This window comes from Ictidomys tridecemlineatus, chromosome X (genome assembly GCF_052094955.1).
Source record: "Ictidomys tridecemlineatus isolate mIctTri1 chromosome X, mIctTri1.hap1, whole genome shotgun sequence".
Taxonomy (NCBI): Eukaryota; Metazoa; Chordata; class Mammalia; order Rodentia; family Sciuridae; genus Ictidomys; species Ictidomys tridecemlineatus.
In genome coordinates this window covers 23,701,878-23,773,966 of record NC_135493.1, presented here as the reverse complement: position 1 = coordinate 23,773,966, position 72,089 = coordinate 23,701,878, and positions in this window count along the sequence as shown.

Sequence of the window (72,089 nt, the reverse complement as noted above, 5' to 3'; positions counted from 1 at the left end):
GTTCCTTATTCTTTTGAGTCAGCCATTTACCAACTATACCTTAAACTATCTTTAACAAAGCCTAGTTTTTGATATTATGATTTATCATTAAATTCTCCTCATCAAAAGTTCTGTTAGCTACTGTATATTGATCACCTAATTTATATTGATCTTAGCTTTTTATCTAATATGAAACTCAATTTTTCAAATAGCAGTAAATTTTAATCCATCATAAAATAGAAGAAAATGTTTGTTTTAAATCAAAGAGAAAAAGAAATGAATTAATATTTTTGAAACAGGAGCTATGTAAAAAAAACATTTTGATGCATATTTTACCAACATAATAAGAAAGTATCATAATTTTTGAATATCCGTGGTGTCCTTCACAGTATAACTTCAAGTTTTATGGTTTTCACTACTGCATGTTATATCCTTAGATGGATGCATTTAATAGCATAGCACAAATTTTTAAGATCTAATTTGTCTAACCTTCCTATCAACTCTTGAGGTGTACACTATTATTCTTCTCATTTTACTGTTGAGAAAACTAAGACAGAGTATTTATTTAATTTGCCTGATTTCACACAGCTTGCTAGTTGTAGAACTGGGAGTTCAATCCAGATGTGTTCAATTTCAAAGGCCTATGCTTTTAATGAATATAGAATAGGTCTCTGTAAGCTCATTTCTCTGAATGTGTTATAAACCTCCAAACATATTTTAAATAGTCAACATTTGATTATTAGTTAAGCATGGCTTTTTAAAAACTGATATTACATAGAATTGAAGAAATAATCTGTATAATGATGTGATTTCTTTCTTCTGGGTTCTTTGTGATTATACTTCAGAGAAAAGGGGAAATGTAGTAACTAATTTATTCAAATGCAAGCATGGATAATTTTTATTCAAACAAATCAGTACAAAAGTGAACACAAAAGACATACTATTATTTTCGGTGACTTAGACTATTAATCATAATTTAGTTCAGAAAACAATGTAATTCACATAGCTAATTTCATTATTTTTAAAAATTAATTGATTTCACTCTTTGATCTATATCCAAAGGACTTAAAATCAGCATACTATAGTAATTCAGACACATGAATATTTATAGTTAATTTCATCTTTGTCTCAAGAAAATATAAAGAATGAAATGTGTGTTACTATAATTGGTAATTTTTTATAGAAGTAGCTATTCCAATAAACTTGAGAAAAAAAACGTTTTGTAGAAATGTATATTTAACTGATATTTTCCTCATGAATATACCATTTATGATACATTATGCTAAAAAAATGGCTTCTAGATAGGGTTGTGGCACAGAGGTAGAGTGCTTGCCTAGTATGTGTGAGGCACTAGGTTTGATCCTCAGCACTACATAAAAATAAATAAAATAAAGGTCCATCAACAACTAAAAAAAAAATTAATGCCTTCAATAGATCAAACTTTACTTTCTCCATGCAATCAAGTTTGGGTTAAATAAAAGTACTGAAAGTAAATGCATTACTTTTATTTGGATTTCTAAGTAATTGTTTTAATTATATATGTTAACTTGCATAGAGATAAATGTTTATAAAAAGTAACATTCCTACATTTTCATTACAGAGTAAATATTTTACAACTGTGCACATTAACAAATCTAAATGAGCCCCTGTAACACAATCAATTGCAAGGTGATAATTTTTAATATAAAAATGACTGGTTGGTAGTTTTTTTTTTTTATAACTGACTAGTATAAAACAATTCTAACAATTTCCTTCATATAGGAATATAAAATGAGTAAAACACTAGGGTACTAATTAAATTTTTAAAATTTAAATTCCATGATGAAATACAGATAGAAATTTATAATAGTGATTATTTCAAATTTCAATCTCCTGACATGAGGACTTTATTAAATATAGTTCTATGGTAGTTCTAGGAATTTACTAAAATATCTCTTGAATCACCTGTTCACCCACAAGTTAATGGAAAAGAAACTTTGGTAGCCACAAACAGCAAAATGTGCATACTTTACAAAATTAGTTGAGGCAAGAAATCAGATCAGTAAAATTCTCTGGTGATCATCTTCCCACAAACAAATCATGTTGAACAGCTAAAAAGTAGTTTCACACACACCCGCAAACCCACACACACACAAACACACACACCCACACCCACACACACACACGCACACACACACACACACACACACAAACTAGCTTTACATGAGCTAAGCAAATCAGAATAGAGACCATAATGACAGATGTCAGTATAATAAAATGAGAAAATACTGAAGAAGGCATAAATAATTTTACCAAATAACCCTTCCCCAAACACCAAGCAGCCTAGCATGGAGAAACATGTGTCCTATTTGGGGGAAGATAGACAGAAGTAAGTCCAAATCATAGACTTGAAATACATTATCAGTCCTATATTATATGGAACCTAGTGCTTTACAAAGTCCCAAGAATTTACTCTTAGCCTCTGGATACAATTTAGACTAGGCAGTTGATTGCAACCACCTCTCCTTCTCCAACCTTGAAGTACAGAGCAGAGAGAAAAACATTATCTATTGGACAGCAGGGCAAAAACATTAACACAACCTTTTTTTCTTGTATATCAGTGTGACCCTACTGCAGTGAGATTCCACCTGATAGAAACTGAAGGCTATATGTACATGCCAAAGTCACTGACCATGAGATCAGGTGAAAACCTGTGTGTCAGAGGGAGAAATCTAGGTATCAGACTGCATCACTTCCAGGCCTGGAATGGACCTCGAGTACACCCACCTTTCTACTGAGACTGTACAGTTCATTATGCTGTGAGATGCAAGCATAATTTTAAATAATAATTTTAAAATCAGACTGTGTATCCTTTACCAATACTACCCAAATTTGGGAAGTATAGTATGGTGTAGAACTCCATTTACTGGCAGTATGCAAGGTAGTAAGCACAATACTTTGCACCCGAACACAGGGCAAGGATGATGAAACTTAACACTGGACAGATAAAAACAGTCTTCATCTTCAGACCTTCCTGTGAGTACAGCCTCTAGAACATCTCTGACTCAAGGGAAAACCCAGGAACCCATACTATCAGTGTTCTATTCCAGCTATTTTTATCTATGACTGGTTACAAGAGTATTGGGCCATGAGTAAACCTCAGAAATAGGTTCCTCATGTAAGTTTGCTCTGCAATCCTACGAAAGTGTAGTGGTGTTGACAGACTGAAGGCTCAGAGTATGACACAGCTTGGTATCATTGGTGACCATGGGAATAGCCCATCCATGGTGAATTTGTTCAGAACCAGGCAGAATTCCACAGTAATATTGACTGGTAACTGTCAATGATGAATCTGGAGCTAATCTGATTTCAGGCAGAGACTTGTGATGGACTCCTTATTTTATGAATTACCTGTTTTATGTGAATAATACACCAATGGTATTTGGGATAAACATGGGCTTTGAGTGCCTTCTAATATTGAAGCAGTGAAAACATACCAACAGTAGACTGCCAGCAAATCTGGACCAGGGCACAATCCAGTGCTAAACTACTGGAAGTGATTATGCTGAACAAACACAGCCTAGTGTGAAAAATTATGCACAACAAAATGAATAACCTAGAAGGAATGGATAAATTACTAGAAATCTAAAACTTACTAAGACTGAATCAAGAAAAATTAGAAAACCTAAACAAATGGTAAGTAATTTGAGCCAATAATAAATCACATCAAAGAAACTCCCAGGACCTGATGAATGCATAGCAGAATCCTACCAAACATCTGACAATAATACTAATCCTTCTCAAACTTTCAAAATATTGAAGAAAGTATACATCCAGATTCATGCTATGAAGCCAGGAATATCTTGATGCCAAATCCAGACAAGGACAATACAAGAAAATAATAAAAACAATAACCCTGATGAAAATAGATGTGAAACCATTTAACAAAATACTAGCAAACCATGATCAAGGGAGATATAGCATGAGATGCATGAATATTTAAATATATACAAATGAATTGATAAGAGAAATCTTATTAACAGAATTAAAGGCAAAATACATCCCCAAAAGAGGATTTCACAAAATTAAACATCATCACATGGTAAAAAAATCTCAACACTTTAGGCACAGAAGGAATAATCCTCAACTCAATAAAGACCATATATTGAAGCTCACAGCTAACATCATACATGGCAGAGAAAATAGAACAGAAACAACAAAAGGATGTTTATTCCTATCTCTTTTTGATTTTAATTTGGAGGACAACTTTACATTTCTGTGATTGTACATGATGTAGAATTGTACCACATGTGCAGTGATACATGTACCTAGGGTGATGACGTCCATCTCATTCCACAATCGTTCTTGTCCCCATGCCATTCCCCTTTCATCCCTCCCCTTTGCTCACTCAAAGTTCCTCCATTTTTTCCATGCCCCCCATTATGGATCAGCATTCATTTATCAGAGAGAACATTTGGCCACTGGATTGTTGGGATTGACTTACTTCGCTTAGCATGATATTCTTCAACTTCATCCATTTACCTGAAAGTGCCATAAATTTATTCTCTTTTAATGCTGAGTAATATTCCATTATGTATATGTACCACAGTTTCTTTATCCATTTATCTTTTGAAGGCCATCTAGGTTTGTTCCACAGTTTAGCTATTGTGAATTAAGCTGCTTTGAATATTGATGTGGCTGTATCACTATAGTATGCTGATTCTAAGTCCTTTGCTTATAGACCGAGGAGTAGGATAGCTGGGCCAAATGGTGGTTCCATTCCAAGTTTTCTAAGGAAGCTCCATAATGTTTTCCATGTTGGTTGTACCAATTTGCAGTCCCACCAGCAATATATGAATGTACCTTTTTCTCCATATCCTCGCCAACACTTATTATTCCTTGTATTTTTGATAACTGCCATTCTGACTAGAATGTATAAGAAATCTATAAGAAACACAAACAACTCAGTAGCCAAAAAACAAAGCAAAGCAAAAACTCAATTGAGATGAAATTTTATAGTAGTTTTGATTTGCATCTCTCTCATTACTAGAGAAATTGAACATTTTTTCATATATTTGTTGATTGTTTACACGCACATCAGATAGAGCACTAATCTCCAGGATATATAAAAAAACTCAAAAAACTTAAGGCCAAGAAAAAATAACCCAATAAATAAATAAGCTAAGAACTGAACAGACACTTCTCAGAAGAAGATATACATCCCATCTCTTCTGTTCAACATGTATTAGAATTTCTCACCAGAACAATTAGACAAAAAAATAAAATTAAAGGCATTGAAATTGGAAAGGAAGTGAGATTAACTTTGCTGGTGATAAGATCTTATATGTAGAAACCTCTAAATAATTGAAAAATCTTGCTATAACCAAAAAATGAATTCAGAAAAATAAAGGGCACAAAATCAAAATATAAAAATCAGCAGTTATTCTTTAAATTACCAACGACCTATCTGAAAAATAAACTAAGAAATCAATCCCATTCCCAGTAACTTTAAAAATTAAAATGTTCATGAGTAAATTTATCCAAGGAGTTGAAAATCTGTACACAAATCTATAAAACTTTCACCAAAGTAATTATATGCAATAATAATAAAGACTAGATATTGTTAAAAGGAATGGAAGACTAGATATTGTTAAACGGCCCATATTATGTGATATTATTTGGTTGTTGTTTGTTCACTAAGTGGTTCTTGTATAGGTAGCTTGGTCCAAAGAATGGCAATGTTAAGAGGTAGTGAAACCATTAATGGACATAGTAAGGCATAGTGGGATGTGATCATGTAGGTCATTATGGGCCCTGCCTTTGTAAAGAATTAATGTACTTCTAATGGGATACTGGTTCATTCCTGGGATGTGAGTTATTATACAAGAGTGAGCCTTGTCCCTGAATTATCCTCTGGCCACCTGTCTTACCATGTGGTATCTTCAGAATTTGCTACTGGTATTATGATACTATCTGCATTCAGGCTTTCACCAGAGCTAAATAGTGTCCTATTACACACAGTAAAACCTGCAGAATTGTGACTAAATTAAGCCCTATTTTTAAAGTACACAGGTTCTGATATTTTATTTTTAAAATAAAAGTATATATTCAATACTGTACTTACCAAAATTCCAATAACTTTCTTCATTGAACTAGGAAAATTTCGCAAAATTTGAAAAGAATCAGAAAAAGAAAACCAATAGTTAAAGGAACTTTGAACAAAAAAAGTAAGGTGTAGGCATAATAATACCGGAATTCAAAACATACTACAAAACCATAGTACTCAACCCTCCTGGAATTGTCATAACTGCAGAAACTAACAAATGGAACAGAGAACTTATATTCATGAATATAAACTCATATATATATATATATATATATATATATATATATATATATATATATATATATATATCCAACTGGTTTTAACTAAAGTGATAAGAACATTCACTGGAGAGAGATCAGTCTTTTTAACCTGTGATAATGGGAAATTTGAATACCCATATAAAGAAGAATGAAACTAGACTACTTTCTCTCACCAGCTATAAAACTGAACTAAAAATTTATTAAATACTTTAAGAACTGAACTCTGAAACAACTAATAGAAAACATGGGACATGGTATGATTCAGGGCATTGTAATGGACTAAAATGTTTTTGAATAAGACTTATGGGATTACATCAAATTTTAAAATACTCTACATTCAAAGGTCACAAAAAAGAGTAAAGAGAAAAGCTACAGAGTGGGAGAAATATTTACAAAGTACACATCTGACATGGTATTAATATCCAGAATCTCTAAGAAACCCAAACAACTCAGTAGCCAAAAAACAAAGCAAAGCAAAACCTCAATTAAAATGGGCAATGTATCTCAATAGACATTTCTCAAAAGAAGTTATATGAATGGTTAACAGGTATGTAAAAAATGCTCAATATGACTGATCAAAATGTAAATCAAAACCAAAGATGTTAATTCCCTCCAGTAAGAATGGCAATTCTCCAAAAGATAAAATATTTCTCCCTACTAGTTGATTATTCAAAGGAAATGAAATTTGTATTTCAGAACGGGAATCACAGGAAAGATGGAAGGAGACTCTCATTGTTATGCAAAATTACATATAAGATGGTGTGAGGGGAAGGAAAAAAAGAGAGAGAGAAAAGTGTCACAGTAGAGTGGGTAGAGAGAGTTGATGGGAGAGGAGGGGAGGGGAGGGGGGATAGGAAGGGTAGCACAATACAATAGACACTAGTATGGCCCTATGTATAAATGTGGCTGTATAACCAATGTGATCCTGCAATCTGTACATGTGGAAAAATAAGAATTCATACTCCATTTGAATCAAATGTATGATATGTCAAGATCATTGTAATGTTTTGAGCAACTAATAAAAAAATTTTAAAAAATATGTATACTGTGGCCTCTAAATCGATTATGATAACTGTCTGGAGGCCTTTATTACCGTTATATTCATACTATATCATGAAAAACTGATAAAACAGCTGTTGTATGACCTATACTACTAGTGGGATGTACATATTGTAACATCAAATACTGAAATAAAAGCATTCAGAGAACTTTAATACTAATATGATATCCAAATTATAATATCAAAAAAGAAATTTGTATTTCAAAGAGATACCTGAGATTCCATGTTTATTGTAGCACTATTAAAAGCAGTGAAAGGGAAGGGAGCTAAATGTCCATCAACTGATGAGTGATAAAAGATATGTGGTCAATATATTACAATGGAGTACTAGTAATTAAAAACAAATGAAATTCTATCATTTGTGACAATATGGATTAAACTGAAGGTCATAAGTTTAATAAGTAGACTAAGTAAGTCATAGAAAGACAAGTACCATATGAGTTTACTCATATGTAAAAATCTTAAAAAGTTGTGCTTGTAGAAGTTGAGTATAGAATGGTAGTTATCAGAGATTGGGAATAGTCAAGGGCAGGAGGGGATGGGGAAAGTTTTATTAATAGTAGCTACTGAGTTACAGTTAGATAGGCATAAACAATTCTTGTATATTAATGCACTATCCAGTGACTACAATGAATGATGATAAACTGCATAATTCAAAAACCCAAAGGTAAGGATTTTGAATGTTTCACCATAAAAATGCTAATGTTTAAAGAGATGGATATGTATAATCTGATTTAAATATTACTCAATGCATACATGTATCAAAACATCACATGGTACACTGAAATATAAACAATTTTTATGTCTTTATACGTTAGTTTAAAATAAAAAAGAAAGCAGACAAATACAGAAATTTGCTATTACTGATTGGGATTCTTGCTATCGCTATAATTGAAGATGTGGTAGCATACTTCACACTGAGTAATGAGAAAAGGGTGGAAGAGCAGATTAGAAAAAATTAGAATATTCTAAGGAGAGCATTATGGGAATTTTTGTTGAGGGCTCAGAACTCAAGGAGATCAGAAAACTTAGATAGAAATGAGGGTCTTATTAAGAATAGAATAAAGGCCTTACTTTGAATGCAATTGCAAAGAACTTGACTCTTATTTTTCTATAACTTAGAGACTTGTAGAAAGCCAAAGTTAAAAGCAAAGATCTGGGATGTGTGCTAGAGTAAATTTCCTAACATTAAGTTTCAGATGATAGCTTGAGTATTGTTGAATTCATTTAGTGATATTTAAGTGAGTCATATCAACAAAGGAAGCAGAAGAGAATAATTTGCAAAGGTGAAGTAGATTATGGAAGGAGAAAAGAGGAAGATTGTGAGGGTTTGTCCAAGCAACTATATGTTAAGGAGATTTACAGTAATGCTAATGTTCAGGACAATATGTAAAACTTATTAAGGGCATTTCAGAAATCTCCGAGGCAATAGTTCACATCACTGGTATAGATTCCGATAAAGGAAGATTTGTTTTAGAGAATGCTTCTGGGACACTCTCCACAGATTTGCTGCAAAGGACCAAAGATTATTGTTTGATTTCTGGTAAAGCATTATGTATCTCCTCCAGCCATGGTTCAAGTTAGTCCAGCCATTTTTGTTGTTTTTGGCATTTGTTTTGTTTTTCTCTGAAGTAAAAAGAAGGAACAGACCAACCATGGAGTTATCCACATAATGGTGGTTATGCAGACATGCTGAATGTGAAATATAAGGGGTCATGTTGATTACTGCCAAGATTCCAAAGGAAAGCCTAAGGAGCCAGGCATATATTTGTTGCAGGGGCAGAGATGCTAGGACAGCCTTCAGTGGTATGATACATAGTAAAGACATGAGAGTGAAACTACAGGCAGGAGCCTGGTATGGTAGAACACCTATCAGCATGGGACAGACATATGTTAAAGATGCAACATTTAGGGTGCCATTTGAGAGATCAGCCACATGGCCTGAGGACAGCAAATCAGGGTGATGCTTTGAGATACCCCCCCCAATCACTTTGCACAATATGACAGAGCTTTAGGATTTAATGTGTGCCCTGTTAGATTTTAATCTTGCTTTGGGCTGATTATTCCTTTATATTTCCCTATATCTCCATTTTGGAATAGAAATATTTATCGTATCCCATCTCATCATTCTATTATTGAAGTATATAACTTGATTTTTGGTTATACATGGGCTCATAGCTGGAAGGCGTTTACCTTGAGTCTCACATAAGGCCTTGCCCTTGACTTTGGAGAGATGCCTAAATATGTTGAGATTTTAGGATTCTTTGGGTTTAAATGTATGCATTTACAGTGTGAGAATAGTTGTTCTTTGGAAATAAAGCAGTAATGCTGGGTTTTAGAGATGATTCATTCCACTAAATCTCATGTTTTGGAAGATTAGTCTCTAACGTGACAATTTTAAGAGTTAGTGGCCCCTGTAAAATGTGGAGCCTAGTGGTATACAATTAGCTGTCCTCCCAAAGAATAATGTAATTTACATTGGACCCTAGCTACTTTCTCTGAGAGCTTGTTGTTACTTTCTTTTATTATATATTTATTTTTTAGGTGTAGATGGACACAACACAATGCCTTTATTTTTATGTGGTGCTGAGGATTGAACCTGAGTCTCACCTGGGGTAGGCAAGCGCTCTACCGCTGAGCCACAATTCCAGCCCCAATATTGTTATTTTCTTACCATGTCATCTATTACATACATCAATGCTACTGCCATTGTGATGTTGTTTGACATAAGGCTCTCAGCAGAGCCTAGCTTCTGTGAATGCCATGCTGTTGAACCTCTAAAACTATGAGCTAAATGAGTCTCTTTTCTTTACAACATACTGACCTCGGTTATTTTGTTTTAGCAATGGGGGGCAAACAAATAAATACACTTTTCAAAAATCACAGAAGTCTTTAAATAGACAAATAAATCACAGAAATGAGCAAACCTAGAAGTATCACTCTACGTGGCTTCAAAATCATTTACAAAGCTACAATAATCAAATAGCATACTGGGTTAAAAGCTGACACATTGACAAAGAGAAGAGATATAGATCTCACAACTAAACCTATGAATTTATGGTCAACTCATTTTTTTTCAAAGGACCCAAGAACACACATTGGGCAAAAGACAGTAACTTCATATTATATGCATCGGCAAGTACTGAGAAGCAATAATTTTTTTTTTCAGTTTCTTAAGAAAAGGTAAAAGCAGAGGCAAAGAAAGCAAATATAATCAGCTGGATTGTACCAAACTAAAAAGATTCTGTATAGGAAAGGAATAGATGAATAGCGAAGGGAATAAAGTAATAAAATAAAGTAAAAAAGTAATAAAAATAAAGTAACCAAAGCAAATAATGAAGCAATAAAACAAATAATCTAATAAAAATGGTCAGTTAATGAGAGAGATCATCCCTCTGTTCTTTTCTTTTGAAAGAAAAATTTTAGCCAAGGGACATAGAATAAGCAAAAAGAGTTCATTTAGTAAAATTGAAGTATATTCCACGTGGAATGGCTGTCTCCCAGAGAGGAAAGGGTGTAGGGTTATCCCCATGGTGGGTTGCTCTATTTAGTCTGAAACTCTTCCTCTTCATGTGTTATGTATTTGATATGGCAACTATGGTTTCTTCCCATGGCTTACTTCCTCAGTACTCTGCATATGCTCCAAAACTGGAAAGTGTCTTAGGCTGGTTATAGCCATTTCTCTTTTCTTTTAAGAATATAGTATCTGTCCCTGAGATAGGTAGGTTTATTTATGAGCATTATTTTTATGTGGTGCTGAGGATCAAACCCAGGACCTCATGCATTTTAGGCAAGTGCTCCACTACTGAGCTACAACCCCAGCCCTGGGCTCTGTTTTATATCCCTTCATACCATTCATGTCTAGCTACATACTTTAAGAAAATGAAGCAGCTCAGTAGTGCAGGCTGTACTCCCAACTACTTGGGTTGCCAAGGCAGTAGTATTTTAAGTTCAAGGACAACCTGGACAATTTATTGAAGCTCTGTCTCAAAATACAAATGAAAAATGACTGGGAATATAGCTCAGTGGGCATCCAGTGCATCTCTGTGTTCAACCCAGTGCATCTATGGGTTCAACCCAGTGCATCTCTGGGTTCAATCCCTGGTACTGTGGAAATAACAACATAAACTAATGAAATAAAATAATACAGCCAAAGGTAAGTAAACACTCTGAAATAAAGATATTCAAATAACCCAACAGATATTCGAAAATGCAAAAATTCATTGGTCATCAGGGAAATGCAAATGAAAACTACAATGAGATTTTGCCTCACACCACTTAGAATGGCTGTTATCAAAAACAAAAATTGTAAGTGGCATTAAGTGCATGTGTGGGAAAAGGAAAGTTTGTGCACTGTTGATAGGAATGTAAATTTATGCAGTCATTATAGGAAACTTTATGTACTTTCCTTAGACAACTAGAAATAGAACTGGTATATGTTCCAGCAACACCACTTTTGTATATATATATGTAAAATTATTGAAATCAGTATGCCAAAGAACTATTTCCACCCCCATGTTCATCTCAGCATTAATTGCAATAGCTAGGATGTGGAAACAAGTGTTCATCATTAGATATATGGATATAGAATATGCTTTGTATATACATAATGGAATATCATTCGTTCTTTAAAAAGAGGGAAACTTTTCAATTTGTGATGATGTAGATGAATGTAGAGAATATCATGTTTGGGGAAACAAGCCAGATACAAAAAAAATAAATTAATACAGTATGATCTACTTTTATATGGAAGGTAAAAAATCTTGAACTTATAGAAGCAGAAAGTATAATGATGGATGGGGAGAAGGGAGATGTTGATCAAAGGGTACAAGGTTTTAGTTAGACAAAAATAATGTGCTTTGGTGATATATTGCACCAAAAGTTGACTGTAATAAATAATAATGCATTATATATTTCAAAGTTGCTAAAATCGTGGATTTTAAATGTTTCAGCACAAAATATAGGTATAGAACATGAAGGATTTGTTTCTTAGCCTGATTTAAACATTTCACATTTCAAACAAGTATCAAAACATCACATTATACCCTATAAGCACAGAAAATTATTATTTTTCAATTAAAAATAAAATGTATATATGTGTCATCTTTTGAAGATATTAAATTGTACTTTATCAAACACTGTAGTGAAAAAAATAAATTTGCATGCTTAATTCAGGTTACTGGCAGTTGGTTGAGAACCTCTACAAGATACCATAGAAATAATTTATATTTTTGATTGTTTTATACACCTTCTCTGGATCTTTTTCAATGCCAGTTATTAAACTTTTTGTTTCTTTTTTCTTTGTTATTTTTAAATGGTTGAATAGAGTCATTTTGACTAATTTTAATTACACCAGCTTTTTAATGTAGAAGTAACTCCTAAAATTACTACAAAAAAATGAAAAAAAATATTCATAAGTGTGAAAGAGCACAGCATTGATGAAATCATTTTATGAGGCTGAAAGGTGTTTTTAAGAAGTATCATGTACTAGGAAATATGTACTAAATACTTTTACACTTTTCTGTGATTTTAGTGTTCTAATATATTGCACATAAGGCACTTAGAGATTAATGAAAAATAGTAACAAATTTAAGAGAATGTATTTGGTAGAACACCAACAAATAACCTGTCACATTACCAAGCAAGAACTGATCTGAGGTGAGAGTGAGGATGTTAGGAATAAAGTAAAATTTAGAAAACTTTTCAGATTAGACATTTGTTATCTGATTGTCTATATCTGGTAAAAAATAAGTCCAAAGAAAAAAACTTGAGGGAATAAAAGTAATTTGGTATCAATTAGCCAATATGTGACAGATAGATACCCTAGCTATCAAGAAGAGAAGTCAAAGTCTATGTATGATATATGGTAACTGCCACCTATATTTATGAAAAATAAGACTGATTTTATAAAATGTGTCATGTTGAACTACTGTTATATTTAATATTCCTTATTTTTAAATAGTTGGAAATGACAGAAAAGATTCATATTGGTAAGAAATACTTCATGTATTCCTTAAGTTACTCAAGTCTTTCTTTTAATCAAGTTGTCTATATATTTTTCATTTTATTTATTTATTATTTTTAGATAATAAACACATGATAATATAATATATTTTGATATATTATACCTATATGGAGTATGACTTATTTTGATTAGGATCCCATTCTTGAGGTTACACTGGCTATATATATATGATGTGGAGTTAGACTGGTTATGTATTCACATATGAGCATAAGAACGTTATGTCTGATTCATTCTACTATCTTTCCTATTCCCATTTCCCCTTCCCTTCATTCCCCTTTGTCTAATCCAATGAACTTCTGTTTTTCCCTTCCCTCTTAATGTGTGCTAGCATCAGTATATGAGAACTTAATCTTTTAATACTGTGTCTTATAATTCACCTAAATCTACCAGAAAAAAACAATTATTTATCCTTCTTATAATTTATGCATAATATTATAAAACCCCAAGACAGGAAACCAACTGACATATCTTTGGAAGATTGAATAAAAAGATAATAATGAATAATGCTGTAGGATGAAGTTGGTTACTTTCATGGCTGTAAGATAAATAACTTGAAGAATTCAGTTCAAAAGAAGCTGCCTTTTGTTTCTTCATATTTGTGGTTTTCTCAAGCATTTCTTAGTCTTCCACATGTTCAAATTTGGCAGACTTCTTTAGTCATATTTACTGATCAGACTACTGGCACTGAGAAATGAACATTTAGACACATTTGGAAAATGAAAAGAAGAGGTGGTAATAATAAATAGACTTTCACCCTCATATCTTTAACAAATCCCAACAGCCAGAATTTATAGAAAATGAGATGTAATTTGTTGTGATGAGACACTTATTCTTTTAATGAAAATAAGTGAATAATAGTACTATTTAGTGCTTGGAAGCAATACATAATGGTTTAATAAATTCATTAATCTTTCATTTGTTGTGGTTATTTTTCTTGCTTTGTGAAGAATGAGGTAATATTGTCAAAACATGTCATTTTCTTCCAAATTTAATGGATTGATATCAGTGCATGACAAAATTGGATGTGGGATATGCTGAGGCAGGAGAAAACATAACTAAACATAGTCTATCAAGCCACTTTTAAAAACTGTTTTCTCTGATTTCCAATTTTTAATTAATTTGCAATCATTCAAGACTGTTTTTCAAATTTGCTAAAATGATGCATAATTTCAAAAATTATGACACAATGTTTTGCACACCAAATGGAAAAAACATCCTTCTGGTTCTGAGTTCAAATGTGTATTTCCTACTTCTTGATAAAATGTTGATATCAGGTAGCTTAAATACCCATGTACCACAGGATATGTAATTTCAAACAGCATTTAAAACTTTCAGTCATGTTTTAGATAAATAATAACATAATCTACTATGCAATGAAAGATTTTAAATCACCCACCTTACCTACCCCTATTATATTTTTAGAGAAACGAATGGCAAGTTTAAGTGATTTACCTGAGTATCCCATGTCTTAATTTTTCTACTGCATTTGTTGCTATTGTCTATCAATAATCTATTCTGATTTATGTGGCCATAAGTTCTAATGGAATAGTTTAAAGGAATATGAAAATTTAGATATATATTAATCAAGAAATAATTAAAATTATGATGACATCAATATGTAGGAAATATTTGTAGGGAATGATCTGAAGTGATCTAAAGTTGTTTCAAGAGGAAAAAAAGGATAAAATGAAAACTGTCTAAAATAACACTTTTCCCTTTTTGTAAATTATTTTGAATTGAAAACAATGGTTATTCTCCTTAAGAGGATTTAAAACAGTGATCCATCCATATCAACAATCTTATGGAAATCTGTATGCTGCTGAATTTTGACTAATTTGTAAAATATATCATTTATTGTACAAAGTAAACATGCATTTTAAAGAAAATTTCCTGAGATATAAATTCAAGCCAAAGAATTATTTTATATTTCATGAGGTCATGGCATTAAACAGTTTTAAAGAAATACTGACATGTCCCAAATACATCAAATGAATAGTATAATTTTTAGATTTCTTGTACCAAATATCATGAGATATATTGTAGTAGTGATATTATCATGATTTAAAATTATTTGTTCTGTATTGTTTTGGGTATTTCTCATATCTTCATGAATGCCTCTGATTTTTTTCATTGTTATACTGTAGACAGATGGCAAGCTATATAACACTTGTAAGGTACTTATTTTAGAAGTAGGTCCTGTGATTCAGGTGCTTTAAAAGCCACAATTATTTTCCACTGGCATTTTACCCTCTTTTGATGGAAAGCCCATCTAATAAGTGTGTTTTCTGGTGAATATTATGACTGTTGTACTGAAGAGAGGATAGTAGGTGAAAAGAAATCAGAGATTATCTTCTTTATTCATTTTACTCAATGTATTTTATTTACTAATCCATATAATAAAATGTAACAAGTCAGTAAAATGTCACCATAAAATTAAAGTTTATTCTTCTGCTTTGCATTAATTTTGGCTTAGTATATAATAAGGAATTGTTTCTGGTCTTATGTGAATACTTTTTGATTTGGAAAAAAATATTTGTCTGTCTTTTGTGTGGTGGGAGGTACAAAGGCATTAAGAAGACTGAAAGACCCTATCAGAAAAGAGCAAAACCACAAAAAACTGCAATAATTTTGCATAAAAATAAACTTTTATTACTTTGGTTGGAAACATGAATTAGGATAAAATGTGTTGTTCAAAAGATGCTAATAAAACTAAGCTAGAGAAATAATTGTGATGAAACTTATGTCTCATATAAACATAAATATAATAGCTATTATTCTTTTTGTCACTTGCTTTTTTAATTTGCCTTATAATTCTCATTTTTCTTTATTCCAATTTTTTCTCATCTTAGTTACTGTGAATAAAATTATTAACATAAATTCTATTTGTCAGGACTAGGATGTAGGACTAGTTACTGAAAGTTGAATAACATTTCTAATTTATTAAAAAAAGAAGAATGATTACAAGTAATAAAAAGAGCACAAATGAAGTATGTCAGATAAAATATGCATTCATCAACTAAAAATGTGTCCTCAAAGTAAATTCAACTAGAATTATTTCTTTAAATAGTTTACAGAAAAGCACTCCTATATTATGCAAATTATTTCTAAACTGGTTTGTCTTGGGTTTACAAATTCCATAACTAAAATTGAGGAATCAAATATTTCAAATGATGACTAAATTTCAGGTCACTTGAACAGATGCTATGTTAAATTGTATGATGAATTGATTTAAAATTTGAAACGAATTTCATTTTGTATATATTCAGATTTACATAAAATCAACAATTTGGGCCAGAATGTATGCTGTTCTATAATAATAACTCACAGAATTGACACAAGGCTAGACTCAGAGTACTTTTTTGACTGATTTGAAATAAATCACCTGTAAAATTCTAGTACAGAGTTTGAACAAAAATCTTCTCCAGTCTGATCTTCTGTGCCTCAAATTAAGTCTGCAGTCCACTGTCACAAAAATAACCACAAAGTTGATTCATTAATTTGTTCTCACCATTTAAGATCTGAGATCCAACTCATATTTTTTATGGTTACTTATTGTGGTCAATGTCTCCAGTTGCTCCTTTTTAATATACTGCTTATCATGCAATGAACAGGTTTCATTTTTTGAACATATTACTATACTCTCTTATGTATCTTCTCAATCTATGGGGTGAAGAACAGCTCACTCCGAGGCAAAACAAAAATTTAAAGGGAATTCTCAGTATTACTTATAGCTTCATATACTGAATTCACCTAATCCAAATTAATCTTTTTTCAGAAGGTTATACTGTTTGATTCCTACTACATTGCATTATTCACTACAATATGTCTGAATGTTATGGCCTATGAAGAGAACTCATGTTTTTGAATTTAGAGAAATAAATTTAGATGATGCACCAAACATAGGACATAAATTAAATATTTGATCTTCCATTTATAATTTATGTCATATTTAAATGTTCAAACTCTCCATATATAAGAACTGAAAACTTAATTATATAAAATATTTTATATAAGAAGTTCTGCATTGTATCAGTTTCTATGTAGACATTGAACTTCAAGGTATAACTTGAAAAACAATTTTATAAGTATAGCTGATCAAATTTTCCAAGGCTGATGTGAAATATAATAATGAATCATGTTCCCCTGCATCAGTCATGTTTTATTATGTTATTGTCTCCTAATCCAAAATAAATGCATGCAATGAGATTGAGCATAACACAAGGGAAGAGAGCAGCCATGAAATTTAAAAATATTGTAATGATAAATATGAGGCAGTAGAATTATAGGCCATTTGGGAAAGTGCTTATGTAGTTCTGCTTAAGAAAACTTTGCTTTCTTCACCGCAAATATAAAATACAAAAGGAAAGTTCCAGGAGTCAGAATTGTTTGCTTACTCAGTCTATATATGATTATCAACACAGCAAACATTCACTCTTCACCTCTTGTTACAGTCATAATGGATTTATTCATTTAACATTATTGTTAATTGTTTAGACAAAACAAAATAACGAGGGGTAAACTTGTATATCTCTAAGGAAGACAAATTAAAACTTTAAAAGATGGAGTACACAGGCATCAAAAAATATAAACAATAGTGTACTTTTGGAATATATTATTTTCCTTAATTTTTCTTATGAGTTTTGTGTAGACAGTTTTGATGAATAGAGAACATTCATCTATATGCATTTAAAGTCAAGATAATGTGTTATTCACATGAAATAATTTTGTCATTGTTAATTGAGTTAACAAAAAAGAAATGCCATGAAATAAAACTGTTTGCATGTCTATCAAATAAACTCATCATTTCTCTAAAAGCCAAAACTATATCATGAATTTCATGGCTGTTAATACATTTCACTTTATTTAAATATTCTAAATGTCTTTGAATCATTTAGTAGAGATTGGGTCTTTCCACAGATTTAACTGAATCAACCTCTTTGCATGAACAAATAACAGATAGAATTTGAACCTAAAGTAGAAGTGTGATAATTCATGAATTTTTATATCATCATCAGTAATTGAACATTCAAATCACATGTTTTTAGCAAAATCAAAGAAAAAATTAGTGTATTAGCACTTAAAATGCACTTTTAAATAACATTTTTATCCAAACCTTCCAAGCACATATCTTTTTTAAAAAATTTTTTTCCCAAGGAAAAGAAATGTATTAGAAACAGTGGATCTACTAAAAGCAGAGCTTCTTAAACCAATGTATTATAAACTTCAAATGAACATACATTAGGGGGAACTGCAATAATCTAGGGGAATTGCAACCCGCTATATTTTTAAAAATATAATCAAATACAAAATATCAGAGACCAATGCAGAGTGTTTTCATTAAATATAACTTTTGGTTCTGAGTGTGTTTATAGATTCTCTGTGTGAAATTCCTTTCATGGGCCAAGGGAAAACAATTTTCAAAACCATTGTCCTAGTCAATGAAAAATAGTTTTTGTTATCCACAGACTCATGGCCAGGCAAATGTAACCTCAGCATGAGACAAAGGTGGTTTTTATAAAGACCTTTCATGCTTGCACCTGTCCATTTTGAGAACAGGATTGAACAATGAGAGTGAACCTGAGGTGGATGTGTCCCACTGGTGTCAAATCATTTCTAAACAGTCAAGAGATAAATGTCAAGTCTTGCATGCTCTTTCAGAACAGCCTTCACTCACTGAAACCACTCACTCCTGTGGGGACAGCTGGGTGGCAGTGGCAGCAACTCTGCCATTTACAACAAGAATGCAATGGGATCCCTTGATACTAAGAAGGTGCCCTGAGTCAACTCAACTTATATCATTGCTAATTTTAAAAGCCTATGCTATTGAAAAAAAGATAGCATATTTTGGACTCACTGCTTCCTGTAGTTGGAACCAATTAGTAATACTGTTACTGTGAGGAAAGAGTTTCCATCATTATTTTCCCTGTGTGTATCTCAAAATTGTATAGTATTTATTGTCTTTAGTTGATAATTCAAAATAATTCATCCTATTATGCATTTTAAAACAGAAATGAAAGAATCCCCAACTGATACTTCTGTGAGCTATTTCATTTTTCTTGAATAGATAAAGCTATTTTCTCTTTCTGATAGAACAAAAGTTTCTAATAGATTTTTAAAGCAGTAATATAAATGGAATAAATGGTGCTTTCTTCTAATAGGTCAGAGAAATTCCATGAGACAACATGTATCACTTTGAACAGTCTAATATAATCCCATTTTTCTAAATAAACTAGCTGAGGTGGTCTTCCTTTAACTATAGGTCTTTTATAACCATGACTTACTGTTAATAACACTTGACAATTTCTTGTAGCTTTATAAGGCAACATGACTTTCAGTTCCTATGGACAACATATCAATTGTACTTCCTCCAAAACTGTTAATGTATATACGAACTAATGTGACTCACTTTTCACAGCCCAATGTTTCAGTATGGAATTTAACTTGTACTGTATTTTCATTTGCTAACACAAGATTATTCTCTAGTTTCATGTATATTTATCTTATAATTCCTGTTTTCCTTCTTTACATTTAACTTTCTTTTTAAATTTATTTATTGCATACATTACAATAGTGGAATGTCTTACATGTAACTTTCTAAGAACCTTACACAATTTTATTTTCAAATAGTTAGCTTCCATTCCACACATACAAATTTAACTATAAGGGTGTATGATAAAGTGTGATTTTCTTTCCCAGTAAAGAACATGTAGCAGAAAAGGGCCAGTGTTCAAGCATTATGGTTATGTATTCATCTGTTAAAGAAATATGGAACAACAATGTTTTTTGCTGAAAGCATGCTTATGAAAAGAACTGGTTTAAGACCTTATGTATAATGTTGAGAAAGCACCCTAGACATAGGTTGCTGAATGATCAATGGGTTATAGAAGACATCAAGGAGGAAATTTAAAAATTCTTAGAGATAAATGAAAACACAGACACAATATATCGGAATCTATGGGACACAATGAAAGCAGTTCTAAGAGGAAAATTCATTGCCTGGAGTTCATTACTTAAAAAAAGGAAAAGCCAACAAATAAATGATCTCATACTTCATCTCAAAAATCCTATAAAAAGAAGAGCAAAACAACAGCAAAAGAAGTAGAAGGCAAGAAATAATTAAAATCAGAGCTGAAATTAATAAAATATAAACAAAAGAAAATATTGAAAAAATTGACAAAACTAAAAGTTGGTTCTTTGAAAAAATAAATAAGATTGACAGACCCTTAGCCATGCTAACAAAGAGAAGAAGAGAGAGAACTCAAATTACTAGCATATGGGATGAAAAAGGCAATATCACAACAGACACTTTAGAAATACAGAAGATAATTAGAAATTATTTTGAATCCTTATACTCCAACAAAATAGAAGATAGTGAAGGCATCAATAAATTTCTTAAGTTATATGATCTACCCAGATTGAGTCAGGAGGATATAGACAACCTAAACAGACCAATATCAATTGAGGAAATAGAAGAAGCCATCAAAAGACTAGCAACTAAGAAAAGCCCAGGACCGGATGGGTGTACAGCAGAGTTTTACAAAACCTTTAAAGAGGAGCTAATACCAATACTTTTCAAGCTATTCCAGGAAATAGAAAAAGAGGGAGAACTTCCAAATTCATTCTGCGAGGCCAACATCACCCTGATTCCTAAACCAGAGGAAGATACTTCAAAGAAAGAAAAAGAAAGAAAACTACAGACCAATATCTCTAATGAACCTAGATGCAAAAATCCTCAATGAAATTCTGGCGAATTGGATACAAAAACATATCAAAAAAATTGTGCACCATGATCAAGTAGGATTCATTCCTGGGATGCAAAGATGGTTCAATATACAGAAATCAATAAATGTTATTCACCACATCAATAGACTTAAAGATAAGAACCATATGATCATCTCCATGTATGCAGAAAAAGCATTCGACAAAGTAAAGCATCCCTTTATGTTCAAAACTCTAGAAAAACTAGGGATAACAGGAACATACCTCAACATTGTAAAAGCTATCTATGCTAAGCCTCAGGCTAGCATCATTCTAAATGGAGAAAAACTGAAGGCATTCCCTCTAAAATGTGGAACAAGACAGGGATGCCCTCTCTCAACACTTGTGTTCAACATACTTCTCGAAACACTGGCCAGAGCAATTAGACAGACGAAAGAAATTAAAGGCATAAAAATAGGAAAAGAAGAACTTAAATTATCACTATTTTCAGATGACATGATTCTATACCTAGCAGACCCAAAAGGGTCTACAAAGAAACTATTAGAGCTAATAAATGAATTCAGCAAAGTGGCAGGATATAAAATCAACACCTATAAATCAAAACCATTCCTGTATATCAGCTACAAATCCTCTGAAATGGAAATGAGGACAACCACTCCATTCACAATATCCTCAAAAAAAAAAAATACTTGGGAATCAACCTAACAAAAGAGGTGAAAGACTTGTACAATGAAAACTACAGAATCCTAAAGAGAGAAATAGAAGAAGATCCTAGAAGATGGAAAAATATACTCTGTTCATGGATAGGCAGAACTAACATCATCAAAATGGCAATATTACCAAAAGTTCTTTATAGGTTTAATGCAATGCCAATCAAAATCCCAACCGCATTTCTTGTAGAAATAGATAAATCAATCATGAAATTCATATGGAAAAATAAAAGACCCAGAATAGCAAAAGCAACTCTAAGCATGAAGTGTGAATCAGGCGGTATAGTGATACCAGACTTCAAACTGTACTACAGAGCAATAGTAACAAAAACATCATGGTACTGGTACCAAAACAGGCGGGTGGACCAATGGTACAGAATAGAGGACACAGAAACCAATCCACAATATTACAACTATCTTATATTTGATAAAGGGGCTAAAAGCGTGCAATGGAGGAAGGATAGCATCTTCAACAAATGGTGCTGAGAAAACTGGAAATCCATATGCAACAAAATGAAACTGAATCCCCTTCTCTCGCCATGCACAAAAGTTAACTCAAAATGGATCAAGGAGCTTGATATCAAATCAGAGACTCTGCGTCTGATAGAATAAAAAGTTGGCTACAATCTACAGGCTGTGGGGATGGGCTCCAAATTCCTCAATAGGACACCTATAGCACAAGAGGTAATAACAAGAATCAACAAATGGGACTTACTCAAACTAAAAAGTTTTTCTCAGCAAAAGAAACAATAAGAGAGGTAAATAGGGAGCCTACATCCTGGGAACAAATCTTTACTCCTCACACTTCAGATAGACCCCTAATATCCAGAGTATACAAAGAACTCAAAAAATTAAACAATAAGAAAACAACCCAATCAACAAATGGGCCAAGGACCTGAACAGACACTTCTCAGAGGAGGACATACAATCAATCAACAAGTACATGATAAAATGCTCACCATCTCTAGCAGTCAGAGAAATGCAAATCAAAACCACCCTAAGATACCATCTGACTCCAGTAAGATTGGCAGCCATTATGAAATCAAAAAGCAAGAGTGCTGTCGAGGATGTGGGGGAAAGGGTATACATTGCTGGTGGGACTGCAAATTGGTGCGGCCAATTTGGAAAGCAGTATGGAGATTTCTTGGAAAGCTGGGAATGGAACCACCATTTGACCCAGCTATTCCCCTTCTCGGTCTATTCCCTAAAGACCTAAAAAGAGCATACTACAGAGACACTGCTACATTGATGTTCATAGCAGCACAATTCACAATAGCAAGATTGTGGAACCAACCTAGATGCCCTTCAATAGACGAATGGATTAAAAAAATGTGGCATTTATACACAATGGAGTACTACTCTGCATTAAAAAATGACAAAATCATAGACTTTGCAGGGAAATGGATAGCATTAGAGCAGATTATGCTAAGTCAAGCTAGCCAATCCCTAAAAACCAATTGCCAAATGTCTTCTTTGATATAAGGAGAGTAACTAAGTACAGAGTAGGGAGGAAGAGCATGAGAAGAAGATTAACATTAAACAGGGATGAGAGGTGGGAGGGAAAGGGACAGAGAAGGGAAATTGCATGGAAATGGAAGGAGCCCCTCATGGTTATACAAAATTACATACAAGAGGAAGTGAGGGGAAAGGGGGAAAAAAGAGGGAGAAATGAATTACAGCAGATAGGGTAGAGAGAGAAGAGGGGAGGGGAGGGGAGGGGGGATAGTAGAGGATAGGAAAGGCAACAGAATACAACAGACTCTAGTATGGCAATATGTAAATCAGTGGATGTGTAACCGATGTGATTCTGCAATCTGTATATGGGGTAAAAATGGGAGTTCATAACCCACTTGAATCAAAATGTGAAATATGATATATCAAGAACTATGTAATGTTTTGAACAACCAACAATAAAATTTTTTAAAAAAGATTAAATTCAGAAAAAAAGAAAGTTTGTTTTATTTAACTCTCCGCAGTGGTTATAAAGCCAAAATAAAATATGTGAAAGTATTCAAATTGTCTATAATATTCTGTAATATCAATGGCTTTTATTGCCTCACTTTCTGTATGTGACTCTTTGTGCATTTATAAAAAAAATGTTATCTTGCTCAGTAATTGTACTAGATTTATTTTTAGGATATAAATAAAAGACTATGATTTTTCTCATAAGAATAAAAAGCAAGAATATATGAGAACCTTTTCCAAAAATAAATAAGTAGGAACATTAATACAGGGAAAAGACCTGTATTTGTAAGTTTATCAATAAATTGATGTTCCCTAATCATGTCATTTTCCTACCCTTTACTATTGCCTTTTGTATATACCATTGCTTATGCTCCATATTACCTTCCCATACCTCCACTATTTATCTTTCATACTGTGTATGAATGTGTCTTTCATAAGAAATAATCTTCTTCTGGATAGAGTAGGCTAGATTGCCTTTTAAGTCACTATTTCCTAAAGAACATTTTACAATTGATTCTATTTAATTATACATAACATTAGGACATGTTTTGAAATAATTATGAAAGCATGGAATATAATTTGCTTTAATCCAATTCCTAGCACTTCACCTTCACCCCTCACCCCTCCTCGACAACATGAATCTTTGAACATTATATATATATATATATATATATATATATATATATATATAAATTATATATATATATAATTTTTAATTAGTGTCTTATGGATATACCTCAGGAGCAGGTGGCAAAATTTTTCTCCCATTCTCCCATTAATGTTGTGATACCCTGTGGTATATTCATGTGTGTACATGTGAAATTCAGTCAGATTCATAGCACTGTTCTTCCCTTATCGCGTCCATTCTTCCTGCCTCCTAGTCCCCTTCTTCTACTTATCTTCTATTTTGATTAAATACACTTCCTTTTTTTCTTGTTCTTTCCCCTATCTAGCTTATTTTGGGTGAGTTTATGCATATCAGAATAAAAATTTGACCTTTGCCTTTTTAGGGAGTAGCTTATTTCATGATTGTCTCCAGGACCATCCATTTACCAGCAAATGCCATAATTTCATTTTTATTTATGGCTGAATAATATTCCATTATGTATGTATATACCTCATTTTCTTTATCCATTCATTCATTGAAGGGAAGCAAATTTCATTCCATATAGCTATTGTGAATTGTGCAGCTATAAATATTGATTACCTGCCCCCCTATATTATGCTGATTAAAGTCTTTTGGATATATACTGAGGAATGGGATATCTGAGTCATAACAGTGGTTTCATTCCTAGTTTTCTGAAGAATCTCCATAATGCTTTCCAAAGGAGTTACACTAATTTGCAACCCCACCATCAATATGTGAGTGTCCATTTCTCCCACTTCTTGATCAACGTGTGTTGTTATTTGTGTTCTTGATAATTGCCATTATGACTGGAATGAGATGAAATCTCAATTTAGTTTTTATTTGATTTCTATAATTGCTAGAGATATTGAAAGTTTTTTAAACTATATTTATTGGCCATTTGTACTCCTTCTTTTGAGAAGTGTCTGTTTAGTTATTTTGCCCACTTTTTGATTGGGTTGTTTGATTTTTTTGTGATTTTTTAAAATCTTTGAATTTTCTGGTATTATTGACTTCAGGAGCAGGTGGCAAAATTTTTCTCCCATTCTGCAGGCTCTCTCTTTATGCTCTTGTTTCATTTGCTATGCAGAAGCTTTCTAGTATGATGTCATTCCACATATTGATTTATTTTATTTTATTCTATTACATCAGTCTTTGTACCTGTTTTGGTGCTAGTATCATGCTATTTTTAGTACTCTAGCTCTGTAGAATAATTTGAGATCAGGTATTGTGACTCCTTTATCATCAATCACTATTTTTGTTAAGGATTACTTTGTTTATACTGGATCTCTTACTTTTCTGAATGAATTTCAGAACTTTTTTTTTCAAGTTATGTGAAGAATGTCATTGGTATAATGATGGCAAGTGCATGAATCTGTATATTATTCTTGATAATATGGCCATTTTGACAATATCAATTATGACTATCCAAGAACAGCAGAAGTCTTTCTAAGCTCTTTTTAAATTTGTTTCTTTAGTTTTCTATAGTTTTCATTATAAATTTCCTTCATTTCTTTTGTTAAAATGATTCCTAATTATTTCATATTTTGAGGTTATTATGAACATAATAATTTTCCTATTTTCTTTTTTATCAGATTCATTATTGTAATTATATCCTGCTACTTTGCTAAATTCATTTATCAGCTCTAGAAGTCTTTCAATGGAGTTATTTCAGTCTACTAAATCTAAGATCATGTAATCAGCAAACATAATTTAAGCTCTTCTTTTCCTTTTGCATTGCTTTAATTTCCTTCTCTTAGGTGATTGCTGTAAAGTCTCAAGGAACATGCTGAATAGAAGTGGTAAAAGTGGGCATCCTTGCCTTGTTCCTGTTTTTAGAGGAAATGATTTCAATTTTTTTTCCATTCAGTTTAATATTAGCCTTGGTTTATCATGTACAGCTTTTACAAAGTTAAGTTTCTTCTGTCCCTAGTTTTTCTAGTGTTTCAAATATGACTTAGTGCTATAATTTGTCAAATGCTGTTTCTGTGTTTACTTAATCATGTGATTCTTGCCCATAACTATTTATGTGATGAATTACATTTATTTATTTGCATATGTTGAAGTAAACTTGCATCCCTAAGAAGAATTCCACTTGACTGTTGTGTATTCTTTTTAATGTATTGTGTGCGTGTATGTGTGTGTGTGTGTGTGTGTGTGTGTGTGTGTGTGTGTGGTTTGCCACTATTAAGACTTTTTGCATCTGTGTTCATCATGGATATTGGCCTGAAGTTCTCTTTCCTTGATATATTTTTGTCTGGATTTGGTATCAGGGTTATACTGGTTTCATGGAAAGAATTTGGCAGTTTTTTCCTTTTTCTGATTTAGAAATCTGGGAATCCATTCCATCCTGAACTTTTCTTCTTTGTTGGAAGGTTTCTGACAGCTGCTTCAATTTCATGGCTTGATATTCATTTCTTTATGTTCTCTACATCCTTATGGTTCAATTTTGGTAGGTCATATATCTCTAGGAATTTGTCCATGTCTTCAAGATTTTCTAATTTATTGAGTATAAATTATCATAATAGTTTCTGGTGATCCTTTGGATTTCAGTAGCATCTATGTTAGCATTTCTTTTTTCTTCTCTAATTTAGTTAATTTAATTTTCTCTTTCTTCCTCTTGTTTAGTTTGGTTATGACTTTATCAATCTTTTTTTATCCTTTCCAAAACCCAACTCTGTTTTGCTGAACTTTTATTCTCAATTTCATTGATTTTTGGCTCTGTTTTTAATTATTTATCTTGTAATTGTTTTAGTGTTAGTTTTTTATTTTTCTAAGAACTTGAGGTATAATTTTGATTATTTAGTGGATATATTTGTATTAATTTAATATATGTGATCAATGCTATGAACTTTCTTCTTAGAACTGCCTTCATATTGTCCCAGTGATTTTTATATGCTGTATCACTGTTATCATTTACTATTGTGGATTTTTAAATTTCTCCCCTGATTTCTTCTGCTACCTATTCATCATTCAAAAGTATATTATTTAATCTCCATATATTACAGTGATTCATATTTTATAACTTATCATGTATTTCTTATTTTACTTAATTATGATCTTGTAAAATACACATCATTATCCCTGTTTTGTAATTGTTAAAATTTAATTTGTGACCTAAAATATGGTCTATTTTTAAATATGTTTCATGTTCTGCTGAGAAAAAGTAAATTCAATCATTGATGGATGAAGTATTTTATAGATGTCTGCTAGGTCCATATAATTATTTGTGTTTTCTTAAGCTGTGTAGAATCTTTGATTATGTCTGGATGGTCTCTCTAGGAATTTTAGAGGTATGTTATAGTCATTCAGTATTATTGTATCAGATAATAAATAATTTTTAATATTAAGAAGGGTTTTATTGGTTCTTTTTATTTATACATGACAGTAAAATTTATTTTGATATAATTATACAAGCATGAAATATATCTTATTCTAATTAGGATTCCATTCTCGTGTATGCACACAGTGGTGAGATTCACTGTGGTATAATCATATATGCACAGAGGAACATTACTTTAGATTCATTCCCTTGTCTTTTCTTTTCCTATCTATTCCCCCATCCCTTACCTTCACTCTCCTTTATCTAATCTGCTGAATTTCTTTTCTTCCCCTCCTGTCCCATGTGAGTTAGCTTCCACATATCAAGAAAACATTCAACTTTTGGGTTTTGGGGACTGGCTTATTTCACTTAGCATGATAGCCTTCATATTCATCCATTTATTGGCAAATTTCATAAAGTTGTTTTATGTTCATAGATACACCATTTCTTGGGGCATAAATATTTACAATATTTTGTTGTTGTTGTTGTTTCATTCCATTAAGCAGTATAAAATGATCTTCTTTGTCATTTCATAGATTTTTTAGATGTGTGCTAGGTCCATATTATTAATTGTGTTTTTTAGCTGTGTAGAATCTTTTATTATGTCTGATATGAGAATAGGTACTGTTGGTTGTTCATGACTACCATTTGAATGGTGTGTCTTTTCCCAAACTTTCACTTACAGTCTCTGGATGTCTTTGCTTGGGAGGTGGGTCTCTTGTAGACAATGCCCTATAACTCACCAGTTGAGACCATGTGTAATTCTTGGAGGTAAATCAGGCTGGGAGCTGTTGCTCTCTGCTGCCTTGTACCAGGCAACTTTCCATCTTGATTGTCTACCCTCTAGCAATGGCAATGATTTGGATGCCTTGCCTTAAGCTACCTGGGGTACTCAGGCACTTTGTTCCAGTGGCTTCTGTGGGCTGCTGCCATTATCCAAGAAGCAGACCTCTATGTCATTAGATAATTCAGGCACATTCCCTTTAATATGGCCTTGCTCAGACTGTGGGTGTGGTGAAATGGAACAGTCCTTCTAGGTTTCTTAGGACTCAGACAATTTCCCATGGTGCACCCACCCAACGTCATTGGTCAGGGTTGATGTGGTCCTGTTGGATTCCTTTTTCTTTATTAAGGGCCCAAAGTGCTTTGCTGCTCTGTCTTTCTGAGGATGAGTATAGTGCCGGGTTAGTTGCTATTCTCCCCACAGGTCTGCTTCACCCCACTCCCCTTGTTCAACATCAGAAAGGTTCAATGTCTTTCAGCTAATAATGTCCTCTAGAAGTTCTTTCTTGCAGGATTCTTAAGAGATCCCACTGGAGGAAACTTTCTTCTGGTTTAATTTGCAGTCTGGACATGAGAAGATACTGTGTTGATTTAAGGAAGAAATTAGTTGGCTAAGGGATCCATAAAATGGCAGTAGAACATGGCACAGCTTTTATTCAAGATTTGGTGTCAGGCTGTTTGATTCTGCTTCAAACACATTTCTGTTTGTGTCACATTTTAATTTTTTCTGCTTTTCCAAATGTTTTCTAAGTGGGTAAGTTTAAGAGTTTTTCTTCTCCTTCTTTCTCTCTCTGTTGCCTCTCCCGTGTTCCTTCACCTGGTTTTATTTCAGGGTTAGTGCTTATTTTCTACACTGCTAACCAATTTTCAAGTCTCTCCAGGTCTCAAATTTTGTAATATTGAGTCTTATAGTATTTATTTTGTCACCACCTCTCAATTCTGCTTTTCCTTAAGTGCCTCATTTATATGTTGTGAGGAGATCAGGACTCACTGCCCAGCTAACTTCTGCCAACTTCTCAAATCTCCTTTACTGTTACATCTTTTAAAAATTCTGGTTCTGCTCTCCTATTTTTATGTAACCCACAACACTTTTAAAATGAAATTTCATTTAGTTTTAAACAATGGAATAAATTTTAATATGAAGAATGAGCATTTTAAAAAATATTATTTGATAATTTATCAATCACAAAACCTTCAGGATTATATAATTTTATTTCCTCAGTTTCCAAGCAAGAAATTGGAATACTGAATAGAAGTAACTTGCTTGAGTTTACAGTATGCAGAACTTTGTAGTCTGAGGATGCCTGTGTGTCCCATTGCTTCCTAATATGATAAGGATTATTGACTGAGACTTATAAAATTATATTTGTGATGTAGATTTACCAGGAATACCAATATGCTGATCTTGCCAAAGCAAAGTATTTCAAATTTCATCAAGCCAAATTCTAACTGATGAGCTCAACTTGGTAAAGTGCATATTAAGAAGTACAGAGTAAGGTACTAATGTAAGGTACCTAATGTTAATATTTTACAAAAATGTGTTGACAGCGAATTTAGCTTCTTATGGTGTAGTTGAAATAGCTTAATATCTTGGCAAAGGTTAGATCTCAAGCCATATAGGTATATTATAAAAATAATATCATAATGGTCTTTGAGAAATGCCTTGATATTAATATTTTTACCTTAAGTAGATGGACAGAATTTCCTTCATGAATGAAAGAGGACACACACTATCCTGTTATATCATTTTTGGAAAAAAATTGACTTTTAAAGTAGCAAGTGTCTATAAAAAGGTACGAATTTGCTTGCATAGAGCTTAAAATATATAATCTGCCTCTATTTTTATTTAATCAACATCTATTGAGACCACTTTGATTTAGAGTCCATTACTGAGTGTCACATGAAAACAAAAACAAAAAAATATATGCTTAAAATGTGCTCTTTACTTGAAATTTATACTGAATGTTTTTATGAGAAAAAAGATCCTATAAAACTTAAGTGAGTAAAAACTACTGTTGTTATTTTCCAACATTTTTTTTACTCCACTTTTTTTAAAAATCAAAAAATGATGAGTAACCTAATTCTTAGAATATTTTATTTTACTATTGTTATCATTATTAAATATATAAAACACATTAAGAAGATAGATTATAATATTAAAAATACCCAGGTATAATAAAACACAGAATTAAAAAATCAATAGCTTAGAACTGCTATGAAATTTTAACGACTAAATATATTTAAAATGTTTAGAAAAGTGCCTGCACAAGACTAAATACTGAATAAATAGTAATACACATAATATCATCTTTATTTCCTTTATTTTCTTATGGATATTTTAAAGGAGAAATAAAACATTAATTTATCTTGAAATTATTAATCAATGCTCATATCCTTTCCCTCTAATGAAAAAGATCTTGGAATAGTTCAACTGAAATATATCTCTTCCCATATTTCATAATTTTGTTGTCTAAGATCTTAAGTAAATATTATTATTATATCCTGCAATAACAATTATTATTATTAATTGATGTATTCTATATAAAATTATCTATTACTTGTTAAAATTTACTTACCTATTTTTTTCCAATTTTCTTTTTTCAACATCACCCTTGCCTTCCAACTTTCATTTCTTTGACACTGAAGAACTCTTTATAGTAGGAAATTCTGTAATTTTGTAGGTATAAACATTTTAGTATCAATGTTAAATGGAACTTTAAAATGAGTTTATAATCTTAAACTATGAGCTATGTTCTTTTAGCACTTTGAAGAAATTATTCCATTTATTTCTGACATTTGTTTTTGATGAGAAACCTTATGTAAGTTTGATTAAAGTTTCTGTGTAGATAATTAATTTCTTCTCTGTTTTTGAATTTATGATTTAATAAATTGATGGGTATAGATGTAATTTTGATTATTTGGGTATCTTTTCAATAATTTAATACTGAGAATTTTTGTGTTTTCTCAAATCCAGAAAATTCTCTTAATTATTTTTAGAAAATTGCCATTTTTCTATTAATTCTGTCCTGAAATTCTTATTAGATATTACTTAATTGCATCTTCCCCTGTCATGTTCTCCATATAATTTGTATTTCTCTTTTAAGTATTTTATGTTTTCACTTTTGGCTGATTTTCTCAGATCTATAGTCTATTTCACTAAATCTTCAACTATGTTCAGTTTGTTTTTCCTTTCCCTCAAACTCTTTATTCAAATGCCTGTATCTCAATATCAAGAATTTGTATTTGATCATTTTTCAATCTTTATATGTTGTACTCATCTTACCTGTTATCTATGCTTCCTTTCACTCTTCATTATTTTAATTATGTTTCTTTAAAGCCTCTTAATTTCGTTTGTTTTATTATATTACTCACAAAAGGTTACATGTTCTGTTTCTCTTTTACTGTTTTTAGATTGTGTGGTATACAATTTTAACTGTAACCTTATCTTCAGATGTTACAAATTTTTACAGGATTTCTCTTTACCTTAGATTATGCAGATTTCCTTCAAGTATTTTAATATTTGCTTCTGTTGAAACTCTGTGGATCTCAGTATTTCTAAATTTACTTTTATATTAAATTCCTGATTTTCAATTTTAATTAACTTTTTATACTATTAATTGAACATATTTCTGCATGTGACACTGGATCTGGCTTCTGAAATTGTTGTAGGTAATTTTGACAACACTGTGAAAATGGTCATCTTTTTTATTTAGTCCCTAGGACAGTAGACAGAGATATTTTAAATGCCTATTTTAGTGAAATTTGCCTCCTACTATTTTGAAGAGAACACCGTTTGAGTTCTCAGCCTTTCAGGAATCCAAAATCTTGCCACTTTTATGTATGCAAGCATTTAAACACCAGTATTTATTTTAAAATATTCCTGGACCAGTTATTCCACTAGTCCTTTGAGTCTCCCCTGAGATTTAAGACAAAAATATCAGCACTTTCACCCCTAAAGATTAAAAACAAGTTACATGTATCCAATATATAATGGCAGAAAGTAAACGTTTTTATTCGAAAAGGGAGAAACAGAGACATAAAAAGAAGGGATGAGACCCAACAAGACCAAAATCTAGATGGGAAACCAAGTCCTGTAACTGTATCTGAAGGACATGGTTTTGTGATGTTCAGTTGGTTGTTAGTTTAAACCCTGCAGCATTTTGGGGAGCAGACATCCCATGTTACTTGTATCTCTTAATCTTGAGGGTCTCTGCTGCAACTTCAGGTTCATTCTCACATCTTCACACATCAACATCTAAGAGGAAGTCTTCAAGGGTTTTAATCATACTACACTTTGCCTGGTATCCCAGGCCTTTCTTTGTAATCTTGATGCAAGCCGTCATGACCCCCTAACTCCAACATCCTGCATTCCTGCAGAACCAGCACCATATTCTTTATGCCAAGGTCTGCCAACACCTTAAGCAGTAGCCAAGCCTCCTAGAACTAATCCTGCAGTAGCCACTGAGTGTCCTGATTGCTGGGCAATGTGAAAAAATTCCTACTTTCCCCTTTGCAAGCAGGGGTCCCTCGCTGTCTCTTCTCAACTGAATTTTTACCTGAGGTAAACAACTTAACATGATGAATGTTTTAATTTAGCTCAATGATTCAAAGGTTTCAGTGCATGGTTGGTTGACTTCATTGTGTTTGAACCAGTGGTGAGGCAGAAAATTGGGGCCCCTATGAATGGTGGATTACATCTGCCCACTTTATGGTGTCCAGGAAGAAAATATAAAAATAAAAGAATAGGTTAGGGTCCCCTTTCACAGCTAGTCCCCAGTGACCTAAATCTAGCAATTCCCACCTACTAAAGATTTCATCACCTCCAAATAACATCATGAGCTGGAGATCAAACCTTGAACACATGGCCATTCGGGAACATTTAAGATCTAAACAATAGCTTATATCCCATAACTAGTGCTGTATTTTCCACATGAATTTTGATAACAAATTATTTGTTGAATAAGTTAAATATGAGAAAAATAAATAAAATCATCATAAAATGGCAATTTTTTTAACTAAATAATATAAAATATTCAAGTTATTAGAAAATCAAATGAAATACTAATGGAATGTCAATTTGTTTTAATTAGTGATATTGTTTGTATAATTATATTTGATGCCTTAAAACCTATATTTTAATATTAAGGTTTTTTATTATAGAATGTGTTTTAAATCACTGTGTTTTAAAGGGCAATAACATCTCTTTCACTTACACACACACACACACACACACACAAAAGCACACGCATAACAGACAGGTAATTGGAACTCTATGATACAAAATTATAATGCAAAACCTATGATGTAAAATCAAGTAAATAATCTGTGGCATCTCATGAATGATCTTAGGAAATGAAAAAACAAATAGAGAGCACTAGGCATTAGTACTTACATAATTCCCATTCAGTAAAACTCTTCATTATTAAGCATCTAGGACTGCACATGGCTTGTAGCATCATTATGAAAAATAAGAAGTTATAGTGGGCATTCTAGTCCTGTCCCAGACTCAGCACATGTATAATAGCATTGAGGACCCAAGTCCACTCCTGGCTGTCCAGCTAGAATTTTTATTCTGCTTGGTGCCATGATTAGTTTAGATATGGTCAATTACCAAATTTTTCCAAATATAAAACTTTAAAAATAGCTTCCCTCTGGAATGTCTGAGAGCAACACATCAAATCCCAGGTCTGTTGTTCAACAACTAAGATAATGTTCACCAATTAAGATAAGAACTATATTATTGGGTGGCATGTTGTATGGATTTGAGGAATAGAACTGCTTATCACATTTGGAGGTCATGGAAGAAGTGAGTTGATATAGTTAATGCATAGAAAAAGATGGAGAAAACAAACAGCTATTCAGAGCTCTCCTCAAATTATGCCTGAAGCCTGATATCTCTAGGGAATTTTAAGGCTCACTATTTTGAGTTGGAAATTTTCTTTGCTTGAACAAAAATGGCAAAGTGTCAAGTGGAGATTTATAAAGTGAAATGTGTAAATTTTTAATTGGATAAAAAATAGAAAAAATTGTGACAATATGAATGAAGGATAAGGAAACTAAACCATGCCCTATTTGTTTTATTTCCATATTGAAGACCTTGTAATTCTTCACAAACTTAGCCATTATTACCTACCTAAATCAAAGTACAGTGTTCTGAGCACAATAAGTGGTAAAAAGGGAATGTCCCAATGAAAATAGAAGTAGAGAAGGGCCAGGGTTGTAGCTCAGTGGTAGAGTGCTTGCCTAGCATGCGTGAGGCACTGGGTTCAATCTACTTTTATTTTCGTTCCATATATATATATATATATATATATATATATATATATATATAGAGAGAGAGAGAGAGAGAGAGAGAGAGAGAGAGAGAAAATAAAAGTAGAGTGGAGGAAGGAGACATTCATGAACTTAATTTCATTGTACACAATCTTCTTCAGAGTGGACAAAAACCTTTCTTGGTTATATTGGTTAAACCTAATTTTTACAATCAATTTATTTTTTAATTCACAGAATAAAATGGATTAATTACAGTATTATAGTGCATGTGTTTATTAACTAAAACATTAATCTCACATATATTCAATTTAACAAGACCAAAATATTAATTCTACTTTTTTTCTTACATAATTTATTCACTTGTTTTTGCTGTTTTCCCCCCATTATCTTGTTTTAATTTTTTAAAGTCTTTTAGATCTTACTTTTTGTTTATTTTTGAAACTGTGGAGTTTGTTTTCATGTATACATATATGGGATTGATCTATAATTTTCTTGAGCATATTTTACATACATTAAATTTTAATGTAAATTGTAAATATAAGGTTATTAATATTAGTTTAACTTCACTAAAAATATGTGCATGTTTGCTTGATGTTCTGTGACCTACCATGATGCAAATAGTTTTTTATCTTGTTCCTTTCTAACTGAATTCTGATAAAGAGGACTTTGTGTCCAAATATTGTTGGCTTTTTGTCAGTTATGTCTTACAAATTATCACTTTTCCTGTGTCAAATGAGATTGATTTAAATATTATAGATACTAAAAATGTTTTAGTAAGTGGTCCTTCATATAGTCACAGTTTGTATGATATTTTGATCCAAATTTCCTTGAAATACATAGAAGTTTTTGAATTTTGGCTGTTAGGTTAAATTTGTTCATATCTCCCTAGCTCTTTTCTGTGTGTTTTTGAGACATAAGTCCCATCAATGATAGTTTCTCCTTTTCCTTGCTGATGACCCCCACTGGACAGATAGGCTCAGAGCTAATTAGCAGAGCTTTGTTCTTGACTGCTTACTTCCTCAAATTCTTTGAATGAAGGAAACATATGAACAGTTTGTGAAATTCAATTACATAAAGGAAAATGATATTATAATAGTAAATATGCTATAGAGATTTGAATATACCTTAGGTATAACATACCAATCTATAAATCCATAACTTGTAAGAGACAATCACCATAAAGGTGGTTGGGATAATACTCAGGATACCATATCACTGTAGTGGAGTTACCAAAGGCACTTTAATCCAATAAAAAGAAAAAAAAATTATGGTACTTTTTGTACCATTGAGGCAAAGCCTTTTCAAATTCCTTCCATTTTATATTTTGGCTGTGTCATTAGATAGTGAATGTCCCAGGCCTGGGGATTTTTTATTTGTATAATAGGATAATAATAGAAATACACCATGAGGTTTTTTAGGTATTATAATTATAGAAGACAAAAGAAATTTAAATGTATTACATAGAATTATGAAATTAATTTGTACAATTTTCCTGGAATAGCATCCTCCTACACAGTAAGTACTTAGCAAACATTAGTTGTTATTGTTGTGCCGTGTTGCTTCTGCTGTTGTTGTTTATTGTTATTTTTATTGTCATATTTAGTGAATGATTTTCACATAAGAAATATAGGACATTTACAACATAGATACAGTGACTGTATAACTTTACCCATGGCCTATTTTGATTGTACTTATGAAGAAAACAAATACTGAAAAATCCATGACAAAGAGGCTTGTTTTTGAATACAATGTCAACCCCTTTGTGTCTACCTTCAGGCTCAGGATAAAATAGGGTTCAGTAGGCAAAGAGATTGTTCACACATTTGCAATTTACTTTGTCCTAGAAATAACAATGATGCTGTATTTAAGATGTCAAAGTTAGGGCTGGGGTTGAGGCTCAGTTGTAGAGCATTCGCCTAGCACATGTGAGGCCCTGGGTTCGATCCTCAGCACCACGTAATAAATAAATAAAATAATGGTACTAAAAAATAAATATTAAAAAAGGTCAAAGTTACAGAGACATGCTTTGATATACTCCCCCTGTTTTCCATTTTCCATTGAGAGAAAAACGAGTGAATTCTTTAGATGATAGCTCATTTCTACATATGATTAACACACTCAGAACTAGATACTACTGATGGGAAGATCTTTGAAGGCTTTCTCTGCATAAAAGAAATACTGAATTTTTCAATTGTTGAGAAATGTTTCCAGAATTAGAATTCTCTCCAAACAACTTCTATTCAGTACACTCCCAAGTTAACACTTTTAAAGTCTTTTTATTTTACTATAAAATACAGATACATGGGATTTTTATATAAAATATAAAATTCAGAAGGAATTTATATGTATGATTTGAGGTGTTAATATTTTTGGTGATCTTTTTAAAATAGTCTTTCAATGAACTTTTATTAAACAGTATTATCATGTCATTTTTTTCTTTTTCAAGTGGGGTTTATTTTTGTCTTAAAAACATGTTTTGGGGGATTGGGCTGTGGCTCAGTGGTAGAGTACTTGCCTGGCACACATGAGGCACTGGGTTCTATCCTCAGCACCAAATAAAAATAAAATAAACATATTAAAATAATGTATTTGTTGGGCTGGGGTTCTGGCTTAGTGGTAAACTGCTTGCCTAGCATGTGAGAGGCACTGGGTTTGATTCTTAGCACCTCATATAAATAAATGAATAAAATAAAGGTCCATCAATATCTAAAAATAAAAAAAATTTAAAAACCCATATTCTTTGGGGCTGGGTTATGCTTGATCCTTAGCACCACATAAAAATATATAATTAATTAAATAAAGTTATTATGTAAAAAACATGCTTTATTATCATTTTAATCTCACAAGCTGTATGGAATAATAATAGTAATTACATGCAATTACAGCCAATGATTAAATTCTTTGGAACCTAGGTAATTTTCGGAGTCTTTTATGTAAAACTTACATGGTGTTCTATATGTTTGCTTCAACTCCGAAAACATGGAGCCACATTTTGGGTGAGAAAACAAAGTTCCTCGATAATTTCCTATCATTTTGTGTAAAAAAGCATTTTCCCAAAATGAAGGTTTTTTTAAAAGTTATGTAGTAAGTTGAAAAACCTCCATAAATTCATTAGCATTAGTAGACACAAAAAAATATCATTATTGAAGTTACTGTCGGGAGCCAATCAGAAAAAAATAAATTAATCTTTGTAACAATCTTATTATGATGAAAGATAGTTTTCATTTGAAGTATTTTCTGGAAAGTCTGCAACTTTATTAATACAAAATATGCCATTTAGCCTTAGGCCCCACATTTTGGCAGCTGCACAAAATGCAAAAAGTTTATATTTGCCTTTCTCTATTGTATTGAGGCAGTCCTTAAGCACATCTTGAGCTTCCAGTGTGTGCATAACATGCTGTGCTAGATTCCAAAGAAATCACAGGCATCACCTTTGGCCCTAAGGAGTTTGCAGTCCAGTTGGAAAAAGCAGATTCAGTCTCAGAAGAACAATTTAAAGAAAATTACATAGAAATATGCTGACAAGTGAAAAACAAATAGAAACCAAGTCCAAATTGTCTTTGTAGATGAACACATGTGTTGATTGTGCAATAATAAGGCTAGACAATTTTGTGATTTTTTTCCAGATAAGAAATTTTGTTTTATTCTACCCTCTCTGGTTTATACAGGAAATCATACAGAAGTTCTATAATGAACCAGAAATGGGGGTAGATAATAAGTCATCCTGACATCAATTCATACCACTCCTGTTCTGCAGCATCTTTCATCTTTGATGTCCTTTTTCAAAGCCCAAGGCCAGGTCTGTCTCTCTGCTAGTGAATGCATTTTACCTTGCTTCTTTCTGAAAACTGGACAATGAGTAGATCTGTGAATTTTATTTCTGTTTTTCATATGCTCTGTATTCCTCCTAAGGGCTTCTACCTCAATTGAATTTAAAACCGTGAGAAAGTGCTTTCTGACCCTGCCTTTCCAGAATGAAAGGCAAATATTTCTTTAATTCAACCACTTTTGAGAAATACCAGTATTTTTTCCATGCTTCATAAAATAAGTTTCTCTTGAAGAGCAGACATTTTTTTTTCTTTTCTTTTCTCTTTCTTGTTTTCTTTCTTTCTTTTTGCAATATCCTGTATGTATTAAACTAATAGAACAATTCTTTGTTAGAAAGTTGGAATATTGTAAATAATAATGATTGAAACTCTAGTGTCACACATTTCACTTTGAATTCTCTTTGGACTAAATGCTATCTATTTATATCCCTTTATTTTGTGAATCTTTCAAAAAAATGTATAATTGCCCCAGTTGCTTTCACATACTCTTTTTTCATCAGACGAAAACTATAGTTTTGCATATTATAGCATGCCTACATGAAGCTGGAGAGTAGAGTCTTATACTTGAGATTTTGTTATAGAACTAATGAAAACAATAGATTTCTGTACACTTACTTAGATCTGTTAGATGAGAGTTGCTGAAGACTCTGCCTTTGCTCATATTATTGCCTCCTTCTTGAATGTCTATTTCTCTACAGAAATCCTACCTATGTCATAAAACTGAACTGAAATACATCAAATTGCATGAAATCATCCTTGATTCACTTCCTTTCAACATATGTGGTCCTCCCTGAAATTATGGCACAAGATGACAGAAGACATCAGAAATGGGGTACACAAAGGTTTGGAAAGAACTGTGATAGGTAATCCAGGAGAAATGTTGTAGGAAGAATCTAAGGTTTGCTCTTAATTTTTTTTTGCTCTCATTTGGAAAGATGAACTGAAAAATCTATAATAAATAAGTAACTAACTACATAGAAATATGTGTTGGAGAAGGAAATTGGTGCCACAATTTCAAAAGGGAAACAGGATAAATGTGAGAAAAATTGACTAGCCTTCTGGACAAAATTGTGTATCACAAAGGAGAGAGAAATAGTGGTAAAGTACTTGAAAGAAGATAGGTAACATCCTAATGAAGTATGTAATATTATGATATTATACCTTAGGGCCATCATAGCATGATAGTGTGTGTTATGAATATAAGAGGTTCACAAAGATCTGGAAAAAAAGAGAAATGGTTAAAGCTATTATTAAATTGCAGATCTGGGATATAAACACTAAAGTTTAGTTCTGACTCTAAAGCCTAAGTTTTGAAACTCTTTATTATATCATTGCCCAAATTGATGCTTCACCCTAGAATATCTTTCCTTCTGTCTTCTATTTATAGAAACCTTATCCCAGCTTCTGCATCATAGCACTCCATCCAATCTGACAGTAACACTGATCTCTGACTCTTTTCAAACCACATATTTCATTTGAAGAGCATGGGGGTTCACTTTCCTGGGTTGTTTTGCTAATATTTGAGCTGATTTCTTGGGTTGTTTTCTGAAGTAGGAAATATCAAGGAAGAGTCCACATTCCTGAAGATGTCTGGGCAACAGGAAGACCTGTTCAGGGCAAAAGGAGGTCTGAGAACATCATCACCTGTTTAAAAGGAATACTCTGAAGTTCCACATCCCAGCTCTTCCTTTGGAATCTTCAGCTCAGGCTTAGGAATGTCCATTGTCAATATGTTTCCCCAGTAATTGTGAAGCATAATGAAACTTGAGAATCAGTAATTCTAGTTCTTCTAGAGAAGGGACCAAGAGAAAGTACTTGTTCATTTCAAAAGCTTCATTTAAGTGAGACAGCTTAGCTGCCTATTTCTATTTTCTGTTCTTTAACATTAAAAAGTAAAAGGTGGGAATTTTAATTATTTCATCTGGGGCAAACTTCACTAAACAACACCTGCTGTCTCTCCTCTCTGCAGCTGTCCCATGTGGATTCCTCATTATACCAGTTTTAGATAGTATTCTTAGGAAAGACCAACTGAAAAAAATGCAGAAAATCAAAACAAATATTAGCTGAATGAAGAATTTCGGCTTATTTTCTGGATATATTTCATATGGAAGCAAATATTCTATTGAAAATTAAAATTCTTTATGATGAACTTTATAATTGTAATATGCTGAATTTTTGCCACATTCCAAGAACATAAGCTTAGCTGATTACAGAATGTGTAAATATTCTTCCAATTTCTTTACAACTTTCAAAGATACAAACAAAAAGCACTTGTTTTAGAAATGAGGGAGAAAAATCTCTAACTTTAAAATCATAATGTATTATATAAGTGCTGCCAACAAATTTCCCTTGATTCTTAGAACCACGATTCAGCAGCCACCTATTTCATGTTGGAAAAAAGTGAAACATTTTTCCTTCAGCTACCACTGTCCCCATGAAATATATACATTAACACTATGACATGACCAGTGTAACTCCACACCATGTAAGACCACAAGAATGGGAAGTCATACTCCATGTATGTATGATATTTCAAAATACACTCTGCTGTCATGTATATCTAAAAAGAACAAATAAAAAATACTAGGACATTTTCAAACATAAGGCATAAAACAATTAATATATTATTTACAATGAAAACTATATTATGCATTTTTTAAAAATTACCTCCTGAAGAAGTGGTGCCAGACTGCTCACAGATTGGAGTAGTGTTGGATTGGGTGGAACTAGTTATTATGTACTGTGAACATGTTTTCTGTTTTAAGAAAGTGAAAATTCTCCTTGACATTATCGTAGTTTACATGTTATTACAATTTACACTTTTTCCCAAGGCATTGTTTCTATTCCAAATTTGCATTGCATTTCCCTTATTACTAGTTCTCAGAAATGCAGAGTGAAAGTCTCTAGTCTCCACTCTGGCACTATTTAAAAAAAAAAAAAGAATGTATTTTCTATGTCTGGCATCTGTTCTTTCAGGCTGTATGGTGCTCTTATAAATAACTCCCCGACAAAACTACTAATTATTGAATGTATATTACACATATGTATATATTTCTAATGCTTGTTAAAATCCTGTTGACATATTATTACTGTTTTTAATGTACTTTATATTGGTTGTCCCAAATAAAGGATGGCTCCCTGAATAAGTACTCATGTGTATTCCCCTTCTACTCTGGGCCTGACCAAGTGATCACTTTGTCTAATGGGCCAGCAAATGTGACACAAACAAATTTGACAGGTAACTGCATATCTTCTCTTGTCTTTTTGGGACTCTTGCTTTTGTGACTCTGCTTCCATACTGTAAGGGACAACAGGCTATCTGGTCTGAGAAGGAGAAACCACATAGAATTGTTTTGGAATATAAAATAGCATTTAGGAAAGACCATGTAATTAGGATCCCAGGCAACTCTCACATGAGTGATATCAGCTACTAACATGTAGAAGAGAACTTCCTTGCCAATTCATAGAATCATGAGGAAAAAAATAAGACACTGAATTTTATTTGGACTTCATACTGATAAGAAATTGGGTCACTTCATATTATTTATTCTCTTGTGTACTTCTCTATAATATAGAATATAACTGACTAGTATAATTAATAGCCTATTAAAGAATGGCATTTTGACTCATGAAGTTGGTTTATAAAATACATTACAACTTTTACTTTGCTTTCTTGAATCACTTGTTTTATGGGAAACCAGCTACTGTATTGTGAGTACACTCAATTGTCCTATGGAGAAGTCTATAAAGAAAGGAACTAAGTTTTCTGGCAATAGTCAACAGTAACATGCTAGCAAAGTGAGAGACAAACAAGGCATTAGATTGCATATATGGCTGAAAACTGAACTGAAATATCAGGAGAGATCCTAAGCCAAAAACTACTTAGCAAAAATGCCTAATTCCTGACCCTCATAAAAATGACAGTACAGTGCTGTATAAAGCTTAGATGGCTTTTAAAATGCATTCTAACATTAATAGTCAAACCAATATACAATAATAATTTCATCATTGTCTCAGATCAGGAAAATCCATTTAATCTCAATAAAATTGGTAAAATAGAACAATCAATATTTAAGGAAATTGAAGAGTATCTCACTATACTTTCTCAAATGTTTGCACAAATTTTGTTCAACACAAATACACATGTACATGTATCATGTCATGATTGTTGCTATTTTTTTAGTGATTTATGCTTAATATTTTACATGTGTATGTAATATCCTGAATCTCAAATAAATTATTTCATTATTTCAAAAATTTTCACATAAAGGCTGCATGTGTATCTTATTGTTGGAGATTTTGCCTGGCAAGCACAAGACAAGACCTTAGGTTTGATAACCATTACAACAAAAAAGGAATTTATGTAGCATTCACAAATTATATCTCATGCAAGATACAGAAAAGTTTTGTCTGTTTAACTCAATTTTTGAAATCAGAAAACAGGAGGTTCATAATTTTCATATTCACAGAATAGTCCTTAAATTTAGAGCAGCTACCTAGATAAGTCTCCATTGTCCACAGTGATTGTGTAACTTGAACCAGTGTCAGACATTTTACTATTGTGAATTAAAACAATATTATCTCCATCAGGGTTAGTAGCATGAACTCATTTTTAAAAAGTGAATGTGAAGTGGTAACTGGATGATAGACACAATCCTGGAGCATGTTTAATTTGAGTATATTTATCTTAAAGATCTCTCTAATAGTTATCCTTAAACATATTTGGTTTAGCTTCATTGTACTTTTTAAGCATTAATAAGTCAATTGTTTTACAATGCTTGGAAGAAAGTAAGAGTATATGATATAAATAATATTCTGTCATATCTCATTTAATAATATTCTATGGTATATAGTTAAGAGTTGCTTTGTAATATTTAATGAATTATTTAATTTCTCCAAGCACCAAATTTGTATAATCTGTATGGAAAAGAAAATAGTAATATAGGAACTGTATAGTTCAGTGTTTTGTCAGCTTTTTCATTGCTGTCATTGAAAGACCTGACAAGAACAATATTAGAGGAGGAAAAGTTTATTTGAAACTCATGGTTTCAGAGATTTTAGTCCATAGATGGGTAACTGCATTGCTCTGGGCTCAAGATAAGGCAGACCATCATGGCGGAAGGCACAGAAGGAGAAAAGCAATTGAGAATTACGGCAACAGAAATCAGAGAAAGCAACTTCGGCTCTCACCAAGGACAAAATATATATTCTAAAGTCATGCCCCCAAGAGGCACACTTTCTCCAGCCACACCCTACATGCTTTCAGTTACCACCTAGTTAAGCCCTACCAGAGTATAAATGCACGAATTATATTAAAGCCCTCAGAATCCAAGAATTTTACCACTTGACTTTTTTGCATTGTCTCACACATGAGCTTTGAAGGCTGTGACACCTCATATCTAAACCATAACAGGTATCTTTGAAGATTAAATGAACAAATGATTCACGGGATTAATGAGCATAAGAATAATAGTACTCTGAACCTAACACTACCTAAGCATTCAATAAATGTTAGTGGTCATTATTATTATTATAACCATAACACATTGCTATTAGCAAAGTCCTAAAGTCTTCTAATCTCAAATTAATTTGATGAGACATAATTAACTTAATTCTTGCCAGTGTGGTGCACTGACATACTGAATTGTAGGTAACTCAGGTTATCTACAGCAATAAGGAGAGATAAGCCACAGAGTAAAACTAGCATTACTTTGGCTATTTTAGGCCACTGGCAAAATAATGCTAGTTTTTAATTGCTCTATGGCTCTTCTCTTTATAATTTTCTTTTCTTCCTTCCATGAGTCACCTCAAATAACAGATGTACAGGTAAAAATAAAATAAGTTATAAAAATACAAATTAAAAAACTCAGATAGTAAAGGAAAAGACTTATTTATGTTTCTGCATGAGACTGAAAGATGCCTTTCTAAAAAAGAAAAAAATATTGCTTTTTACTTTTTTTTCAAATGTTAACTTGTTATTTGAAGATATCTGTCCAACTAGTCAGCACTTTTAGATACTTTATTCCAGATTAGAATTCACCAATTTTGTCATGGGGATTCAATTACTTATATTACAATGTGAGTTACTTAATGCATACTTATCAATGCTAGGTTCTATTGTTTTCATATTAGATTGTTTTCATCACACCATTTTATCAAATAATTGAATAAGTAATACTGAATTCTATGTATTAAAATTCATTTTGATGAAGCATTAACGACCTTTCATATTAAAAATTAGTCATTTTAAATTCCTGAAAGAAAATTATCTGTTGCCCAAGAGAACCATGGAATTAGAACATTCATTCACATTAGAATACTAGAATTTAATGATTTCCATGTAATTAAATTTTTAGTAATGTATATTTATATTCTCAATAATAAAAACTAAGAAAAATAAAATCTAACAGAGTGCAGTAAGCATGAAAGTAGTTACTGAATTGAAGGTATTCAAAGACCTTAAAATAAAATTTATGACATGGATTGTAATTAGAACAAAATTTATTAAATAGCCCATTTCAAGAAACAATACAATAGCCATAGTACATTGAAACTCCTTTTAAATATGACATTTATTGGAATCCCATGAAATTTAGAACATTATCATACATATTAGTGGTTTACTATCCAAGGCTTTGGAGAAATTTTCAAATTGATTTGACATAAGGTTTAATAATCTATTTCCTAAATATTAGTAATATAAATTGAGAAATTTCCCTGAAAATTTTAATTCAGGAAATTATTTTACATACATTATCTCACTTTCAGCTTTGAAAAATATGAATATATGAGCATTATTGCTTCTCTTTTACACAAAAGAAAGTTCAGAGGAATTGTACCTTACTGAAAGTCAGATTGTTAATCACTATTGAATCTGGAACTCAAATTCATATCTTCCAAGTTCGCTACACCACAACATCAATGCATACCACATTCACACATTCATCTTTGACTTCAGATTCATTTTCATCTTCAACATTGTTACCATCTTTCACCAGCTTGTATAGTTCCACAGACAATGGGGAGATCATCAATGAAAGTTCCCTCCCAAATTTTGTGATCATGTGCTTCAGGACACCTTTTCTTACTGTCATATTCTTTACCATTGATACTGGTAAAGTGAGTATAACCTTTTCCTATAAGTGAGTGGGAGAAACCAACCTTTGCTGTAATGACAAATTAAAATTACTTAATATTGTTATAGCATTATCATTACTATGTTTTTTCAAGTCTTTTATATGTAAATGTGAAGCATGAACAAAACCAGTTTTTAAAAGGTGATTTGATGTCACTATTCATATATATGCATATATATATATATATATATATATATATATATATATATAAAATATTGTGAAAGAATACTTCCATAGACTATGAACTGGAACTCTGAATGAGAATATTGAAATGGGTAGGGGAACATAATTAACACATTAACATTACAGATACTCCATCAAAATTTATTGCAATTTCAATGCAAAAGTGCATCTGAAAATTTTATATCACTAAAATGATCCAATCCTGTGATTCTCAATTTTTTTCTTTCTGATGAATCACTTGAGGACAATTCCTTCTTTTTTGTTGGTTGGTTTATTGGTTATTTTTAATTATAGATGAAGTAGAATCCATTTTGATATAACTATACAAGAATGGGACATACCTTATTCTACTTGGGATCCCATTCTTGGGAATGTACATGATAATGGGATTCACTGGTATTGTTTCCATATGTGTACATAGAAAATTATTTCAGATTCATTCCACTGTCTTTCCCTTTCCTATACCCTCTGTTTTCCCTCCATTCCCCATTGTCTAATCTACTGAACTTCTATCATTCCCCTTATATCCCCTTACTGAGGGTTAGCTTTCACATATCAGAGATAGATAATCCAATCAATAAATGGAGTGGTGGAGTGTTGGACATACATTTTCTTCTAGTATGTACAGAATTTCTGGTCTATTACCTAGGTCTTTGATCCACTTTGACTTGATTTTTTGTGCAGGGTGAGAGACAGATATTCAATTTTATTCTTCTAAATATGGATTTCCATTTTCCCCAGCACCATTTGTTGAAGAGGCTATCTTTTCTTACATGTATGTTTATTGTGCCTTTATCTAGTACAAGTCAACTGTATTTTTGTGGGTTTGTCTCTCTGTCTTCTATTCCATTCTGTTGGTCTATTTGCCTGTTTTGGTGTAATGCCATGATGTTTTTATTACAATAACTATGTAATTTTATGTATTATTTAATGTCTGATACTGTGATGCTTCCTGCTTCACTTGTCTCTTTAGGGACTATTTTTGCTACTCTGGATTTCTTGTTTTTCAAAATGAATATCATGCCTGCTTGTTCTATTTTCATGAACATCATTGGAATTTGGATGGGAAATACATTGAATCTGTATAGGCTTTTGACTCTATGACCATTTTGACAATATTAATTCCATATTCTAAGGTCTTTCTTCAGAGGAGCCTGTTTTAAATTCAGTTTCTTTATTTTCTTCTCCTCTCCTCTTCTCTCCTCTCCTCTCCCCTCCCCTCCCCTTCTCTCTTTTCTTTTTCCTTCCTTCCCTCCCTCTCTCTCTCTCTCCCTCTCTTTCTTTCTACCAAGGATTAAATCCAAGGGCACTTAACCACAGATCCACATCCCCAGACCTTTTTATATTTTATTTTGAGACAAGGTCTTACTAAGATTGCTTAGGGACTTACTAAGTTGCCAAGGCTGGCTTTGAACTGTGATCCTCCTGCCTCAGCCTCCTGAGCCACTGGAATTACAGGCATGTGCCACCCCACCCAGTCTAAATGCAGTTTTCTTCATACAATATTAAAGATTATCACGTCAGGACCTGAAAATTTACATCTATATCCAGTTATCCACAAGTGATTTTGATGGTCTTTAAATAAACCCATACTTTCACTAAATACATATGGTGTCTTCAATCAACAGGCTATTAGAAAGATTAGCAGTATGTGCAATTTACCAAAAAAAATCAGGAAACTTATTTAAATAGTTACATTTTTGTAAATGAAGATAAAAGGATGAATTGCAGTTTGTTAGGTATGGCCTGTTTTCCTAACACAGCATAAGTGAATGTATATGTATCCTCTAAGGAATGGAAGGTACTGGATAAACAGCCTCAGAAGTAGTAGTTGAGGAATATTTTATTCTGTTGAGTAAAATATAGCATCCCAGAATATATGGCAATAGTATTTTGTGCTCCAGGCATGCACTTAGTAAGGAATAGGTAATTAGAGCACAGTAATGGGAAATTAGAGTACATTGATGGGAAATATGGGGAAAACAGTATTCCGAAGACCTATTAAATAGGCAGTAGACATCAGTTAGGTTTGTTGTTTAGCAAAAGGGTCTCAAATTTGTTTTAAAAAGAGATCAGGGACTAGGTAAAGTGCTGGAAAATAGCTAATTAGAAAAAATAATGATTTTTGGTGGTGGAGATTTAAACCAGTGTTGCTTTACCACTGAGCTTGACCTCCAGAAATTTTATTTTATTTTTAATTTTGACAGTATATTTCTAAGTTGCTTAGGCTCTCCTTAACTTGCTGAGGCTGGTCTGAAACAGATCCTCCTGTCTCCTCAGTCACTAGGATTACAGGTGTGAGCCACAGTGCCCAGCAAAACAATGGAATTTATATCATCTTTACTATAAGAATGTCCTGCAAATTTGATGGCCCATTCTAAGTTTTATTAAAAATTTCTGAAGCAGCCATCTCTTTTCTTTTATGCTTAATTCTCCCCTCTCCAGAATTTTTTACTCTTTCATTAGTATTTGTATTTCCCCATCTATTTATTTTTCTCAAACAACATATGAATTTATGACCTCATTGTTGTAATTATCAATAATAAAAGCAGTATACATCTATGTTAGCTGGGTGCAATTGTGCATGCCTCTAATCCCAGTGACTAGGGAAGCTAGGACAGGAGGATCACGAGTTCAAAGCCAGCCTCAGCAATAGTGAGGCACTAAGCAACTCAGTGAGACCCTGTCTCTAAATAAAATACAAAATGTGGCTAGGGATGTGGCTCAGTGGTTGAGTGACCCTGAGTTTAATCCCCAGGACCAAAACAAATTTTTAAAAATTACATATATAATGTCAATATTTTAAAATAACTATTTATATTTATTCACCACTTTAGATATGAATAAATCCAGACTTTCTTCTAGTCTTTGTTTGCTTCTCTGACTTTCACTTGAATCTTCATTTTGTTTTTTTCATAGTATTTCTGTCTACTTTACTTTGATATTCATTCTCTCTCTCTCTCTCTCTCTCTCTCTCTCTCTCTCTCTCTCTCTCTCTCTCTCTCTCTCTCTCTCTCTCTCTCTCTCTCTCTCTCTCTCTCTCTCTCTCTCTCTCTCCTGGGGATTGAAACCAGGAGCCTTCTACCACTGAGCTACTTCTATCTCTCCTTTTATTGATGCATTTATTTTTTATTTTGAGGCAGGGTCTTCCTAATTTGCCCAAGCTGGCTATGAATTTGTGGTCTGCCTCTGTCTTCTCAGCTTCTGGGTTTACAGGCATGTTCTCACTTACTTTCTCTTTTTTGACTTCACATTCTTCTTTACACTTGTGTATAACATTTTAATATTTTTACATTTTAACTTCCTTTTTATTATTTTTTGGTATCCGAGATTGAACCTAGGGGTGTTCAACCACCAAGCCACATCCCCAGCCCTTTCTTAAATATTTTATTTAGAGATGGGGTCTTGCTGAGTTGGTAACAAAGCACCAATTCTGAATATTAGTTTTCTATTGGTGCATAGACAATTACGACAATTGTTGTTTAAAATACATATTCAATACCATATGGTTTCATGAGTAGGGATCTAGGTATATGTTAGGTCTTCTGATCAGGGTCTCACCACACTGAAGTTGAAAATTGTTGGCCAGGAGTGGAATCTAAACTGAGGTTCAGATTTCTTTTCTAGGCTCATATGTTGGTAGAATCCAGGTTTCTCTTTCATCTCTAGAGCTCATAAAGTTTGAGTTTTCAAAATCTGCAAGATCAGATCCCTCTGACATTTCATCTTCTTTTAAATGCTCTTTTAAAACTTTTGTACTACCCAGGCTTAGTATCCTCAAAGCCCACTTGGATCCTTATCAAGGGAATAATATCCAATTATACACTTGTGTTCCACTCATACCCAAGGTAAGGAAATTACATGGGTATTGCACACATAGAGACAAGGAATTTAGAGGTCATTTTAGAATTCAGCTCAAACAAACTATTTTGGGTAATTACCATCCCAGTTGGAAGGGAGCTCATAGCTCTCCTGTAGAATTCTTAGAAAACTATATACTCAGGTCACCTGTCATCTCAGGTAGGTTTTAGGAACTTGGCAGCGAAGGCTGATGCTTGGAATCCAGAAATGTAACCATACCTGGTATATAACTTCATTTACCTGATCTAAAGGGTCCAACATTGACCATCAGATAAAAACCTCCCCACATCTTATCCAATGATAGAAACACATAATTTGTGTAAAAATATTATGGAGATTACATCAAACTTTCAATGAAGGACCTTGGTGGAATTTCCATTGTGTTCTTATCAGTTTTTCTTTAATTCCAGATTTCATATAGAACAACTTGTTGCTATGAATTTTTACATAAAATTGGTACTTGATGTAATGTTTAAGAATATTTTGAAAAGAAAACTCAGCTACTCACTATTTCATTCTGTTTTCCATCTTTCACTTTCTCTCTAGTGGCTTTAAAAATAAGTAGGAAAAAAAAAATATATATATATATATACATACAATTGCTGCAGTCTGGCTGGGCACAATTCAGGAGCCACTTGTCAAAAGAAATGAACTTTATTTTTAGAACCACACAGGCCAAACAAAACAGCTCCTCAGGAAAAATCTTCAGAGCCCAACTGCCACCACCACTTCCCACAAGCCTCTCAATCTCCCCCATTCCTCCTGCTCTTGAGACTGATTGGCTGGGCCGCGTGAGCAGAGCCAAAAAAAGTCCCCCAGTGAGCAGCTCTGTGATCTAAAGGGACGGGGAAACAGCCCAATGAGCATCAACTGCAGAGGAGCCAATTAGTTGGCAGCTAGAAGTTTGCTGGGGCCGCTGTGAGCCAATCATCAACTGGAAGTTTGCTGGCAGCTAGAAGTTTGCTGGGGCCCCTTCAGCTGTGGCTCTCAACACACAATGAATATTACTCAGCAATAAAATCATGGCATTTGCAGGTAAACGGATAGAGTTAGAGAAGATAATGCTAAGTGAAGTTAGCCAATCCCCAAAAAACCAATGCCAAATGTTTTCTTTGATATAAGGAAGCTAATTCATAGTGGGGTAGGGAGAGGGAGTATGGGACAAATAGATAAACTCTAGATAAGGCAGAGGGGTAGGAGGGAAAGGGAGGGGGCATGGGATTATAAATGATGGTGGAATGTGATGATCATTATTATCCAAAGTACAGGTATGAAGTCACTAATTGGTGTGAATAGACTTTGTATACAACCAGAGATATGAAAAATTGTGCTCTATATGTGTAATAAGAATTGTAATGCATTCTGCTGTCATCCCTTAAAAATATTTTGTGTATTATTAATCCAAGAATTAGAGAACAAACCATACAAACTGAACAAAAATTAACTATACAAAACTTAGGTTCTAAAACAGATCTGTCATAGTCTTTTTAAAATCAAATTTATAAATAGTATTTTTTTATATTAGAGACATTTTAATATTATTTTTGCCAGAGGTCATTGATTATAGAAGATCCTTGTTATGAAACCTATGCACATATTTGCAGTTTTTCACCTTTAAGCACAGCTAACAGCCACAAAAAAAAAGGTACCAACAAATAAAATGCAATGTAGTCATGGCATCTCCATTTTTAAATTATTACACATTAGTTTACCCAGGGGTCTCTCCACATTGCACTATGCCATGCTTCAGTTGTATGGTTATTTATGACTTAAAAGTCAATTTTCTTTCTAGACCAGAGAGAATTGTATTTTAAAAATAATAAGTCAAAATAATTTTACAATCAGATAGGAATGCTGGTTGAAAAAACTTTCTTTATGAAAATATTCTGTACAAAAAAATGAATGGCAAATGCACTACAGAATGAGTTTACTTTAGATCTCTTTCTCAGTAAGCACCCCTTGATTCTAGGAAAAGTATTAATAAATAAGTATTATTTATTGAACTGATGTAAATTACAAGTTCTTACACATACACATTCTTTCTAAATCCTATAACAACCTAGCACATCTTGTAAGGAGAAGGAAATCAGTACATAAATTAATTTGCTTAAGGCTCTATTTCTAGAAAGCACTAAAGTCAGAATGCAAACTCAGGACTGCTTGACAAGTCCCACACTGTATTCCAAAACCAACATGTTTTCCAGGAATTAACTTTCTACATATAACCACACCATTCTTCTACCATTTCTAAAGATAATGCCTATTTTTTTTTAATTTTCTTGAATATAGTGGCTGGGGAAATGTGAAGGGCATTGAGTTATATTGTTCACTTGTTCAAAGGACAGGATGCCACCAGAATATAATCACTACCATATCCTACCCAATTTTCCACTATTGCTCAGTTCCTATTATCAATTTTCCAGCTCTCAAATAAAAATAATCTTTCAGGCAGTTTTCTTGTTGCAGTGTCAAATGTTATTTTCTCTCATCACCTCAGGCTGAAACCAAATATGTATGGAGTAGAAATCCTCTAAGCACAGGAACTATTGACTGAAAGGGTTTTCATTTTTAGCTACGGTTTCTATTTCACTTTTATTTTGCAAGTTTACTTTGCTTCATCACAAAGCCCACAGGAAAATTTTGAGTACTGAAGAAGTTCTTCTGTTATCCAGGATAGCCATAGATGGAAAATATTCTGTTTACCAGATACTCTTACAGCACTTTAAATGAAGCCATAGAATAAATACTATTTGTAATAAAATTTCAATTTAAATATGCAGCAATTCCTCAACAAAAATTCCTTAAGTAAACACATATTAAATCTCCTAGGTTTAAATAAATCTGCTTAAATCCTATAAGACAGTATTTTTTTATATTTACAACTGTCAAGCTGAAAATTATTATACTGCTTCACGTTTGTCATTGCCCAAAAGAGACTTAGAAGAATCCATTCTAGTTTTTCTTAAAGTCAGTAATAAATATACATGCTTCTTTCTGCCCTTTTCTTTCCCTCTCTATTCAGTCCTTCACTCTCAGGTCCTTCTTCATGCTACTCCTTCTTTCTTTTTTTTCCAAAATGGAATGATCATAATTAGCCTATTAATCTTTGGATTTATTGGCTTATTAAAGTTAAACTCTCTCAATTTGGATAGTAAAATTTTATCCCTGGCTAAGGAATTTCAAGCATTAGAAATAGGACCTTGACATTATATATCGATTGATCTATTTTTCTTTATATGTGATGATGTAGGAAGTCAGAATAGAATGGCTGAAATCACACCCAGCCATCAAAGAGGTTCTGGAGAGCAACCAGATATAATTAATTCCTGATTATTTGGGAGTTACAGTAGATTAGTATAAACTGTGGATGGCCTCTCATTTTCTCGCACTCTCAGCCAGCAGTGAACTGTAGTACCCAGAGACTATATTTTGACATTGAACTAAATAGGAAAGGATTTAGAATTTTTGGTAATAATTCTGAACTCAGATTTTGTGATAGGGTTACTATCAGCCAGAAAAGTTTCTGAACATATTAAAATACACAGGACAGTTTAAGACCAACACAGCAAAGAATTATTGCCCCAAATGTCCATACAGCCAAGGTGAGAAATCTCATCTTGGACCAAAAGACTAGTTTTGTTCATCTAAATTATTCCAGTAGGTTTCTTACTATACCCCAGTTTATGGCATGTCTGTTGCTTCATGGAAAAACTGTTTTTCAGGAAATCATAAAATCAATCCAATACACTGGGAGAGAAAATTATACAAATTTTGGTTATGTATCAAGTAATCTGTACTATAGTGGGACAATGTTCTAAAAATACTTACTCCAATCTCCATATTGCCATGCCATGCCATTCTGTCCACACTCATAGAAACATTGTTTTAGCCTAGAGACATTATATCCAGGAAACATCTATACAGATTATATGGCTTAAAGCTGACAATGGCTATAGTATGCTGGAAAACTCTTTGTCTCTTCTTTTCCTTCTGAATCTCAAGTTCATAAGATGGGTGAAAAGTTTGGTGACTCTTTCAATGTTTTAGTTTAAATGAATATATTTTCAGTAATACTATTGATGTTTGACAAATTTTCAAATAAACAACATGTTTTGTGACTTCTTCTTTTTGAAGAATTGTGTATAATTCAGACTCATTCAAATTTATCCCCCCCCAAGTTTTCTTTAAAGATAAAATGTCTTTCTGATCTGTATTTCTTACCAAACTAGAAAGTGGGCCCTTATATCATCCAAATTTAGTATTTGAGACTTCAAATTTGAAGGAGCAAGAACAGTAGAAGACAAGAAATGAGAGCAGAAATTTCAATAGATGTCACTGAGAAGAGAAGAATGGGGTTTGAGAACGATGATGATTTAATGTAGCAAAATTGTTTTCAAAAACAGAACAATATTAGTTTCTATCTCCATGCAGGCCAAAGACACATTGCTTAGCACTTGACACCATAAAGTTTGATGGTACATGAAACATGCAAAACAAAGAAATTAAGGGATGAATCACTTGATTTATAAGTGATTTTTTCTAAGTCAATGGAGAGAGAAGGAGAGGAATAGAGAGATGACAGAGTAGAGAAAAAGAGAACAAAAACATTTTACTTTTTATTTTCTTTTATAAAAGCACTTTTATTAATTATTATACTCTCACATTTTTGAAGGCCTAAAGTGACTATTCTACCTCACTATACACAGCCAAGTTTTTAAATACAATAACAAGTCATTGAACTTCAAGTCTATATGAAAGCATTTTTTATGTCTTCTTTTTAAGCCTTTGATAAGAGCTTTAAATTGTTAGCAAATTCCAAACTGCACCACTTCAAATTAAAGCAGAACCAATTAAGCGAAAATGCAAAGTTAATCCAAAAATAAAATTAGCACTGCATCTAGGAAGAAGTTACATTATAAACAAGGGGTGTTAACAAATGACTCACTAAAAATTTTTAAGAAGAGGAGAGGTAGATTGGCTAGGAGGTAAATACACTAAAATTATAAAGATTCTATATAAATACAGAGAACTTTAATTAATGGTTTATAACAATATTTTAATTTGAAAGTACTGTATTTGATTTGCTATATTATAAACCAATTATATATCCATACGGTTATAGAGCTTTGGAAATATACATAAAAATACAACTTCAGCAATTTTCTGACTTCAAGTCCAATAGGTTACAAAACAAGTTATTTCAAGTGGCTATAGGAATACTACTAATAATAATTAGGAAAAAAGAATAAAAAGAAATAAACTATATCATCTCCTGTTAACTGAAAGATTTAAAATTTGTTTTAAAATTAAATTCTTATCTCAATCTTGATTTTTTAAAAATCTAATTGACATGAATTTGTGTGATACAAAAACCATGATGCAAAAAATGTTCTAGTCCTGATTCTGTTAGTAAATATATATGCAAACTTGCATAAGTAATTTCAGTCATCTTAGATACTTTCTTCAACTATACAAAAGGAGTAAATTTGACTAACTTTTAGGGATCTTTGAGTTATAAAGTTCTAAGGGTAAAACAAGTAATTTAAATATATTTTTATGAGCCTCATTTGTTTTAGGTCCAGAATCAATCGAGATATATGTGCGTTCTAACATATATCCAATCTGTATCAAATTCAGTGAACATTCCTAATGGATACTCTGTTCTGTGATATGGCATTAATTAACCAGGATCATATACTTAGATATTCCTTTCCAAAATTCATTTATCATCATCAATTATAAACAGCAAATCTCATATTGTAATGAAATAGGTATAACATTTACTTTTGTAGTCAATTTCCCTTGTAATAATCAAATTAATATGCATTGATATGATTCCTAATTTATCAGAGGTTCATCCTCTTTCCTTCATTTATTAATTCAACAAATATTTATTGAATGTCTGATAATCAACAGGAAACATTTCAGTTACTAAGAACACAACAGATTTTTAAAATATACATCTCCTCTTCTCAGAATAGAATATAAACCAATTAAACATAATCAGTATTATAGAAACAAACTTATACATACAAAATGTGAAAGGCATTACAGATGTGGCATTTCAGGGAAACAGTAAAGACTTAGTAAGTGATGCTGGAGAATTGGGTATCCATGCAGAAAGAAATAAATTATCTTATTTACCCTAAATATTAAGTAACCAATTATGGCTAGATTAAATGATTTTACTTCAGTCAAACTAGTAGTTTTCATTAATTAAATTCAATGACACCTAAATGAACATACAAAATAAGCCTGTAGGTGGTTTATGATATTTTAAACATGCTAAACTGATAAAATTACCATCTAAAACATATAATATTAGTAGAATATTATATAAAAATTCTCTAAAACATCTGAATTTTTCATAAAAGAAGAGCTGAATATTTCCAACAATGTATAAAGGATATTCAAAATTATTTGACATTATAAAAATGAATACTAAATTATGAGATGCTATATCAGTTACCAGTTTGAGATGAATTAAAGAGTTGAACAATATTGTATGTTCTATGTTAACAAGAATGTATAGTACTGGAAAATCTTAAATCCTTCTGATAAGAGAATAAATAATCTAGTATGAATAATTTAGGAAACTGATGTTATTATTATTTAGTATGTATGACAATACACACATGTGATATAGCAAGCCCATCTTTAATTTTACTATGTCCCAGAGAAACTTATGTGAGGGTTTACCAGCATTCATGTATGAGAGTATCTATAGTAGCATAATTTGTAATAACCCAGATAAGGTAATAATTTAAGAAGAAAATCCACCAGAAAATTAATAGGTTAATTTTAGTATATTCACACAATGGAATTTTTACAGTTCTTGAGAGTAATAAACTACAATATTGTCATCAATGAGGGTTACAATGTAGAGTAAAATAATACAAAATAGAGAGAATTTCTATTTATTCATACATTAAAAACAGACAAAGGCAAACGAAGTTGTTTAGCGATGGATACACACTATTTAGAGATACATACATATGTGTTAAAACTATAAACAGACAGCAGAATAAAATAGACATTATTATCGCTGTGTGTATATACATGACTGCATGACCAATGTAATTCTGCAACCTGTACACTCAGAAAAATGAGAAATTATATCCCATCTGATTCAAATATATGATATGTCAGGATCATTGTACTGTCATGTGTAACTGATTAAAACAAAAAACCCTATAAAATATAGCATAGAAGTGATTATTATTAGACCTAGGATAGTGATTTGGATTTTGGATAAGATAATGTTTTGATAAGAAGTATCAGATATTGAAAGACAATGGGGCATTTCTAGGGTACTAGTACATTTCTAATTTTCTACTTATAAGGCAGTTAATTTTAATTTATAATTACTTATTAAGCTATGACTATTTTGTTTAGTTTTGTATGTAATTTTTTAAGAAAGATAAAATGAGAGGAGAAGAGAGGTACAGGTGTAGGTAAGTCATTCCAGGGTGTTTTCCTTAAAGGAAAGAAGTTGCAAGCTGTGGTAACTTAAATAGCATACAACATCAAGAGAAGAAATCATTACAACAAAAGGGATTATGACACACTTATAGACAGCAAAGATGCACTGAAACTGGTGCAACTGTTGGTAGAGGAATGAAAGAAAACTACTTAGAAAAACCTAGAATAAGTAAGAGGGATAAAATTTGTTGTGTAATGAAATGGTGGTCCTTATTAAGGCACAGGGATAATCCATACAAAAAATGGTAAAATCACAAGAGGGGAAGAAAAGATATTTTGATAAATTTAAATTTGTGGTTGTTGGGTAGTTTTTTGATTGCTTCTATATCCCTGTAAAATAAGTACTATTTTCATCAACTTACAGTGTGGAGAGTTGATATAAGTGATAGATATTTGGGGAGAAAGAAGTCCTTTAGGAAATTGGGCAAAACACAGCTAAATGAATGTGGTAGGATGTGAGGCTCTATTTGATATAAATAGGAAGTTGAAGTAAAAACAGTCACATTGCTGGTTTTTTTCATAGTCATGTTATCATCTTTCTACAGTTTTTAGCTTAATAGAAAAGACAGACCTTATGAATGAAAACCCTTAAGTCGCCTAAATAAAAGTCTCAAAGGCTGAAGAATATATGCCTCATTCTTCTTCCTCTTTAAAACTTTAAAGAGTTAGGGAAATATGTTACTGAAAAGGGTAGTTCTATTCTCCAATCTATGGTTCTTCTTCTACTAATTTTATTGTACTCTTAAGGTCATCACTTTCACTCTCATATATTCAAGTCATGAATTACATACAAACTACACACAAATTACTACACCCAATACTTATACTCTGTACTTCAATATTTGGAAACATTTCCCATATAGTCATTCAAATAAAATATTAGAAAACATCTTAATCTTTTCTTTCTTCATCTCTCTATATAATCACTCATTCATAGTGGGTTTAATTCCATAACATTTCCAAGATTAGGAAAGAGTTAGCAAAGAGTTAATTTAGAAAGCTACATAAATAACCTAATAATAAGGGAATAGTTTTTTTATTAGAATAGATCAAATTCTTCAGATGGGGGGACAGGTTCTTGAGATTTATGAATGAAAACCCCTAAGACTTAAAAATTTTTGAAAATAATGGGGCTAAAGGAAAGGGAACTTCCAAGAAAGGCTATCAGTTTTTCTTGTGTGGAATTAGTGAATAGATATACATACCATTCTCTACTTAGGGAATGTTGGAAACAGAACTGGAGATCTTCAGATGGTTTGAGATTTCAAAAAGATATTAATTAGGACCAATTAGGTAAAGAGTCAGAAAAGAAGATGGAGCTACCTTATAAATAAAAGGAAAACCAAGAGAGCATTGTGCTTAGAAGCCAAAGGAAAAGCATGTTTCAAGAATTACTGAATAAGTCTTAAAATATTGGAATAAAGCCTAATTAACAACCTCCAGAGTGATTTCGGGTATGAAAGACAAGCATAAAAATCACTATCCCAGATATCTCCAGAGACAATCAACAAGATACTCGGGGGGATCCTGATCCCAGTTGCTGACTGGAACTCTGAGGAACTGATGGAAAATAAAGGGAGATATGTGGATTATACAACAAAAATTCTTGAAGATACACTAGATTGATTTCAGAGTGGAGAAAAAGATTGGGAGTGGTGGGTTTGGAAGAGGGAAAATCTAGAGCTTCAGATGTGCCAGGAAATCTCACTTGGCCAGAATAGTCTATCCTACCCTGAAAATGTAGTTTCCAAGGCTCTAAAGTCTAAATGTCAGCATATTTAGAACCTGCAGATGTACCCTCTACACCAGTCAAATGTTTATTTTTTTTTCAGTTGCTCAAAAATATAAACTTTTGTTGTGTCTAGGTCTTTATCCATGTTTTTCTACCTGAAATACTCCTCAATTTTCTGTGTGTCCTCCCAATGAATGTTTCAATTTCTATCTCTTAAAATGAACCATGCAGCATGTCAATCACCTATTATCTCATATATTTTTTCACTATAGAGTGAGCCTATAAGGGAAGAAAAGAGTTTTTCACTGCTTTTCCCTATTTCCTTTTTCCTCCCTTCTCTTCATTCTGCTTTGTCTACTCCACTCATCTATCATCTATATTTTATCCCCACTCCTTATTTTGGATTATCTTCCACATATCAGAGAAAAAAATTGACCTTTGACCTTTTGGAACTGGTTTATTTTAATTAGCATGGTAGTCTCCAGTTCCATCCATGTAAGCAAGCTAACTCTTAACTTATTTTAATTAAAACTTACCTAGATATAGTATTAAATAATGATAATTTTTGCTGTGAATAAAATCTTTGGTTAGGCCTCTCCAAACTCAAATTAAAGCTAATCATTTCATCAGTTTACCTTAATTCATTATGGCATGTAACAGATACATAATATGTAGTCTATTTGGATAACTGGTTATTTGGTAGGTTTTCTACATCATTATGGATTCCAAAGCTCTGATATTAAACTATGCTATGAGAAGATACATCTCAAAGCACCAGAACTTTTGAGTCTATATACAGGTATTCACATGGAAGACTGACAGCATTTTGATTATATGTTTACAGAAGTTCTGAGTTGGCTTTGAAGCTAATTAGCTGAAATTATTTAAATACTACTGCCTCATTTCCTCTTCTTTATTTGCATTTCACCACAAGCCATCTCTAGCCCACATATGTTTAATGTTAGCAAATCAGGCTGAATTTCAATGTGCACAATTCTCTGGCATAGGGTCCTCAAATTTAAAAAGTAGAAAATAATTATTTTGTACTTATATATCACATTCTTAAATAATGCTAATAAAAATTTATCTCATTCAATAGAAGGAAAGAAGAAATGTAGAGAAGAGAGTAGGAATGGAGAAATACCTACAAAATACTACCATAATTTGTAATAATTCAAATTTTAACTAGTGTGGGAGTGAGTGAGCTTGTGGCAGTGATAATGCCAGTTACCGGTGATGAGTTCTGGTCCTTCACATTTTGAAGTATAACATTAGAGAAGCATGCCAAGGAAAGCATATAAAGCAGGGTTTATTTTTTATAAAGAGGTAACATACACTTTTCCCAGGAGGGAGAAGGGGGCCATGGCTGGTATCCTAATATTGCAATAAGTGAGGATGTTTGTCTTTTTATATATCCTAGGTTTCCTTTTTTCTCCTATGGGCTTCCCCTTATCTGTCTCCTTCCTGCATATGTGACTAGGCTCAGGAGATGGATGGGATGGCTAAAAGGTGAGAAGCAGATGGACAGGGGAAGGGCTACATGGAGCAGCCCAGGACACATTAATTAACAATTTTATAACTCCCTGTGAAGAGAGGCAATTCCTGTGACAGTTATCTTAGCAACAGTTTGGTGCAGGGGCAGGTTCCAGATAAGGGTGGATGAAGGGCTCTGAAGGAATGAACATTTCAGTCCCTCAGGGGCAGTCTTCAGCTTCCTGGACTCACTCAAATTTGCCTGCTTGATCCAACCTGACTTGATTTACCTATCTATACTGACTACCTGTCTAATTCTGGCTTCAGGGTTATATGAGAGATAAATATATTTAGGGCTGCAGAAATGGCTGCATAATGCAGACATAGAATTATGGATAATAATGATCTTAGGGATTAAAAACAAAAATTTCCCCCAAACATTCAAAGTTTTCTTTTTCACTTGAGGTAGTGCCTAAGATATTGGGTACTACTACTGGAAGTAGATCTTGTTTCAAAACTTCTTTAGATCAATATTTTAAGTTTTATGAGAAACCATTTAAATGTTCAGATCCTTCCATCCAGTAATCCTAATTGTACAAACCTAATCAAAGGAGATTGTCCCAAGTGCTGAAAATAATTTTCAGGAAAGATATTCTTTGAAATTATATTAATGAAAAAATCTAAGAGACATATTTTTTCAATAATTTATGAGTGATTAAATTAATATCATTACATTCACTACATGAAATATTGTACTTTCATTTGCTTTATAAGTTTATGTAGTAATATCATCTACAAGTTTCAAATATTAACTTGAGACTATTTATGTTAATGTAGGTAAGATAATAATATAAAATGGTAAATTCAAATGAGCTATAAAAACTTTAAGTTAATTATATAATTTTAAGTTTAAAATGGCGTACAGTAACATGTACAGCATTATTCAAGTCCAATTAGAAAAGAACTGAGAATAAAATGTTAATAATGGTCATGTTGTAATGATAATATTATTAATGAATCCTATTTAATCTTTGTCCAAATATTTTACATTGATACATAAAAACATACTGGTGTGTGTGTGTCTGTGTTGGTGAAAAAATATATACACACAGAGAGAGACTAGGGTATAAGTATGAATGTATCTACCTAACATGCACATATACATATATGAACAAAGTTGTCCTATGAAGAATACAACATCTTAAAAACTACAAACTAAGTGAGGATCAAACAAAATAAGATTACTTTGTTTTGTTATGCTTTTGAGAGGTACATGGCAATTTCTAATTAATCTATAGCATTCAAATATTGTATCTAATCTTATTAGTTGCAATGATCAAATGGAATTAGTTGTGTGTTTATGTGTAACTAATATTTTAAAGTAAGTTAAAACATTTAAAATGTAGTGTTTCTTTTCAGCTTTTTGCATTCAACTGATTTTTTAGAAACATAAAAAGTTTACATATTAATTGGGTACCATGTAATGTTTTGATACATGAAAATGCCAAATCATTGTTAAAACCCAAAATGATACATTTTCATTTTGTCAATTGCCTACTTTCTGTTGCTGAAGATTTTATTCTAACTTGTCTATTTTTGTTGTTGTTATTGTCCATGCTTTTGGTGTTGAATCTATTTTGATTTGAATTGTATGCATTGTGTAGGATAGGGTCTAAATTCATTGTTTTGCATGCGGATATTCAGTTTTTCAACCAAATTTGATAGAAATTATCATTTACCCATAGAGTAATATTGACACCCTTAACATAGACTGTTTGACTTTACATATGTATTTTTATTTATTTGTTTACTTTTGAGGTACCATGGATTGAACCCAGTGATCCACATCCTCAGCTCTATTTTTATGTTTTTATTTTAAGACAGGGTCTTGTTATGTCCTTAGGGCTTCAGTAATTTGCTGAGGCTGATATTGAACTTGCAATCCTACTACCTTAGCTTTCCAATTTGCTGGTATTACAATCATGCACCACCATGCCTGACTCATGTGTATCTTTAATTGTGAACTCTTTTCCATTACATTGGTCTATGTCAATTACTATAGAGTTGGAGTACATTTTGAAATTATAAAATATGATATCTACAGCTTTCTTCTTCAGATTTTCTCACGAGGACTATGCTGCAGCTCAGTGGTTGAGTACTTGCCTAGCACGTATGAAGCACTGGATTTAATCCTTAGCACCACATAAAAGTAAATAAATAAAATGAAGATGTTGTGTCCACCTACAATTTTAAAAGTTTAAAAAAAAAGATTGTCTGATAAGCCTGGCTTGTTTGTGAATCCATATCAATAATAGAATATTTTTTCCTATTTCTTCAAAATGGAATTGATATAAATTGTATTAAATCTATAGATCACTTTGTGTAGCATGAAAAGTCTAATAATATCAAAACTTTCTATTCATGAACATGTGATATCTTTTTTCATATTTGTATCTTCTTTAATTTCTTCCAATAATGTCTTGTTCTCAACTTCCTTTTAGCTTTTTTCCTTGATAGTGTAAAATAATGTAGTTAATTTTTGCATGTTGAATTTTTATTCAGCAAACATGTTGTATTTGAAATCCAACAGTTGTCTTATGAAATTTTAAAGTTTTTATACATATAACACCACATTATTTGCAAACAAATACTTTTTGTTTCTTCCTTTCTGATTAGTATGTCATATTTCTTTTAATTGCCTGACTACTCAATTTAGGACTTTCAGTACTCTGTTAAATAGGAATGATAAGAATGCTCATATTTGCCTTTTTCTTGATCTTATAAGAAAAGCTTTTATTTTTTTCATGTTTGAGTATAATGATAGCTATGGACATTTTATATATATATATATATATATATATATATATATATATATATAAACTTTATTATGTTGAGGTGATTTCTTTCTATTTCTAGTGTATTGATCATGAAAAGTGGCTGAATTTTAAAAAATTATTTTCCATTCTACTGAGGTGGTCATGTGATTTCTATTCATCATATTAATATAATTTGTCATTCTCATTGATTTTTATATATTAATCCATCCCTACACTGCTGAGGTAAATCTCACTTGATAATTCTGTAAGTTCCTTTTAATATGCTGCTAAATTAAGTTTGTTAGTTTTCTTTCGGGGATATCTGTATTTATATTTTCCAGGGATGATGTTGTATAGATTTCTCATGGTATTCTTGTTTGGCTTTGGTGTTACTGTAATGCTGGCATCATAAAATGTAAAAATATCTTCATCAAATTTTGAATGAGTTTAAATATGAAAGGCATTCATTTTATTTATATATATGATAGATTTCTCTAAAGATAATGTGTGATCTTGAGATTTTTTTTGTCAGAATATTCCAAATTTGTGATTCCATTTCCTTACTGGTTAGAAGTATGTTCAAATTTTTATTTTTATGATTTATTTTTCTTAAATATAACATTTCTACTTATTTATTAATTTTGCTTGGTTGTATAATATACAATTTTCACCTATTATTATTCATGGTATATTCACACTACTGCTTATTTCAGTGGTTGCCTGTTGCAATGTCTCCTCTTTCAAGTCAGATTTTATTTATTTGAGGGTTTTTCTCTTAGTTATTCTAACTGCCTGTCAATTTTGTTTATCTTTCCAAGAATACTTGTTAAGTTTGTAAAAATTTTTGTTGATTTCCTAGTCTCCATATCCTTTATTTATTCTCCAATCTTTGCTATTTCCTCCTACTGATTTTGGGCTTAATTTGTTCTTTTTCAAGATCCTTTGTCCACTATTTGGATGAGATGTGTTTTTGTACCCTTTCATATTCAGGTGATGTGTAAACTTAAATTGACTATGTGTGTTTTACACAAAACACATAGTTGGATCTTGCATTTCTTTTAATTCATTCAGTTAAATTATCTGCTTTAATTGGAAAGTTCAATCCACATATAATTAAAATAGTCACTAATAGGGATTTACAATGCTATTTTGTGAAATGCTTTCTATCAGTTGTATAGCCTTTTCCTTTCTCTTCTCCCCCTTGCTGGTTTGCATTGTATTTTTTTTTTGGTAGGAATATGCTTTCAACTTGTGATATTTTATCTCTATGGATCTATCATCTATCAGTCATTTATCATCTCTTTTCTTCAATGGTTATTGGTTCCTAATTTACTTCCCAAAGTATGTCATAGAAACTAACATTTCCCTCACACACCTTGAAGCTGCTGACAATGATGAAATACTCTTACCTACTTTGTCTCATAGTTAATGCTAAGATACCAAATTTAGGAAGGGAATCTGTCCCATTGCCACAAAGAAGTGATGCTATAGAATCTTAACAGACTAGTCTTTCTGGATTTCCCCACCCATGCCTTTAGTACTCAAGAATGTTTCCATAACAATTCAAAAGAACAGGATTCTAGGAGTTCTAGATAGCTGAATACAGGAAGATTTCTGGAGGGTGGTACACCCAGAGAGCACAAAAGCTTTGAACCACTCTTCCCATAACTCACCCAATAAATCTTTTCAACTGTATCCCAAATAATAATATGATTTATATACACTGTTAAATGTATGTAAATGTCTCCCTGAGTTTTGTGAGCTTCTCAAGGAAATCAAGCAAACCCAAGGAAAGACTTGTGGGACTTAATTTCCACAGGTCAGAAGCACAGGTTAAGTGGGGTTTCTGAATGGCATCTGAAATGAGACTAAGAAAGTCTAAAAGACTGAGCCATCAAACTGTGGAATCTGATGCTACTGTTTTCAGGTAATTAATTTGGAGGGTACCTCACTTCTGTCCATTGATGAACTAATTACTTGCTTGCAGTGAGAAAAATTACCCACATATTTTGAGATTATAAAATTCTTCTGGTTTGATTATTGTAAAATGAAAGTCAAAGAAGAACCATTTTTTTGTTTTCAAAAGAGAGCCCTTTCTAATTTTCTTGAGGGTATCTTATACAGGTATTTTTGATTTGTAGCTGCAATGGGGCTTATATTACAGTTATAAGCTAATAAAAATTTACATCACATAAAATAGTTTGCCATTTTACATCATCCCATTTTATTGATGTTACAAATTATACCTTTTCATACTGTGAATCCATCAACATGTTTAATAGATATACTCTTCTTTTAACTTGTTTATCAGAATGAAAAGTGATTCATGAACAAGAATTATGGTATTCAAAATTTGTCTATATATTTACACTTACCAATAAGTTTTATATGCTTTTCTGTTGTTATTTAGCATCCTTTCATTATAACCTAAAGAATTATCTTTTGCATTTCGTGTATGGCAGATTTAGTGATAAATTCCTCAGGTTTTGTTTTTTGAAATGTGTTTTATTTCTTTTTCTATTTTATGGAGAGTTTTAGTAAATATTACATTCTTGATTGAAAGATTTTCCTATCAGAAGTGTGGATATATTATTCCATTCCTATCTTATCTCCATATATTCTGCTGAAAAAGCTGATTCAGTAATCCATACTTTCCATTAATTATCTGCAGTTTCTGTTACTTGCAGTCAAGTGCAATCCAAAAATATTACATGTAAAATTCTAGAAATAAACAATATGCAAATTTGGCACATTATCAGAAATCAATAGTACTCTAACACTACGTCAAAATGGCTACATCATTCACTTCATTTCATCTTATTATGCATGTATAATATCCTCACACACATTCCAGATAAATGTAGGGTGAGTTTAGTACGATATATTTTGAGAGAGAAAAATAGAACATGTTCACATAACTTTTACTTATGAATATTGTTATAATTGCTTTTTCTTACTATAAGCTGCTGTTGTTAATTGCTTATTGAACCTAATTTGTAAAGTAAAATTTTTATGGGTATGTATGAATAGGAAAATCATAGTATACAAAGGATTTAGTACTATTTGTGTTTTCAGGTAGTCATTGGGAGACTTAAAATTCTCACCCTTAGATAAAGGAGACTAATGTATATTCTTGTGAGGATTCATCTATGCTTGATGAGTAATTTTGCTATTTTCAAATTTCCCTGTTTATCTTATGACTTTTTGATATATTAATTCAGTCCTCTTTTTATTCATCCTAGACGAAATCCATTAGGCTTCTTGATATTGACATTTATTTTCTTACACAATTTTGGAAAATTATGAGCCATCATTCCTTTAAATAAACATCTGTCCTTCTTCTGAGTCATTCATTATACATATGTTGTTTGTCCTATCACAATATCCCAGGCCTTCTCTCTCTCTTTCTCTCTCTTTTCCTTTCTGCTTTTGTTCCTTGGGGTAGATGATTTCAAGTGACTCGTCTTTAACTTTATTCCTTCTTTATACTTTAAATTTAACTCTATTGTTGAATCACTTTAGTAGATTTTTCAATATATTTATTATTTTTCTTTTATTCAGCTCTAATATTTGCTTGCTTCTATTTCTTTCTTATTTTCCATCTATTTTTGATATTCTCCTTTTGTTCATATATAATTTTTCTTAGTTCAGTGAGCATCTTTGTGATGGTTATTTTGAATACTTTTACTTAATTTATATGCCTCTGCTTATTTCGCATAGATTTTTCTTGGGATTTGTTTTGTTCCATTGATAATATCATTTCATCCTTTCTTCATATGCCTTATAATTTTTATCTGGGGTCCACACATTTGAAAATGAGTCTTCTCTCCCAGTCTTTATGGACTGGTATTGGAAAAGAACTTTACTATACACAATGACACAGACTGTGGAAGAATCAAGTATTTTTTTTTCCTACAGTTGTGTCTTTTCTTCAGTTAGATATGTCAATTCCCAACTAGAAGAATTGGCCACTTTCTGTTATCCTGAGCTTTTAATATTTTGCTTCCTCTGTTGTTTGTCTCTGGTATGGGAGGTTATCTGGAGCTGCTGTAATCTACCTTGCTTCCATTTTTCTTTCTGTGCCTCCTAAGTTTCCAGACTAGGCTTAATGCTCTCAGCTCTCTGAGTTGGGTGAGAAAGAAAACTATGCCTCAGGAAGCCTTCTAAAGTTCTGGAATGTTGCACAAATATCCCACTACTCTTTGACTCCCCCCCCCCGCCAGCAATGGAGAAGCCACCATATTGTATTGACCTCTTTCTTCCCTACTACAACTCCTCTGAAAAAGCAGCAAGTCATCAGCTTTTGTTTTAGAATGTGCTAGTTCCTGTCAGTCCCCTGAAGCATGTGAGAATAAAATTCATCCCTTAGGCAGCCCCACTACTCTCCCAAAATGAAGCAGCTTTGAATTTTCTCCCATTCCAGAAAGAACCTATGTGTTGTGGGTTTTCTTCCACTTTTTCTATGCTGAGTTAAGAGAAGGGATTATGACAAAGGAGTCTAGTCCAAACCACCACATTTGTTCTCAGTTGCACCAAACTTAACTGCCGCTTCTCTGATCATTTTGATTCAAGGAAGACAGAAGTCATTCTCTTAGGTAACACTCTGACAAGTAGGAAGGTTGGAAATATGTTTATATTTCTCTTTCCTTCCACATGGAAATCTCTAGGAGCTTCCTCCCAATAATGCCATGGTGAGCTGGGAGAAGTGATTATAGTATTACAAATTTTCCTACTAGCTTCAGTGTAGCTGACTTCACACCTCTCTGGGCTTCAGGAAACTCCTAATTGATTTCTGAATTTCTCAAAAAAGAAACTGATTCATGCATTTTAATAAGTCAATGGCTTTTTTAAATGAGGGAATTTCTGGTACATTCTATCTTATCAGCCTACTTTATCTCTTGAAAATGAAAATATGGGTGTGTTTTCATTTGTTTGTGTCTGTGTGAGTGCGTGTGTGTGTGTGTGTGTGTGTGTGTGTGTGTGTATGTGTACATACACTTGCTACTGACATCAAGGAAATCAAAGAGTAGTATATGGTTCTAATGAGTGGAAAATTTTTTTATCTGTAATGAGAAAGAAAGTAACCACAAATATATCAGGCTGTCATTCTCATGTAATTAAAAAGGCCAGAGCTGTTGCTTTTCCTCACCTTGACATTTTTCAAAACAAAATCAAGTTTTATTTTGTAAAGTCTTCCCCTAAATTATTTCTGAATCATCACCATAATATCCCCTTCCTGTCACTTCCCTTTTCTTACTTGATATACTTCCCACTATTTTAGTTACTAAACAGGAATATAATACTTCAATATTTTTGTTTTAACAGTGAAATATTAAGTATTTGACCTTCATATGTCTTAATGACCAAACCCAACATTGACCAGGCATACTGATTTTCATCAAGGGCATTTATTTCTCAAAAGCATGTTTAAAAATAGCCTTTGTCTTGGAAAAGGGGTACACATTTTTTGCAGTCAAAAAGTATTCTTGATGACACCTAAAACATATGTATGTATATGGGATACAACAGTAATGCCTCGCTTTATATTAGACTGGAAAATTGATTGTAAACTTGGGAATACCATTTTGCTTATTATTTAATGTTTCATCAAATTTTAGAAGACAAAATATTCTGATTAATAGGAAACACATGATTGTTCTCTATATTTAGTTCATTATAACAGGAACATTTTCCAGAACACTAGTCATGAAATCAAAGGTTTTTGCAGGCTGTAGTGTCCAATATTAACTATATTACTAAAGTAGATTGTCCCTTGTTCATTACAACCTTTTATAGGTAAGTCAGAAAAAAAAGATATTTAGTAATTAGTTCAAAATCAACATCTTGGAGTGTTTTTTGTCTGTTAGATCCTGATCCATAGCAGTCAATAAGTGCTTGATAAATGGATAGCAGTGTGTGCAAATAATCAAAATTACTTTAAAAACTATGTATATAAGTATTGGGGTTGTGTCTCAGTGGTTGAGCACTTGCCTCACATGGGTGAGGCGCTGGGTTCGAACCACAGCATCACATAAAAAAATAAATAAAATGAAGATATTGTGTCCATCTACAAATAATTTTTTAAAAGTATATATTTAATATTATTTAGTGCTATCAAAATGATTGAATATTATTATAAAAATATGTTTGATAAAGTTTAAAATAATCAACATAGTGACTAACTTAAGCATCATACAAAGTAAAAATGTAAATATAAATACAAGATTTTAGGTACATTGACAAATGATGTTCCTAATTGGTTTTTAATCCCTTGCATGCAAAACATGCACACAAATATTTCATTTACCTTTTTACTCAGAAAATTGAAGTCCTCTAATATTTTCTCACTAACTTTATTACTCCTAAATCTATGTCAATTGTTTTTCTGCAATCATCTTTTTCCTTTCTATTTTAAGGGAAGAAAATTGATTTCTTATAAGGCTAAACAATCCATGCTCTACTTATAAAAACCAAATATATATTGGGTTTTATGGTTGTTCATTATAGAAAATCATATTCATTGTGAGGAAAAGAAAGCATATAGAAAAAAATAAATACTATCAACAAAGCAAGCACCAGAAGAAAACCATTATTTTCATTTTTAGATAAGACTTTCTATAGTTTAGTTTTTCTTTAATATTCATACAAGTGTAAATTCGTGAGAATTTGGATCCAAATTTGAAAAATATTTATTACTATTAGCTTAGTATATTTTATAAAACATGAGAATTATTTATGATATTACATATTCTTTAAAAATTTAAAAATAATAATATTCATATTATGAAAACATTGTAATTTATATATTTACCTAGTGTTTAACATTTATAGTAATTCCATTTGTTTATAATTACAGATTTTATTATGAAGAACTACATGCATATTTTTCTTAAAGGTCTAGTTACATACTTAGATTGAATTATTAAATGTTTAACTGCAACTTTAAATATATGAATGTTTTAAATCATCACATATGTAAACATTTTCTGCATAATAGTTGTATCTTTTAATGCTCTATCATCACTAGAAAAGAATTGCCTTGACTATCAAATTATTCCTATCACCTAATATTATTTTCTAATGTTTGTCCAAGATGTTTATTTTTGATAACTAGTTCAGCTTTAAAAATAATGTTGTGCAAAGATGTTTATTCAACATATACACTTCCTTTACAAAAATTAATGTTTCTTTCCTATATTTAAGAATATATTAAAATAGATATATACATCTACTTATTCATATGTGAAGATTTTCTATATATTAAGTATACAAATCTTCATCAAATCTGATTTTGAGATATTCACATTTTAGTTTGCTCATTTTTTATGATTACCTATTATTAAGTTTTATGCATCTGAATGCTTTTTTGCCATTAGGGTTTTCTTTTTTAATGTATATTTTTTAGTTGTAGGTGGACATAATACCTTTATTTAATTTTTATGTGATGCTGTGGATTGAATCCAGTGCCTCATGTGTGCTAGGCAAGCACTCTACCACTGAGCCACAACCCCAGCCCTATTGTTTCCTTTTTATTTTAATATATTAGTGAAAAACTTCTATCTAAAAATAAAATACTTGTTTCAGTGAGATAATAAGTTTTTCTTCTAAATGAGTAGTCAGTTTTTGATACTATTTATCAAAAATCCTTTCCCCTGGTGTAATTATTTTTTTTATTCATTTGTCAATTTTTTTAAAACTTGATTTGAAATAGTAAACTTTATTCTATGGACTCATATGCATATGCACATTTAGTATGTCTGATGCATTGATTGTGTCTCTTGTGGTGCATGCAGTAGCTCTTAAATTAATTTGCTAAACTAATGTTTCAGTATCTGATGTTTTAGTTTCCTTGTCCTCAAGTTCTCTGAAAATTCTTGGAATTTTCAGCCATATATCTATAGGTAATTTAAGATCACCTATAGATGACTTCAGCATGTAAGAAAACACTATTATATAATTTTTAATAAAATTACTTTTAACTCACACAGTATTTTGGAGTGAAAAGAAATCTATAATTTTAATTTTTTCATTAATGTGATATTTCCTTTGATGTATTCAATTGTTCATTTATTCCTTCAATAACATTTTGCTATATTATTATTTATTGTTCTTATTACTTATATTATAAAATATAGAAAGAATGAAAATTAATATTGATTTTATATATGTATATATATAAATTGATATGTGTAAATATGAAAATACCTAAACAAAATATGCTAATATAATATTTAATATTTTTTGGCAGCTCTTATAGCATATAGGAAAGTTACTACTGGGTGGCCATTGATTTTTTTAAAGTCATTTTACTGAACATTTCCATAAAATATTTTAATATATTTTCTTTAATGTATGTGGATTTATGTACATGTATTTATGATAATGCAATGTGTATTTCAACAGTTATATACTTTTTGTCTCCTTTTATTGCCTTATATCATACAAAACTTATAAAATGCTATTTAATAGTAGTTGTCTAATGGGCATGCCTGTATTGCTTCAAAGTTTAATAGGAATGCATCTGTTTCTCAGAATATGATGTTGGGTCTATGTTTGTATTCATTATTCATCCATTTATTAATATTTATTATTTTAAAGAAGCATTAATTATTCACATAAATTATAAAATGAATTTTAAATTGTCAGACTCTTATGTGTCTGAATTTTTGAATGAGTAATTAAAACATTATTTGTTGAATGAATTATTATTCTCATTTTGTAGATGAAGAACTAAAGCTCAAAGAAGATAAGAAACATGCAGGAACACATATTA